This window comes from Ipomoea nil, unplaced genomic scaffold, assembly GCF_001879475.1.
Source record: "Ipomoea nil cultivar Tokyo-kokei standard unplaced genomic scaffold, Asagao_1.1 scaffold1617, whole genome shotgun sequence".
Lineage (NCBI taxonomy): Eukaryota > Viridiplantae > Streptophyta > Magnoliopsida > Solanales > Convolvulaceae > Ipomoea > Ipomoea nil.
Genome location: NW_017618045.1, coordinates 649,779 through 720,687, shown reverse-complemented (window position 1 = coordinate 720,687; position 70,909 = coordinate 649,779). Strand labels below are relative to the sequence as shown.

General features: G+C 35.3%; 7 protein-coding genes and 1 long non-coding RNA gene across 9 annotated transcripts; 3 read left to right on the top strand and 5 right to left on the bottom strand.

Annotated features, from left to right (window-relative positions):
• Window positions 1-9,948: 9,948 nt before the first annotated feature.
• LOC109191060 (39S ribosomal protein L47, mitochondrial) lies at window positions 9,949-14,961 on the bottom strand. The gene is made up of 4 exons (XM_019341636.1): window positions 14,849-14,961; window positions 14,458-14,669; window positions 12,450-12,607; window positions 9,949-10,312 (listed from the first exon to the last, which is right to left on the bottom strand). The coding sequence occupies exons 2-4, from the start codon at window positions 14,624-14,626 to the stop codon at window positions 10,205-10,207; spliced, it is 435 nt and encodes a 144-aa protein (XP_019197181.1). The 5' UTR covers window positions 14,627-14,669; window positions 14,849-14,961; the 3' UTR covers window positions 9,949-10,204.
• Window positions 14,962-21,342: 6,381 nt separating this feature from the next.
• On the bottom strand, window positions 21,343-29,303 carry LOC109191185. Its single transcript, XR_002055900.1, has 3 exons — window positions 29,062-29,303; window positions 21,458-21,463; window positions 21,343-21,353 (listed from the first exon to the last, which is right to left on the bottom strand). It is a non-coding gene; the product is annotated as an uncharacterized LOC109191185 (long non-coding RNA).
• LOC109191184 (protease Do-like 9) lies at window positions 23,684-29,033 on the top strand. 2 transcript variants are annotated; one of them, XM_019341771.1, is made up of 10 exons: window positions 23,684-24,399; window positions 24,764-24,963; window positions 25,049-25,229; window positions 26,214-26,405; window positions 27,558-27,790; window positions 28,155-28,256; window positions 28,356-28,406; window positions 28,526-28,630; window positions 28,735-28,874; window positions 28,932-29,033. In XM_019341771.1, exons 1-9 carry the CDS (start codon window positions 23,787-23,789, stop codon window positions 28,831-28,833), a joined length of 1,776 nt encoding a protein of 591 aa, XP_019197316.1. In that variant the 5' UTR covers window positions 23,684-23,786; the 3' UTR covers window positions 28,834-28,874; window positions 28,932-29,033. The 2 variants fall into 2 exon arrangements, with proteins under 2 accessions (XP_019197316.1, XP_019197315.1); XM_019341770.1 differs by having other exon boundaries at window positions 28,735-29,018.
• A 1,837-nt stretch (window positions 29,304-31,140) lies between the features above and the next one.
• Window positions 31,141-35,902, top strand: LOC109191160 (RNA-dependent RNA polymerase 2). The gene is made up of 4 exons (XM_019341742.1): window positions 31,141-31,752; window positions 32,399-34,302; window positions 34,670-34,820; window positions 34,897-35,902. The coding sequence occupies exons 1-4, from the start codon at window positions 31,207-31,209 to the stop codon at window positions 35,656-35,658; spliced, it is 3,363 nt and encodes a 1,120-aa protein (XP_019197287.1). The 5' UTR covers window positions 31,141-31,206; the 3' UTR covers window positions 35,659-35,902.
• Window positions 35,903-36,332: 430 nt separating this feature from the next.
• On the bottom strand, window positions 36,333-39,192 carry LOC109191161. Its single transcript, XM_019341743.1, has 4 exons — window positions 38,729-39,192; window positions 38,526-38,606; window positions 36,817-36,956; window positions 36,333-36,724 (listed from the first exon to the last, which is right to left on the bottom strand). The coding sequence occupies exons 1-4, from the start codon at window positions 39,041-39,043 to the stop codon at window positions 36,472-36,474; spliced, it is 789 nt and encodes a 262-aa protein (XP_019197288.1). The 5' UTR covers window positions 39,044-39,192; the 3' UTR covers window positions 36,333-36,471.
• Window positions 39,193-48,073: 8,881 nt separating this feature from the next.
• Window positions 48,074-52,326, bottom strand: LOC109191110 (endo-1,3;1,4-beta-D-glucanase-like). Its single transcript, XM_019341679.1, has 6 exons — window positions 52,121-52,326; window positions 51,013-51,034; window positions 50,286-50,409; window positions 49,896-49,986; window positions 48,865-48,954; window positions 48,074-48,587 (listed from the first exon to the last, which is right to left on the bottom strand). The coding sequence occupies exons 1-6, from the start codon at window positions 52,266-52,268 to the stop codon at window positions 48,346-48,348; spliced, it is 717 nt and encodes a 238-aa protein (XP_019197224.1). The 5' UTR covers window positions 52,269-52,326; the 3' UTR covers window positions 48,074-48,345.
• Window positions 52,327-59,405: 7,079 nt separating this feature from the next.
• LOC109191086 lies at window positions 59,406-61,488 on the bottom strand. Its single transcript, XM_019341657.1, has 4 exons — window positions 61,483-61,488; window positions 61,188-61,354; window positions 60,931-61,051; window positions 59,406-59,435 (listed from the first exon to the last, which is right to left on the bottom strand). Exons 1-4 carry the CDS (start codon window positions 61,486-61,488, stop codon window positions 59,406-59,408), a joined length of 324 nt encoding a protein of 107 aa, XP_019197202.1.
• A 4,534-nt stretch (window positions 61,489-66,022) lies between these two features.
• Window positions 66,023-70,706, top strand: LOC109191085. The gene is made up of 7 exons (XM_019341656.1): window positions 66,023-66,204; window positions 66,300-66,432; window positions 66,493-66,768; window positions 67,012-67,225; window positions 67,326-68,543; window positions 68,626-69,986; window positions 70,647-70,706. The coding sequence occupies exons 1-7, from the start codon at window positions 66,023-66,025 to the stop codon at window positions 70,704-70,706; spliced, it is 3,444 nt and encodes a 1,147-aa protein (XP_019197201.1).
• Window positions 70,707-70,909: the final 203 nt, after the last annotated feature.

Here is a 70,909-nt window from a genome sequence, read left to right as displayed (position 1 = left end):
AAAACATAACGAATTGTGTAATTTATAAGGACATTTTCGTTTATTCATATAGGAATAAAGTTCGGTTGCCTAATTGCATTTTTTTTTTTTTCATTCAGTGGTCTAATTGCATTTTCAAGTTAAGTCCAGTGACCAATTTGAACCTTATTCCATTCATATATAATATGTCAATTCCATTAATATATGAATTTCCATCCAAAATATGTCAGAGCATTTTTACTCCATTATTGCTACCATGTTCGGGCGAGGGTCTTTAAATTCAATCTCTAATCCTCTTGTGATTAAGATATATATGATAATTGGTTGAAATATATAGGCATTATTAGTTCGAACATTTTGGATAGTGCTTTGCCTTATTGTTCATCGGAGTAAGCAAGAGGGTGATGTAGGTTTTGACTTTTGATGATATGTATGATGATATTGGAGGTTGGATGCATGGGACTATCGTCTCCAGGTGGTGGTTATAAACCATCTTTTTCATTTAGTCAATGAAAAAAGAAGAATAGAGGAAAAGTTTAATTTGTTAGTAGTTACCTCCAAAATATTTAATTAATGAGTTAATACTCAAAATGTCATTGAGTATAGTGATTTTTCTCAATTTCATCCTAAACGATTTTGATGATTTAATGTAGTATAAGACTTTTGTGTTTTTTCTTTAATTTAGTCATCTGTTTGTTATTCCATCAAATTGGTGTTAAATAAATGGACAATTTAGTAATTTCAATATTAGTCTCTCTATGATCTTTATTCTCATACTTGTGAGTAATTCGTAAAATAAGGAGATATTTCGCACTTCGCAAGTCTGAGAGTAAAGAGAGACCAATGTTGAGTTTATTAAATTGTCCCTTTATTTAACACCAATTTGACAGAATAACTAACGGGAGATTAAATTGAGCAAAAATATAAAAGTCTGGGGCTATATTAGGTCACCAAAGTCGTTTAGGACGAATTACAAAAAATCACTATAATCGATGACCATTTTTGGTATTAAGTATTAACTCTTCAATTAATGATTTATTTATATATAGGAAAAATTGTAAGTTATGCCCCTCCATAATATGTAAATTATTAATGTCACTCCTGAATTATTAGTGGTGTAAATGTTGCCCCTCAATTTTAAACGGTACATATATTGCCCCTACCGTACCATACGCGATGAGAAATATATGTACCTTTTTGAAAATTGAGGTGTAACATTTAGATGCGTCAAGTGGACCAAGATGGCAAAATTATTTGTAAATGGTTGATTTTTTTTTTTTTTTTTTTTTTTTTTTGAATGAGAAGGGAAATCCTATCTAGAATCCTTTCGAATTGATTAATTTTATTATACCTAAAAACGGACTTTTTATTTAGGAGTTTTAAATAATTTTAGGACCAAATATATATAGTACCCAGACTTAAGTTGCATTTGAGAAAATGATAAGACTAAAATGATTAAAAGGTAATAATAAGATTGAAATTGTTGAGTTACTCCAATCTCATAAGCTTCTCATGATAATTTTCTAATCTAATTATACTACAACTAAACTCCTATTCATCCCATTAATCTCTCTAAGATTTATCATAATCAATTGGTTAAAATTTTAGAGTATTTTTTTAAAATTGAAGAATTGTTAAATCGATGAGTATGTTGTTATGTAATTGAAAAATATAATTTGTGAATAGTAGTTATCACTAATTTATATCCTTTTTTCACACAAAATAACCTAATTTTTTTTAAAAAATATTATATGCATTTTCTCAAAAAAAAAAAAAAATGGTGTCCTTGCTAGGTTTAAATTTTCCTCTTCTTTAAGAATAAAAATCCATTGCTTGTAAGGCATACGAAATTCTTTTTATTTAATAATATGTTTTGTTTTTATGGTGAACGAGGGAATTGTGTATTTATGTGGGGCAGTGACCCAAGCAAAATTTTCAATTCATTATTCAAAAATTAAATACTTGACTTTTTTTTTGAATGCAAATACTTGACTTTATTTGTAATTAAATTTCAAAAATTTCAATAATTTCAATCCCTCTTGGGAAACAAAATATTGTCAGTTTGATTTTCCAATTAATTTTTTCATAAAGTATAATTATAATTTACAACTCATTATTTAAATTGAGATTTTAAATTTGAGTCATAATCAATTAATTATTCATAAAATTCTAAGTAAAAGTATTATTTTATAAGCACAGATTAATACTACTCTGTATAACTCTTTTTATTGTATCTTTGATTTACGAAAAAGTTTGCAACCGCTACCCAAAAATGTATTCTGTGACCCTAGAGGCCTAGAGTATAACTAGGTGACAATGGACTGCAAGGAGGTAAACAAGTTTAGGTTACTCATAACTGACTGGCTCAAATTGAAAAAGTCAATAGACATCCGATCTTTTCTTGTATCCCCGTTTGTTTAAAACTTTGATATTTTCAATAAAAACAATCGTAATTTAAATTTTAAAATTAACTTGGTAATAAATTTTAAAATTAACTTGATAAATATTACAAAAATTCTTATTGAAAAAAAATAATGGAAAATTAACAAATCTTACCCTAATCAAGTTTGTAGAGTACGAGTTGAACCATCAACAGCTATTGAGAACACTAAAGTAATAAATTCTAATTCTTTAATAATATACATAATTTTTTAATAATATATTTTTAAAAGAAAAATTTACAATCATTATCCGCACTGATATTGTGCATGAAGTAAACTATATTCTTATTTAATATAATTTATTTTGTTTATAAGGAAAGAGTAGTTTGTAAGATGAGATAATTGGAGTTGTGTTTTAGTACTCAAATTCATGTTATATATGTTTTAATATTTTTTGAATAATATATGTTTTAATATAATAATCGATTATATCCTAATTGCTTTGCTTAATTGTGTTGCCTTGCATGCTATCATTTCAGTAGTTGTGGCCATTTAATAATAACAATTGAAATTGGTTTCTGCTTGTGCTGATTGCCCAATTGCCCCAATAAACTAAATAAATTAATGCTTGTTTGGACCAAACATGTCCTTCTCCTTTGCTTTAACATCCCAGCAATAATTTGCCAAATCCCAATCACCCCTTTTGTCGGCAATTTGTATAATGGACCAGGGTCCAGGTATCATTATGGATTATGGATTAAAACGATAAGGTACATAATTCATATTTGTAAAATATAAAATTTTATAATACAAGACACGAAAAATCACAACATAAGATATATACACACGTTATGTATTTACTTATTTTTCAATCTGATTTAGGTACATAATTTGTAGGGTGAATCAACGATTTGGTCCCTCACTTATTCGCGACTTGTCAATGTTGCCCCTGAATCACGTATTCATCGATTTAGTCCCTGAAAATAATTGTTTTTCGCCAAATCAGTCCCTATGGCCGTATTCCGTCAAAGTCTCAGGCGAGAGCTCCGATTTGCCCTGGGCATTTTGGTCTTTTCACTCCTTCTTCATTAACTCCGACAAAGCTTCACCGGAGAAGCTTAAGCTCGCCGGAAGGAGCTTCATCTCTTCTCTGCTCGTCGAGTGCATGCGTTGGGTGTCTTGAACAAGAAAGGTGGCCTATTTGTGATGGATCTTTATGGAGGCACATCATCAGAGCGTGAGCTGCAGCTGCAGAGGAAATTTCCTAATTTCACGGTATGCTTTACTTTCGTTAGAAGATTGATTTTCAGTCTCTGCTTCATGGCTATTTCACTTGAAAACAAAAAAAACCATGTTTTTTAAAAATGCCCAGATGGTCATTGCGTGAAATTAAAGACCGCTTGGAAGAGGCCGAATTTCGCTGTGTCCACTTTTGGATGCGACAAATGCCAGCCCCGCCGCGTGCTTCAGCAGCTCCGCCCGCCCCTCCGCGCACCGGCAAAGCTGCTCCAGTACGCTCAGACTCCACTCGCAATATCGTTTCTCGTTCGTGTCCAGCAGTAGATCGATCAGCACGGTCGCCGCCCCGGCCTCCGCCGCCTTGATCCGGTTCCTCCCTCTCTGGCAAACGTTGGCCAGTAGGTGCAGCGCGGATTTGGAGGCCTTGCGGGAGAAATTGTCTCGCAAGATTTGGACAACTTGGTGGAAAAAGGAGGGGTTTAAGTTTTTCGTGAGCTGTGATAACGAGGGGTTTAAGGTTGTGGTTTCGAGCATTGATTTGAGAAGCATCATTGCATTTCCGGCGTCGACTTGGCTTGTCGGAGGAGCTTTAGGATGTGAGACTTGGTCACCGGAGGCTTTGGAGTGGGGAAGCGCTCGACGCCGTGGGAGGCGTGGAGGGTGCACCACGACTGGATGACTCGCCGGAGAGTGACGTTTGGGGTCAACAACTCATCATCGGAGGTGAAGCTGACGTTGGCGACGATGGAATGAAGAAGAAGGCGTGAAAAGACTAAAATGCCCAGGGCAAATCGGAGCTTTCGCCTGAGACTTGACGAAATACGGCCATAGGGACTGATTTGACGAAAAACAATTATTTTCGGGAACTAAATCGATGAATACGTGATTCAGGGGCAACATTGACAAGTCGCGAATAAGTGAGGGACCAAATCGTTGATTCACCCTAATTTGTATTCATATATAGGCACAAAATTTCACAACACAAGACACAATTTATACACGACACAATTACTAATTTGTTTCAAGTACAAAATTTATACTCATAAGGTACATAATTTTATAACACAAAACACAAAAACTCACAACAACACACATACAATTGTACTAAGATCCACAGTGCACTCTGAACCATGGTCTATAGTATAAAGATTGCCCTTTTGCCACCTACTAGCAATGCCGTGGGCCCGTGGCAATGTGGCACCCCTCAGGTAGAGTTCTACATATATGCTTTTTATTTCTACTCTCTCGTGTTGATTAGTTACATTCATCCTCTGGATTCCAATGAAAATGTCAACATTAAATCTTTTTTAGAGGGAATAAAAATTGGAAGTAGAATTTTAAAATAGAAATAATATTTTCCCCTCAGGTATCAGCTTTTTGAAACATACCATATTCCATTTATTTCTTATTTTCTAACGTGTTGATTGTTGCTATAATTTATATCAATTTTACATTTAAATAAAAGAGAAATAGTAACTCTTGAGTAAATGTGGCACCCCTAAGGAGTAATTGTACAATTGTAACTAACAACAAATCGATGACCAAAAGTAATTCATATGGGATTCATTGTTTGTTAATTAGTGTGTTGTATGTTTTTTCTACTAATCAGTACTTATATATATGTTTTTTGTATCTCATACGAAATGGTATACGACTCGCAATATCTAAAATGATAAGTTGGATAATATGCTAATCTTTATGGAATTTGATTGCCCAATTAGAAATTATACAATTAGGAATGTTTTTTTTTCTTCGAGGGAACATTTTTTCTTTTTCGAGTACACATTTTTTCTTCTTTGAGTGTATATTTTTTCTCTTCGAGTGCATATGTTTTGTCTCAGTGTATGGTTTTCTCTTTGAGTGCACATCTTTGTGTCTTCGAGTGCGAAATTTTGATATTCAAGTACATACTTTTGTGCCTTTAAGTGCACATTTTTGTGTCATCAAGTGCATAATTATGGGTCAATGTTTACTATATCTTTTGCCTTCTTTTCAATAATGTATAACTAAATTTCTAATAAAATTTGTGAGATTTACAAATGATTTGTAAGGGTAATTGCTTCAATAACATTTAAGTTATTGCTTCGATTGCATATCTTTGTACTTTTAATTGCATAATTTGGCTTTCAACTGTACATTTTGTATCTTCAAGTGCACTAATTTTAGTCTTCAAGTGCATATCTGTATACCTCCAAGTTCACAATTTTGACATTAGAATGTATGTTTGTGTGCCTTTAAATGTACTTTAAAAAAAAAAAAAAAAAAAAAAAGTGCACATTTTTGTATATAAATTTTAATTTTAGTTTAATTCATAGTGGCCCTTGTCTTCTTTCCAAATGGAAGATGGTGCTTTTCAGAGCTACCATGGCAGCATTTATATAAAAATAATAATAATAACGATTTTATGGGCCTTCAATTCATAGTGGCCCTCATCGTTTTCCATAACAGAAGAACACTCACCGTCTTCTTCCATATTTGAAAGAAGATAGATGTTGCTTTCTAGAGTTGCCATAGTAACCATTAATGGTGCCCATGTATATATATAATTTAAATGATTTTAATGGCCTTTAGTTCATTAGTTTTCAAAAACAATTATTATAATTATTATTATTATTATTATTTTTATTATTGGCATTTACATTTTAAATATACTATAAAATATGATGTGACATAACATGACATCAAAGTCATCGGCTAACCGATTTCTTTACATACATGTAAAATCAGGTAAAATGGATTGTATTGTACTATTTTTTTCAATTTTAAGTGCTTCATTGAAACTTTTTGTAATATAATTTAGAGGATTAATTGTATTTTCATAGATAATTAGATGACCTATTTAACATTTATCCCCTTTGTGTGTAGGATTGCTTGTTAAATCATTGGATTTAATATGATTATGCTTGACAATAAAAATTTATGGAATCCATTAATTATATCAAAAATCATATAATCACTCTTATGTATTAACCAACAGTTTTAAAAGTACAATTGAGTGCATTCATGTAAAAATAATAACTTTTATACAAAAATAAAAATTAAAATTTTGTCCAGACTGTGCCTAGATAGATATTTTTAATTATTATTTTTATAATTTAATTAACTTTAAAATGTATTCATTCGTTGATCACTCTTCATGTCTTATATTCAAATTCAAAAGTGTGAAGTTTATATTGAAATTATAATTTTTTTTATTAATTCTTCACTAACAACTATTAGCTATTTGTCAAACACGTACCCCTATATATAATACATTGAGAAGGTAATGAAATTTACCATTCAATCAACAAATTACATATACTTGTGAGTTGTGTCAGCATTCACAAAATAAATAAATAAATAAAATTGTTTGGACATATTTATAGAAACTAAAGTATAACACATGATATTGCCTTGGAAAGTCACATGCATTTCATGAATCATTTGTCTCTTGGTTTCATTGTCGTAGTCCTTGCAATTTGGACCACTTAGTTACCACCTACTCTATTCTCATCTTCTCTGTCTGACTATTTATTTTGATGTTCATTTACTCCAAAAATGAGTTTAAACTATTATTGGATGGGATACTGGTGCATTGCAACATATTCTTGAATTGATTGTGAGAATTTGGTTGTTTAAGTTTGTTTAACATGGAATTAAACCAAATACGGCATGGTAGGAGGTGTATAATTGAACTGAATTTCATGAATACTAGTATATAAAATACTTTAAAAGAATATAAAATTCGTCCTCACCTTTACTATATTTGTCTAATATATATGGTCGGTCTCTCATGAAAATTATTATGTCCCAAGTGAGAATTGTGGTCTAATCTTAGTCATATATTTTGATTAATACACTGTTGTTATTTAATATGAATCAAATCAATATATATATATATATATATATATATATATATATATATATATATAACTACTTATTTGACCAAAAATTAAGTGGGGGTGGGGGTGGGGGTGGGAGGAGGGGAATAGTTCCACGGGCAAATTAGACCCATGAAAGACATTGGTATCCAACAAAATAGTATAAATATCTCTCACTATCATTTTCAAACAACAATTAGTATCTCTAAGCTTCCTAGTATTTTGCATTACCAATTCATATTCATAATGCACACAATTCATGTTCATAATGCACATAATTCATGTTTATTATATCATATTTATGTGTATGTGTATTATGAACATAAATAATGTACATTATAAACATGAATTATGTACATTATGAAGTCAAATTATGTGTATTGAACCAGGATCCACGATATAACGATCTGTGGTTGATCGATTAAGTAGCATGATAGACTTATAGACAACTACGACTACCTAGTTTTATCATTGTGGCATATGTAAGTTGGCCAAGCTACCTTGCTTTGTGCAAGTGGTTCTGGTTTTTAGTCTTCTCGATCACCTCTAATCAGTCATATCCTCCAAAATGTTGATTTCTTATGACTAACAACTACAGTATTAGCTAATAGTTAATTTATTAAACACCTTTCTATAATCAGCTAACATTATCAATTAGTTATACTTTTTAATTAACTCAATCAACTAACAGTTAATAGTCATTTATCAAACAGGACCATTATAGGGAAACTAGGTGAAGACGTTGAAGAAAAGGAGCAAGCTAAGCTAAGTTGTCTTCATCATATATATAAATATATATAATTAAAAGCCTTAGTTTGGTAGGACCAGGAATAAGTAAAGATTAAGCAAAATGATAGTCTTCATCATTAATTGTCTCTAATTAATTAGAAAATTTTTAAAAAGTGATAAACTTTGTTAAGTATATGTAGTACACCAGCAAACAGATATCTTAGACTTTGTTTTAAGTAATGCAAATTGATGTCGTAACTTGAAAGGGATTTAACAAGTAACAATTTTGAAGTATCGATAATTATAAATGTAAAATATATTGAATAATATTCATGTAAGATTAGTGTTCCTTTTCATTTTCATTTTTTTTTTCTCTTTTGAATGATTTATATTAATAATTAATAAATATATCTTCTAAATAGTTCTTTTTTTAAAAAAAAAAAAAACAAACAAACAAAACGGAATATCATTAGAACAAGAATAATGATGATTTTTGGGAGTTTTGTCAGGTTTTTTCTAAGGTTTAAGAGAAAGGAGAGATGGGAGAAAGAAGGTGAGAAATGGCTTGTTGATTTATTTTAATGTGTTATAAATAATATGTTGCATACATATTTTAATGCGTAAGTAATCAATTAACAAAGCATAAGCAACTACCATGTCTGCAAAATTCCTTACATAATTATTTCTCTGTTTTACATTAACAAAGCATAAGCAGTCTTCTATGCCAGCATAGTTATTCTCTATTTTACATCATTTTTACTTAATGTGAGTAACAATTAAATATAATTGTTCACACACAAAAATTCCACTTTTAATATCACAACTATTATAGTATATCACATTTAGTTCTCAATTTTCTATTTTAATATTATTACATTTATTCGGTATACACTTTCAAATAATGATTACAAATTTCTCTCATGATCAAAAAAAAAAAAAAAAATCACACTTGTATAAAACGGGTCAAATTTAAGATAGTTGCTTATTACTTATGATAAAAATCATAATACTATTACAAAAAATTTAATACCAATTTGAAATAAATAAACTATTATTTATAATAAATATTGTAATATTTATATTAAAATAATAAATATTATAATATTTATATTAATACCAATTTAATATTTATAATAAATATTGTAATATTTATATTATCTTATATTAAGATAAAATGATTGTTACTAATTATAAAAATTGTGATGCTTACAACGTGCTTAGACGATCCTACACAAGTTTTTTGTCAAAAAAAAAAACCAAAAAAAAACCAAAAAAAATAAAAAAAAATAAAAAAACAACTCATTTGGATGTTGCCCTCCAAACATCCTTCTTGCCCTTCTTTTATAAGAAACTTATGTAATACCATCTCATGAATCCTTGTCCGTAAGACATGTCGAGTCAAAATGAAAATATAATACTTATACTGAAAAATATAATATTAATCAAGAATAAAATGTTTGTTACTTAAAAAGAAAAATATAACATTTTTGAAAAAAATATATATAATACTTTTACATTTTGATCTAAAAGTATTACATTATACTCACTTTAAAGGACACTTTATTCATGATTAGTATTACATTTTTCAATATAACTATTACATTTTCATCTTGACCCGACATGTCTCACTGATAAAGGCATAAAGCATAAGACAATCTCACAAATAAAGATCTGTAAGACGGTATTACAGGAGAATCATTCTTCTTATTGGGTGGCACCAACCTAGCCACTTTAGTCCAACCCGCAATACGATAAACCGATAAAGCAAACAAATAATTTTCCATGATTAAGATAAGTGATGCATCACATACGAGAGAAACAGCTCAAGTTATTTAGAATCTTCTCCTATTTTTGATACAATAATTAGCAGATAGTGTGTCTAAAGTATGTCCAGAGATCTAACAAAACTTAGCAACACAAATTTTCAGAAACTGAATGTTAAAACTGTGAACTTTTATCCATGGTTGTAGCCATTGGAGCCAGGGACAGCTATAGTTTAACAATGGCTGATGCTTTTTATAGGCCATTTATCATTCTTTTCATCTCAGAAGACCTCCTCGGATCAGGCTCATCAATTGCTCTCTCTGTCAGCACATGCTTGATTCGGCACATAGACTTCCTTACCTGAACACCAATCATCATACAAATATGAATCTAGATACACAAATATACTTACCAAATTGTTTGTCCAATAGCGGCTTCAAGATTCATATGTAAAGGGACAAGCAGTAACTTAGACACTAAGATGCTATTGCTGTTTACCAGACTTCACAACCATTTCTAAAGCCAACCAATTTATGGAATATTATTCTTAATATATTCTTTTTCTGGAAATGAATAAAAGAAATAACCGATCTGTAGTTCTGTACATTTAGAGAATGTGAGAATAGCAGAGGTTCCTTAATTTCTAAAATTTTCAGGATGCTAGGAAGAGCTACCACTGTGTTGCAACTCCAGTACAACTGAAGAATAGACTCTGCGCAAATCACAGCCATCATTACTGATTAGCTTCTATTTCCAGCAAGTCTTTTGAAACACATCAGTATGTCAGAATTTTGTAAATATATCAAGGCAGTGATCTGGTTGTGTACATAGGAGAGACATAGCGAGAGAATGAGGTTCTGTTATGGACATATGAGTGAGAGAGAGGTAGAGGGAGCAGTATTGAAAGAGTCTAGGCCTCTAGGGTTGGGATTGGTCACTTTATTCATGAGGATTGAGAGGGTAGAAACACCATAGATCTCTATCTTAAAGAGAGATTTTTTTTTTTTAAAGGAAGATTGAGGTTCACAAGTCTCATGCACAGAAGAACAATGATGTTAAGCTTGGCCATAGGTATCACATATTACTTGGCAAATGCTGGGGCTCAGTTAATGTCAAGCTGATATGAGTAGCACATAAGTCTCTTCTACAACCCCACCGATGATATTTAAAATTTGTCTTAGCCAGATACAATTCCTTTGGAAACAATATGTACATTCTGCCTGAACATCATGTACGCAGAATACAAACCAACACAAAAAACGTAATCCAGCAAAAGTATATGCAGAAGCAAAAATGGCAATGGGGCAGGGAATTATATGTCCCCTGCCCTAACCTGCCCCACTTTGACACAAGTGCAGATATGGGAAGAAAAGAAAGCAAGAAAGGAGCAGGCATAGAATAGAGTATTGCTGCATTGCAAGCACAACTGCAGTAGTAGCAGGGATACCCTTCCTCACCCACTTCATATTCTTTTTGACCAACTTTTTTCTTAAAACAAGAATCCTATTCTTCAAGGTTATGAAATAATTTGTCTAGAATCATCATCCACACAAACCTCCAGCATATTGTTTCCCCTTCTCCTTTCTGCAAAACTAACTTTGCCTCCATATCTTTGTCATTATAATTTTCCAATCATTGCCATCACTACTAGGAGTCAACCTTAAAAGGCAGCACATTAGCAGCACAGTGTGTCTTATCCACGGGGCTAGCTGACTAAAGTTACCAGCATGACCCCTAGAAACAAAGATTCAGCACCCACTTTTTCACATAACCATCAATCACCTCTTCCTACTTATTGGTTATTATACTATGACCTGGGGTCATATGATTTGTTTCACTCACCAAAGCCAAATCAGGAAAAGACTAAAAGACTGGTGGAAGACAAAAACAAAGTAAAAATCAGGTGGAGTAAGGTATAGGAATGAAAATTGTAAACCAACCCATGAGTATTCACACAAACCTGACCCATGTGGATTGATTTTTCTTTTTTCTTTTTTTTTTTTTCAGGGGAGGGGGGATTGTGTTAAATTTGTACCTGCTGCAGGTTTGGGTTTATAAAACCCACCCTACACATTATATATAAATTATGTCAGTTAATACTACTTAATAGCCCTAATTACTGGATTATTGGCTTCCTGCTTGCAATATATTTCACACAGAGAAATAGAGCAGATAAACATCTTGCACTTTTGTTGGTTACATATTTATTGGAACTTTGATAATATTTACTTGCCGTTAAAATAGAATATTTGGATTATGTTTATTATGGAATTTCAGTTTTAATTTGTGCATTTGTTTATATTTTATTAATTTTTTGAATTTGTTTATTAAAATATAAATTGATAGGTATCTGGATGGGTACCCACACCCAGTAGAGTGGATGCAGGTTTTAAAAATATCTGCCCAGGTGCCCACCATGGTATGGGGAGGGGGTGGGATTTGAAATTATAAAGGTGGCTTGGGTGGTGGAAATCTATAATTCTATATAAATGTTTACCTTAGAAATACGTTCTGGATTTGGAAATCTCAAGTTCTGAGCATAAAGCATCTGCCGTTGAGTCATCAACATATTCTTCTCCTTGAGAAGTACATACCATAGCTTGTTAAGATCATCCCAAGACTTGAGACGCAGCTCAGATGCCTTCCAGCTCCGACCTAAAACATACCTCTTTTTAGTTTTAAACTATTCAAGGTGTACAAACAAATCAATTTATCCACTAAAGTGTCAAGGTCGCTATATGATCAAGCACCAAACAGATACTTATTAACTACACCCACTCAGCATATTAAAGCCCAATATAACATTTCACTGTAATTATAAGGTCAAATCAAGCCAGAGAAGAAAATTAAGCATGGGGAGACATCCTTCTTAACATTATATGGTCAGCTAGTATGCAATTTACCAAAAGACCTCATTAATTAATTCTTAAACATCTTTTATAATGTCAAAAAAATAAAACCAAGCCCGGGAGCCATATCCTTCTCAATACTAAACGTCATTTTCACTTCTACCTCGGTACCTCCTCAAAAAGGAGGCTTTAAGCAAAAGTAGCTTCTTGAATTTTGAGAGTCAAGGGACACCAATCAAGAACATCAACATTCAAATTATCACAAATTTCTACAGTAAAACAAAGTTATATTTCCTCAATGAATTGATCCACAGGTTACGACACTTAATCCAATTCTGACTCTTCTTACCACAAGGCACTCTCATCATTCAAAGTGATCTCATCAACTCATTTTAATTGTAGGCCCTTTGTAGAGGCAGCTCATCAGAAATGGGATTAGTACCATAAAATAATAAAAATTTCATGCAAACCAGAAACAACATTTTTTATAGACATTTACACATTCAGAACTAGCCCATTCCACACCTGCAACACTACTCTCTCTACTCTGATGATAGGCAATGTCAATTTCATATGAGCCAGAAATCAGCATTTTTCCTTGGAATTTACACAAATAGAACTAGCTCATTCCATACCTATAACCTCCCCCTCCCCCCCTCTCCCCCCCACACAGAGGAATGGCCCATCAATTCCATCCAAACCATAAAACAACATATTTGCCTGGCATTTACACATAAAACTAGCCCATTCTACACCTTCAACCTCTCTCTCTCTCTCTGGATTGGCACCGTCTAAGTGTCAACTTCATCCAAACCAGAAAGCAACACATTTTCTGCATGTAGTGTAGAAGTTTTCTGCATATTTGATCCCAAAGGGTCATGCATAAAAGAACAGACAGAAAATAAATGGTGTTGTTTCACTATCACATATTACAAACCATAGAGTGACATTTAATGCTAGTAACATGCTGTATTTGATGATTGATCACATGCACCAAATTCACCAATAGTACTGTATTTAGGTTGATATATTCCAAAAAACTTGAATAGAACAGTTGTATCTGATATATATATATATATATATATATATATATATATATATATATATATATATATATATATATATATATATATATATATATATATATATATATATATATATATATAGTCATCCAAAAAAAACAACAAGATAATCAAATCCCAGTTATATGCAAAATACTAAAAGTTCACAGCAAACTAAAATCAAACATATTTGTAATTTGCACATCTTCATATCAGACAATCATGCCATACTTCAGGAATAAATGAATTGCACCAAAGTGCAAATTATAAAACATTGTTTAGGGTTCCAGAATTGAAGAACTGTCATAATTATGTCTGAGTCTTTTATATCATTAACAGTTTATAACTTCACAGTTTATGCATTAATATTGCGTGAAATGCCAGAATGACATCGACTGCATCATTTGTAAAAATTGGTAGTCACATATTTTCATCTCTTTTCTAAACCTACCTGAACCCTTTTTTTATTAAGCCTTGCAAGCTACAAGAAAGCATGAAATTTAGTTTCTAGCTATACACAGAAAGCAAACAAAAAGAGACAAAAGAACAATGAAACCGGTATCAAGACCAGAAAGCAAGAGATTTCCATCTTTACCATATACAACAGGCTTTTCATCATCTACACTTCTATCAACCTCAAAGAACTGCTCGAGAGGGTTCTGAACTGCTTCCCTCACTGCAGTACCGGAAGCAGCTGCAGCCCCTGAAGACTCGGATTTCGCCGCAGCCAAGAGAGCCCTCCCGAAAAGTCTAGCCGCAAGCATAGTCGCGAATAGATAGCAAGGCACCGGAGAAAGAAAAACTCAGCTGAAAGAAGAAAAATACAGATAAATATAATAAATAATTATTTGAAGCATTTCGTCGAACGTCTGGAGTGCAAAGTTATAACCATCGTATCTGCGGAAACAATCAAACCGTTCTCTATCTAACAGCGTATAGTGAAATGCATTGCTATCAATAAGATTTTAAGCGTGAAAAACACATACCTGCAGTATGGAGAGTCGCCGGAGATGTAGTTTGAGTTGCGCCCAGTGGGATTTTGGCGAAGGAATTGTGGAAACCTTTTCAGAGCGAGCTTATGATGTCCCTTTTGGTTTATTTACAATTGCGAATACCTCCCTGAAATATCAAAAATTATAATTACTTCCTCGTTTTTTTTTTTATGCGTTTCGATTTTCAAGCATTATAATTTTTAAATTTTTTTTTTTTATTTTTTTAAAGCTATTGACTCTATTACATTGTAGTATCTGTTCATCTATACTTTCTAATTAACATATTACGGAGTATTTTTTAAGAAAAAAAAAAAAGAACTTCTATTAATTTAGAGCATCCAAAGAAATAACATCAAGCACAACCACAAAAAGGAGCAAAACTCCACTCGGCACAACATGTCCTAGAAATGGCATCCCTAGCTAGTAAATGAGCTTACATATTCGCATGTTGTTTAGCAAATACAAAACTAATGTCAACAAAACACATAGATATTTCCTTAATATCCCTTAAAATGAGATCAAAAGTAGAAATATATGATTCAAACTTCAATCATTCAATAACCTGTTTGGCATCATATTTCACTTGAATACGACTGACTTGACAACCTTTGAACCAACTTAAAGCTTCACGAACACCAATAGCCTTAGCCACTGTAAAAGAAAAATTACATCGCCATTGGAATTGTTTCGCTGTAACCAATGTGCCCTCAGAGTTACTAAGTCTGCAGCCAAACCCTATTTTCATACTATCAATGTCAATTGCCTCGTCCACATTTAATTTAAGCCATCATTGAGAGGGGTTTTTTCCACTTCTCTTGTCGAGCATATGTCATGGAACTTGTAGAATATGCCAACTATTTGTTTCTCTCCAACCATCAAGAAAAGATCTCGCTTCATCAACAATCTGAGCATGACCCATAATCTTGTTGTTCCACACCTTCTGGTTGAGTGCTTCCCAAAATTTTCAGCAAACAGTGACAATTAACGAACAACCTTGCTCATCCATAGAATCAAAGATATATTTTCACTGTGTGAATAAAGTAATCACAGTTGGGAGTTTGTATCACTCACCATGTCCCAGCACGATCTAGCCATTATGCATTGGGCAAATAGATGTAAATCTCATTTACCTGTTGACAGAAGTGACACAATTGGGGCAGCCAACCTACTTCTCTGCCAATGTTATAGCCGTAGGTATGAGTTAGTGCACATTTGCCATAGAAATGTTTTAATTTTTGGAGGCATTCTAAATTTCTACATCTTTGTCCAATTGAAATCATCCATTGAATATAATTCCTCAATTAACCTTCTGTAGCAACTTTTAACAGTGTAGTCCCCATTCACATTTGCTGCCCATATAATTCTATCACAATATTTGCCCTCCGCAATAGCTACTCTTAGAATTGCCTCTCTAACCATCCAAGATCTAGTACATCATCGCAATTCTTATCATCCAAAGTCATAAGAGACTCCTTGTTGACCTGTTGTTGTTGTAAGGTTCTAAGACATCTATAAAGAAATATAAGGATGTTCTAAGATGGGAAGCCAAGGATCCTGCCAAATTTTGATAGACTTTCAATCCCCAACTCTTCATATGTAGTTACTATAAATGACATGCTTATATTCAAGGATACTTCTCCAAAAAAAAACTATGAATTAGAACACAGTCCTGCCTCCAAAAACGAATTTATGGGATAATACATTGCTTTGAACAGTTTGGAAACTAAGGAATTCGGAGATTGAATAACGCTAAGCTTGCTTACCTAACATTGCAAGATTCAACTCTACTAGTCTCCTAAAATCAAGTTCCCCTATGCTATTTGGAACACAAATATTTTCATGCTTTCCATCTTATTCCCCTACACCTGCTACTACCACAACCCCACCAAAAAGAGTTCATAATAATCTCAATGTCTTCGCAAAGTTGAACATGAAGGAGAAAAACACTCATGGTATGAGTGGGTATAGCTTGTATGACATTTTACCAGATTATCCTTAATAAAATATAAAATTTCCTCTACTGTTCCTACCAATAAGAGAAGGGAGCCCCAAATATTTCCCACTCGAATTCCCCACACATATACCAATGCACTAGCTCACCTTTATTTGAATCTCATTCTGCACATTGCGACTGGACAGTACAAAGGATTTAGAAGAACTAATGACATGACCTGATGGTCTCAACAAAATTAAAGGGTATTATAAAGGACTTTGACTCTCAAAAATCATAACCCTACGAAATAAAAAAGAATACTTTGCAAAAAAACAAGTGAGTGATAGTTGGAGCCCCTCTAGCAACACCCTCATGTAACTTCCCTGCTCTGTCCAACTTGCTCAACATAGATCGAACTCAACCCTTCAAGCATCAAAATAAAAATATAAGAAGAAAGAGGATCTCCTTGCCGAAGATCTATACTGGAATAATAAGACCAACTACATTTCCACCCACTTTAATATAATATGAAATAGATGAGATACATTCCCAAATCGAATAAACCTAATGACTATTGGAACCCATTTTGAGTAAGACTGTCATAATAAAACCCTACTCAACCCAATCATAATCCCGACTCATATCCAAAATCAACCAAACCTTGAATTTTTCTCTTAAGGAAATGATGTATTTCATGTGCATCCATGATATTATTAGTAATGAATCCCTGGGATAAACGTTGATTTTATGATATGAGACACTGAAGAAAAAGTTTCAATCAATTCTTAGGCTTAAATTTATTGGGTATAAGAGTGATCAATTCTTAGGCTTAGATTTATTGGGTATAACAGTGACCAGAGTATCATTCAGGCTTACTTTAATTTGATCATAATGTATACCATTGGCTCTCATAATAAAAAGTAGAATTAAAAGACTTCTTTTTTTTTTTTTTTTTAGGGAGAGGGGGAGGGGGTATACCCCGCTAGCTAGCTGCTTCTCTCAGTAAACAGCAAGACACGATCATTGCTCAAAAGAGCATCAATGCTACTGGGAGGGGAATTAAATTCAATCCAGTCGCAGGATCTTTGAGGAGCAATCTTGGCCAGCTGATCCGCCACACTATTAAGCTCTCGTGGGGAATAATTTATCTCAATTCTCCACTCTCTCGCCAACCATTGCTTGCACAGCTCTACAATGATACCACATTCGCCCTTGGGTTTGTTTCCTCCTTGTAGCCACTCAACAACATTCTTCGAGTCGCAAAGCACTTGAATTTTCTTGTTCCCTGAATTCCAGGCCCACTTGAGCCCTATGTAAACAGCCCAGAGCTCACCCTCTGTCGAGTTTGTCGTTCTGGTGGTGCAGCTGAAACCACCTAGCCAGTCTCCAGTATGCGTACGTAGAGCTCCTCCACATCCTGTCAGCAGGTCTCCTGAGATAAAGGATGCATCAGTTTGGAGAAGAGTCCATCCTTCCAGACGTCTGCACCACTCACGTTCCTCGTTATCCACAAGTCCAGGGAGTAGTTGTCTCTCAAACGCATTCTGAACGTCTTTGATTTGTTGTCTGATCCACATAACTTTCGCACCTCTCTCCCAGTTTTCATCTTTAAACACTGCGTTGCATCTCCATCGCCATAGCCACCAAGTTATAACAGCGAAATGTTCGTTCCACTTGCCAACCTTGTACTTATTCGTCTTTCCTGTCATATTAAGGTTGATCCAAGAATCAAAGTCCAAATTAAAGAATTTATTGCTAAACTCATTAGGTAAGAAAACTTCCCATAATTCCTTGGCTTTAATGCAGTCACGCAGGCAGTGAATCATATTCTCCTCCGCAGCATTGCAGCAAGGGCAACTTGCATCGTAGGTGAAACCTCTACGCTTCCTCTCCGAGTTTGTCATCAACCTTCCATGTTTGGTTGTCCAGATGAAAGCACTTATCTTTTTTGGAATTTTTAATTTCCAGATCATGTTCCACACCTTGTTAGTTTCCAGATGTGGGTTATTGGTTGCCAGGTCATATGCTGATGCCACCGAACATCTCCCGCTGCTATCCTCCTTCCAGTATAATCTGTCTTCTAGTGGAATGGTGTCCACTAGAAGGTTTGCTGTGAAATCTTGAGTGAAGTCAATAATTCTAATGCCTTCATGAAGGATGTTGTTCGCAGTGCAAATCCCCTTCCACAGGTTTGAGCCTCCTTGTTTCCACGTAAATCCCTGGGTGGCGTCCTTACCATGCATGTACTTTTCCATGATGACTTTCACCCAAAGCTGTCTGCTCTCCGTAACTAGTCTCCAACCCATCTTCGTTAAAAACGCAAGGTTCATTTCATGAAGTCTTCGAAGCCCTAGACCCCCTTGACTTTTTGGTCGTGTAACCTTCTCCCAGCTTACTAGGTGCATCCCATTACCCCAAACGAACTTCCTGATCTTTTGTTCAATATTGTCACAAATTCCTTTCGGTAGAATGATTGACTGCATCATGTAATAAGGCATAGCAGAAAGAATGCTTTGAGCCAGAACCACACGCCCTGCTAATGTCAAGTGGCGTCCCTTCCATCCCTCTATTCTTTCATCCACTTTTTCAATGAGAGAAGTAAAAAGATTAAGGGTAACCCTTCCATGAATCGACGGCACACCTAAGTACCGCCCAAGGTTCTCCGTGTTAGCAAAGCCAGCTTCTTCTGTTATTTTTTGGGCAAGCCAAGTCTCAACATTCTTGGAAAAATGGATTTGGGATTTTTTGGGGCTCACCTTTTGTCCGGACATAATTTCAAAATTATGTAGACAATTTTTTAGAACCTTCATTTGCTCGACAGAGGCTTCTGCAATAAGAACCATGTCATCAGCAAAAAGTAAATGGGACAGTTCAGGGCCATACCTGGATAACTTCACTCCCTTCCACCTCTTGTTGATCACTTCATTTTTTATCATTCGACTCAGTCTTTCAATGCACAAGACAAACAAATATGGGGATATTGGATCCCCCTGCCGAAGTCCTCTCTTAGGTATAATCCAGTTAAGTTGGTCACCTTTCCAAAGAACTCCAAGACGCGGCGTACACACACATTCCATGATGATATTCAACCAGTGGTCGTTCAAACCCAATTCCTTAAGCGTTTCACGAAGGAATTTCCAGGAAATTCTATCGTATGCTTTCTCCAAATCGATTTTCATAACCATCGTTTTGACTCCCCCTCTTTTGGTTCGCATCGTGTGAAGGAGCTCCTGGTACACCGCTATATTATCAATAATTTGTCGATTTGGTACGAAGCTACTCTGCTCTTCACCAACAATGTTATTCATGAAAACCTTAAGCCTGTTAGTGATGACCTTAGTCATAACTTTATACTTGACGTTACACAGGCTTATTGGCCTAAATTGAGTAACGACCTCCGGATGCTTCACCTTAGGGATCAAGGCAATTAGGGTATCATTCCAATTCTCTGGCATTTTTGCCGTTGAAAAGAATTCCACCACCTTATCTGTGAGATCTTGACCAACAACATTCCATGCCTTCTGGTAGAAGCCGGCTTGAAACCCGTCCGGGCCGGGGGCTTTGTACGAAGCCATTTCAAAGAGAGCTTTCCTAACCTCATCTTTTGTGACCTCCCTGCAAAAATATTTTAGGTCTTCATCAGAAAGTTTAACATGATTATAATTCACATACCTTAGGTCAGCTGAGATTGGTTCGTCCGTAAAAAATTTTTGGAAATGATCTTGCACCATCTCCACCATCTTTCGATCGTTCTCAATCCAGTTCCCCTCCATAGTTTTAAGCCCTGCAACAAAAGTATTTGCCTTTCTAACTTTTGTTATGGCGTGGTAATATTTGGTGTTACGGTCTCCAGAAGCAATCCAATCAGCCCGAGATCGTTGGTGCCAATTTAGTTCCTCCATGTACAGAACATCTTCCAACTCTTTATTAAGCTTGGCTTCTAATTTAATCAAACCGCCATTACGCCCATAATTCTTAGCTCTCTGTATTCCATTTAGCCTTGCAGTAAGGTGACGCCTTCTTTTTTCAAGATCTCCTATTGCTTCTTTGCTCCAGTAAGTAAGAGTTTCTTTAGTTACCATCAACTTTTCATCAAAGTCACCATCATGCATTGAATTCCATGCTTGGTGCATAATGTTGTCAAACTGCTTATGTTTGGCCCAAACCGCACGGAATTGGAATCTTATTGCAGTATTTGAGCGCCTGTGCTCTGACAAATTCAACTTGAGAGGGTTATGATCAGAAGTAAGGTTATTTAAGTGCGTGACACTTGCGTTTGGGAACAAGTCAATCCAATCTTCTGAACAAACACCTCGATCAAGCCGTGCTGCCTTAAAATTATCAGCATTAAGCCCTCTTCTCCAAGTAAACCGGGAACCCCTATAGCCTATATCAATTAGACCTTCTTTATTCATCCATTCAATAAAATCTTTACATCGACGGTCATTAAAAGTTTCGGGGCGGTTAACTTCCTCACTATTGGCTACAGAATTAAAATCACCTATGGCCATCCAAGGGAGATTAGTAGGATTCTGGCTCCTTCTCAAATCCTTCCAAAGGTTGCGCCTAAGGGCATGAGTGGGACTCCCATACACAAAAGCAATAGTCCAATGTCTTCTGTTCCCATCTTTAATATCCATACAAACAAACTGTGGATTTGTTCTGGTAACTTGAACCTGGAAACCATTATTCCAGAGTATCCAGATACCCCCGCTCATACCCACAGCTTCAATTCTTAACCACTGATCAAATCCAAGCTTGATGCAGGTTTCATCCGCCCCAACACCTGAACACTTAGTCTCAAACAGACAAAAACAATCAGGTTTATGCTGCCTTTTGATAGACATGGCGGCTCTCAAGAACCTCTTAGAGGCCGCCCCTTGGCAATTCCACGTTATAATGATCATGGGAACCAAGACAAAGGCGAGCAACACAAAAAAACAAGAGAAAGAAAACTCAGGCAGAAACCCCATTCAGGGCACCACCACTAGGATCTCTATCCGGACAGTCATGCCAAGGTTCCTCCTCCATTTGATTCTCAAGAGGATCAGGGGGATCACCATAGTGTTCGGAACCTTCCCCACTCGCCATTCCATGTGCAAGGGGAAGTTCTTCGTCATTATTAATTAACATACTAACCGTCGTTCTGTCCTTAAGGTTCCCACGAGCCACGGTATGAGAGGTTTCCGCTGCTGCCTGGTTACTTTTGGACTTGCGGCTTGGTTCGATTGTAGTCAGATTCTTCCCCGTTTGAGCCTTATCATTTGTATTAACAGTAGCCTTCTTAATATTGGTTCCATTATTAATTTGTTTCTCATTAACCTGTACATTGGGTCTTCTCCCTCTCTCCTTTCTTTTGCTCGAACTAGGGTCTGCATGGCCATTTTTCTCTGCTGTTCCACCAATTACAGTGGACCCCTCCATATGCTCCAAGATCTCCTCCTGTTCCTCCACTCTAAGCACCTCAAATCTTGACTCAGAACCCACAAATTGGTCAATGGTCTCTTTACCTTTAGTAATTTCATTCTTCTTTCCTTTCGTAGCATTGTTATAGCCGTTGGAGCCTTGATTCCCTTGAGCTTCCTTGTTTCCATTCATGGAGTTCTTTCCTTTCTGACCAAGATTTTGTCTGTATTGCCTTTTGGGTGCCAGCATCCATGCTCCATACCTCTCCGTGATTTCCGGTCTAATGACCAATGAAGGCTCAGTTTCCTTGTTCACTCGTTCGCCGGACTCCGACGTTGCACCGCCATGCTGCCTATCTCCCTCGCCATCATCCGCCATAGCTCCAGTGCTGCATTTATCAGCCGAATGCCCATACATTCCACACTTAAAGCAAATGAGATGGATACCTTCATATTCCACTGGCCATGTTCTCCGGCAGAGGGTGAATTTAGATCTAAGTGGCTTAGTAATATCCACCTCCACACACATTCTCGCAAATTTTCCTCTGGATGCTATGCTTGTCGCCTGATCAACATATTTGGCCACCCCAATCTGACTTCCGATCTTCTCCATAAACGGCGTGTCGTAGTACTCAACTGGAAGATCTGGGAAACGAACCCAAACAAGAACCCTCTCCGTTTTGTCAGTTTTAGGATTGAAATTTGGCCTCCAATCCTGAACTATCAAGTAATGATCCATTACTGACCAAGGACCGCCGTATTTAGCAAATTCGTAATCATCAATTGAGCTAAAGCGAACGAGGTGGTATTCATCATTCAATGCTATTACTTCCATTCTTCCTTTAGGTCTCCACAGAGTATTGAGTCGTTTTGAAAGGTATGTGTACCCTACCTTCCTTCCAAACACTTTCACTATAAGTGTTTGCCGCCATGGCTTGCGAATGCGGATCTTATCCTCCTTTGTGACCTTGATCACTGGGCACTCCGGGTCTTCATCCAGATCATCATCTTCTTCGTCGGACACCCAGTCTTCCTCTTTGCCAGCAGGTTGATTATTACCCATCACTGAGTCTCTGTAAGATTGCGCCACCTTTGGAGCGTGTTGTTGTCCAGTAGTCTCTGCTTGAACTTCCACTCCTTCCATAGCCACCTCCTCCACATGGATGCTGGCCGAATCCCCAGAGGTTTTGGATTTTTTTGTGCTTCTCTCGAGAAGATCTTGGTCCTCCGCCGTTCGAACCGCTGTCGTATTAGTTTTCCGATTGCCATCCGAAACCGTTTTCGCCGAGAGCATTTTCAATGGAAGGAAACTCTATATTCATGCAAAAGACTTCTTTTTTAGTATGATGTCTACTAGTATAATAAATATTCTATAGAGCTAAATATACCATACTTGATTATAAGGAAATATATATTGATTGAATTAAGTGAACACAAGAAGTCAAGCATAGGAAGCTTTATTACCTCTTAGCTTCATGCTTTGCCCGCCTTTCCATTAGAAATATAAATAAGTATTGAGAGCAGTTGTTACGTTTCTTCTTCTAACCCCTAAAACCCATCTGAATTGCTCTCCGTTGCAAAACAGTCATCGTAAATGGCGGGCGATAACAAGCGAAAGCGAGGCCGAAAGTCAAAATGCCGATCCCCGGAAGCCGTGGAAACCCCTAGCTCCGCTACAGCCGCCGCAGCCTCAGCGTCGCCCGCCATCGACGACGTCGTCTTCTCCGTCAGCAACGTGGAGCTAATCAATCCTCCCGCAAACTCCTCCTCCCCTTCCCACCACCGCCGCCGCGGCCGCGGCCGCCCCCGTAAAGTCCCCAAACACTCCGACAAGCAATCCAAGCTTGAAAAATCCGAAACCCTAAAAGTCTCATCCCCGCCCCGACGGGTGGCTGACATGCCTAATGGATCGGCTTCTCTGTTTGCAAGTGAGGCTGCGATTTCCAATTCCGCGGTCGCTCGGGTTGTACCGGCAATGGACGCCGTGGTCAAGGTGTTTTGCACCCATACCGAACCCAATTTCTCGTTGCCATGGCAGCGGAAACGGCAGTTTAGTTCCAGTAGTAGTGGGTTTGTGATTAAAGGGAGGAGGGTTTTGACCAATGCTCACTCCGTGGAGCATTACACACAGGTTAAGTTGAAAAAGAGAGGCTCAGATACGAAATATCTTGCTACGGTGCTCGCCATTGGAACTGAGTGCGATATTGGTGAGCAGTTTAATCAATTTTCGTTTGTGGATGTTCATTTCTGCCTACAACTTGGCCCCTTGTAATTGATCGATTTCTGGTATTAACATTGTTGTTGGTCACTGTAATTTTAATTTAATGTGCATCAGAGTCACTGAACCAATGCTGTATTAGTAGTGTTTGAGTGTGAAAAGTTACATGAAGTTTTAAAGGATGCATTTTTAAAATTTTTTTTTTTTTTATCAGTGTGCTCAATCTTGGTTAACTATTGTGCAAAAATCCCAATCTTTATGTAAGAGTTGTGTCATTACTCCAGTAATGATTCGTTAGATAAAGATACACTCCCTTTTCACCATCATTAACTTTGGTTTATGTGATGCGGCAGCTTTGCTTGCAGTTGAGGATGATGAGTTTTGGGAAGGGGTATCTCCTGTGGAATTTGGTAATTTACCTGCACTTCAAGATGCTGTGACTGTTGTAGGCTATCCAATTGGTGGAGACACAATTTCTGTGACAAGTGGGGTTGTTTCACGTATAGAGATATTGTCGTATGTTCATGGATCAACTGAACTTCTGGGACTGCAGGTACTCAATCTACTTCCTGAGTAGGATTTTATTGATTGTACTGTGAATCATAGCTCTGAATTGCTAATGAACATCATTATTGCAGATAGATGCTGCTATAAATTCTGGAAACTCTGGAGGCCCTGCTTTTAATGACAAGGGAAATTGTGTAGGCATTGCATTTCAGTCCCTCAAACATGAAGATGCTGAAAACATTGGTTATGTTATACCAACACCAGTCATCATGCACTTCATTCAGGACTATGAAAAAAATGGAGCGTATACTGGTGAGTTTGGCAGCATTTCATGATGATCTAATTTTTAACAACGCCATGAAGAAATATGGTCAAATGTTGCATGTGGGATTCTTCATCCCCTAATGTAGTGGTCTCTGTTTAGCCAGCTTGGCCATATTTAAATCGGTTTTGGAATTTAATCTCTAAGGGATGGGTGGTCAAGAGTCTAGCTTTTTCATCATCTTCTACAGTAAGAGATTTGCAATTGTGATTTTTCCTGCAAGTAATATGAACATCACCATTTTCTTTTTATTTTATTTTAGTATTTGATAAGTAATAAGCAAACCCTATAGAAAAATACCCCGAGGGCTCTTAGAAAAAAAAAAAAGAATTATAATTATCACAGAAGCATGACTGTCTTTTCGTAAAAAAAAAAAAAAATATCTAGGTTGTCACCCCTATGCACTGAAGCTAATTGATTAAAAATGCACCATCAGAGACAGACCCAACCTACCACAGACCCTCTTTTATTTTTTATTTTTAAACCTCAAGTTTAATGTATGATTTTGCACCTGGATACCTGCCATAGTGCCATTTTCCTTCTGTATATGTGAGTCATGGTAATTGTTTCATTAAGATTGAATTGTTGCAAGGCCATTTTTCCTCACATAGTATGTCTACAAATTACTTCATGAAAGGCTTTATATCTTTTGACATGATGAATGGCTATATTTAGTTGGCTGATCGTGGAAGATAAGAAGAGGAAGTAATAGTGGACCTTGCAAGGCCATTTCTCCTTCTCAGAATTACTCCATAAGAATCTATGCCGAATATCTTCTTTTTGTTATTTTTACTCTGCAGCTTGAGACTGCACGTCTGCACCTGCCTTTGATGTCATCAATGGGCATTAAGCAGCCAATGTTGCCATGATTCACTTTAAATGTTTTCCTTTTACTTTTCCTCTTGGCTTAGTCTCTGAAACATAATTTGTATTTTGTTTCTGACAAAATTGTCATCATTATCTCTCTACATCAGGATTTCCTATTCTCGGGGTTGAGTGGCAAAAAATGGAAAATCCAGATTTGCGATTGTCAGTGGGAATGAAATCTGACCAGAAAGGTGTTCGAATAAGAAGAATTGACCCAACTTCTCCCGAGTCTAAGGTTTTAAAGCCATCTGATATTATTCTAAGCTTTGATGGGGTTCATATTGCGAATGATGGAACAGGTAAAAGTGCTGTTTTGTGTTTGAAGAGGACAAAACAACTTTTATGTACCACATGCAAATACTTAGCATTTTAACATGTGATTATGTGCTCTATTTTGGTTTGAACCTTCGCTTCAATATTTAATTAAAAAAATTGAGAAAAATTGTTAGAATTGCCTGTCAAATTATCACGTGTTCCAATGTTTTTGTTATTCTAGTTACTGTGCTGATGACTTGTCTCTTCTAATACATATTATTTGGAGTAATAATTATCTTGTAAATGCTTTTTAAAATAGAACATCAATTTTCTTTGGTTAAGTTATGTAAAGCATAATTCACAATTTGATTCTGAACAAGCTTGATGTCTTTATACTTGTAAGTTAGGCTCTGAATTACGTAGAAGACTGCTGAAAATTTACAGGGGTGTAAGTTTTTTGCTGACTCATCTTCTGTGAAATGTGACAGGGACTGAGTTTTTTACCCCACCCCGTTCCCCCTTATATTCTGATTGTTTCTTAAGCTTCGTGTATCATTAAGTCACGTTACTAGTAGGTGGTGTTTATGGTCTTACAAAAATGTATAAAATAGGTAAGATTCAATCAAGGGAAATCGCACAATCAATTAATATGTAATTCTTGATTTCAGCACCCACGATTTATTTAATCTGGATCACTTGATAATTTCCCTTCCTTATCTGATTTTCTTTCCCTGCCTTGGTCTTCCATTGGGAGTAGCTATCCAGCGGTCAAGCCCCATGTTCCCTGATCTCTATCACTAATGGAGCTGAATGAAGTCTCTATCATGCAATTTTAATAATAAATCCATGTTATCTTATTAAACGCTGAAATTTAAAAATTAGTTACTCATGAGGTGTAAATTGTTGGGTTCGCAAAATGATAGTGCTAAACTTGTTCCAATTTTACATTGATATGCAAGTTCAGGTACAGTTTTTTCTTCATAGTCTTTATGGGAAGATGGGGGAATTCATTGAAGGGGAAGTGGAATCTGAACCTCCTTAAATTGGGTGAATCATAGTATCTAAACCCCAGAATTTTCATGTTGTGTATAAGTTTTGAAATATTTTGTGTTACTGCAGATACTTGTTGGACATTGATCTCGAGTACTTAGATTTGTTTAGGGATTGCATATAAACTTCCTTTCTCTTATTTTCAGTTCCATTCCGGCATGGGGAGCGTATAGGTTTTAGTTATCTTGTATCCCAGAAGTACACAGGAGACAGTTCAGCAATTAAAGTTCTTCGCAATTGTGAGACCCACACATTTAATATCAAACTTGCAAGTCACAAGAGGTTGATTCCAGCTCACAACAAGGGCAAGCCTCCCTCATATTATATTATAGCTGGATTTGTTTTTACAACTGTGTCAGTTCCGTATCTTCGTTCAGAGGTGCGCATATCACTTATGCTTATTCAATTATCAATATTCCACTATAGTGACATATTTTGATTCCTATGAGATCACATGAATTTCATATATAGCAGGTGCTACAAAGAACTAGATGTCTTTGAAATGTTTGTTCCTTACCACTTAACGTACACGAGGGCATTCCCTGCTTCTTGTTGTTTTACTTTCTGAAGTTGCATGGATGCTAAATAGTTATAAGCTTTAAATGCATTAAGCTGTCACTTTGTATTTCAATATCAACCATGTGCCGAAAGGTTTTTCTTGTATACATATATAGATACATGTATACGTACATGTGCATCTCTATTGATGTATTATTTTTAACTCTTACTGTGTGCATCACCAGTATGGAAAGGATTATGAGTATGAAGCTCCTGTCAAACTTTTGGACAAGCTTTTGCATGAATTGCCACAATCACCAGATGAACAGATAGTCGTAGTTTCTCAGGTTTTCTCTATACCCTCTTTTCTCCTATTATTAGCCTTGATGTTGTCCGGATAGTTTTATGACATCTATCTGACTTTTTTATACATGGAATCATGGTAGGTGCTTGTGGCTGACATCAATATAGGATATGAGGACATTGTCAACACTCAGGTTAGTTGAGGGATATCAGTGCATCCTGACTTTTGGCTTTTTATATGTAAATTGTAGGTAACACTTCCTACTCAGCTGTACGTTCTGCTTTTGTGTCTGATAATTTATGTTGTAACCAGGTACTTGCTTTCAATGGTCTTCCTGTGAAGAATTTGAAGGGCTTAGCCAACATGGTTGAGAATTGTAATGATGAATTTTTGAAGTTTGATTTGGAATACCAACAGGTACACAATTCCTGGCCAATCCCTGTCCCCAAGTGGCCCTACCCCGTGGTTTGTAATTTCTGTGGAAAAACCCTCGCTAATATTTTGTAATATTATCTGCACAGGTAGTGGTCCTCCAGACAAAGACAGCAAAGGCCGCGACATTGGACATCCTTACTACACATTGTATACCCTCCGCAATGTCTGATGATCTTAAGGCATAAGACTATATTACTATGGAATGCATCATGATTCTTCCTTCCATTTGGCTCTACGGTATTCATCTATAGTTCTGTTTTCTAAGTTTTCATCAAAGACCGTATTGGAGCATCAGAATTTTAGAAAATTATAGCTAGCAATTTTGACTTGCTAGTAGTTTTTGCCTTAATGGTAATTAGCATTTTCGGAACTGATTGTCTTAAAATTCGAAAGTTCATAGGGTCTTGGATCACTGGGTAGCAATGTTCTTTTCTAGATTATTGTTAGTCATTCATGTGTACATTGATGATAGTTGTTTACAAGAATTAGTAGAAGTTAATCAATATGCACATGCCATATATTAAGAATTGCTTATGATGGTTGCCCATTCCAAGGTAGCATTGGCATTGGGTTTGATATATGTGACAAAGATAAATAAGTTATGCCTCAACTTACATTGTTTGATTTGAGGATTTGAAAGATAAAAATCCGGTGTTGATGTGAACCTTGGGTTACTATGTTTGGAGTGTTCATGACTTTACTCATATATATGATGAGCACTTACTAGGGTGTGCTCCATTACATATATCAAGCTTTTGAAACCTTGAGTTTTCAAGGGATATGTATATGTAGTAAATGTGTGAGGTTGCAGCATTCCAATATTGATCGAGGGTCTCATTGTTGTTCTATAGAACAACCAGTTAATACTATCCGTTGATCAATAGACTACACTGCATATTTTGGTGGAGTGTAATTTAGCAATGCAACATGCTGGCCTGGGCACAAACAGAGGTGGGGATAGCGAGGATTATAGTGAGTGGGGTGGAGAAAACCTTTGAGCAGAAAAAGGAGTGTGCAGTTGTTTGCTGGGGAATTTGGAGCAGCCGTAATATAATACAGCTTGGGTTGTTCATTGTTGTTTGAGATGGACGCTCAAACGGTAGTTTGGGCTCTCCCTCGATATGAGTTGATGAGATCTTCCTTTGGTAGTTACACTTGCGTTTTTTCATATTATATGGAAAACGCAAGTGCCATTTGCGTTTCACGTTGACCAACTATAAAAAAAAAAATATATATATATATTTTTGAAAATTTCGAGAAATTCATTTGAGACTTGCATTTCAGAAACGCATGTCCCAAATGAGTTTTTCCTATATTGTTCGCTTTTTAAAACCTTATTATTTTTGTCATTCATTTAGGGCGTTCTCAATAATGAGGATTTTGGTGTAGTTTTTGAGGAGTTTTTGGAGGTGTGGAAAGAGAAATGAGTGAAAAAGAAAAAAAGAAAAGGAAAAAAAAAACAAAAAAAAAACTGAAAAAAAAAATTAAAAAAAAATGTAATTACGCGCCCAAGCGGGCGCGATCATGAGGCGCAACTCTCCTTCCTCAGTGGGTCCCACCAACCCCTGCAAAACTCCCAAATTTACAGGACCAACTCATCCCTCTCTCTCCTCCACATACCCATTTTTTTCTTAATTCTTGTGCAAAATCTCCTTGTTGGGGTTGCTCTTATAAAAGCTTCCTATTTCAGTCATTGACCCATGATATGTGTACTTACAGCATCCATATCAATAACTTTTTCTTAGTTTTTTGTGGGGTCCAAAATGAGGTGGAGGATAGACAAGAAGGAGAGAGAATGCATTTTTCACTCATGCAAGTTTATATTTTTTTGTAGACTCCTAGGAGAGAGAAAAATTGGAGAAAAGACGCAGATGTGCGTGTTTCGCACAAATACAACGCCCAGCCAGGCGTGTTAAGGGTTTTTATTTATTTATTTTTCTTTTGCGTTAGTCACCTTTTTTTTTTCCTCTTATTTTTACCTTTTTTTTTTCCCTCTCCCTCCTCTCTTTCCTACTTGATTTCTAAAAAATTTTGCAAAAATCAAACTGATGTAGATGCTCTTAGAACAACCATACCAATAGTTTTTTGATGATTTTTGTCAGATTAAAAAATCAAAGATGATTTTTTAGGCTGAATTTTACTCCTGCAATGTTATGTTTTTTTTTTTGTCCCAAATGAGAGAGATGGTAGCAGAATACTCACTTTATGTGCGTTGGGCGTAAATTCAATGCCTAGATTGGCGCGTGGCCGCGTGCAATGCACGCGCCCATTAACACGTCTTCTCATTTTTTTTTTCCTTCTTCTCTTTATTTCTTGGCACATGAAAAATCGTAAAAATTTTGAAACTGTTGTGGTTACTGTTATAGGGTTGGAAATAAAATTTAGAACACGTATCTTAATTTTCTAAAATCAATTACATCATGTATGTATGTACCCATAAAAAAAAAATGTCAAGTATATAGCAAGCAAGACTGAAAATTCCAATAAAAACCTCAAAAGGCAAAAGCTAAGGCATAAAAGTAAAACCCTCCCAGTCCCCAGTCCCACTATCTCAATTTATGGGCATGGAGGAGAGAATCACAGCAAGTGTGAGGGTGACTCACATTCCCCAAAGCGCCATAGCCAATGAGCTCCTCGCCTTCCTCGAGTACGCCGTCGGCCAGGATTCCATCTTCGCCGTCGAGATCTTCACGGAGCACAAGAACTGGAAATCCAGAGGCCACGGCAGAGTCCAGTTCGAGTCCCTTCAAGCCAAGCAGCTCGCTCTGTGCCTCTCCGACCAACGCCGCCTCTCTTTCAAAGGCTCCCACCTCTCCATCTCCCACTCCCATGACGAAATCATCTTCCGCCCAGTCAGGCCTGATCATCGCTTCGGGAGTGGGACCTTGTATGCTGGGATCATGGTCGATAGTGACGTCATGCGCCCTATGGAGTCCTGGAACAATGTCAGGACTTGGATCATGCCGGAAAGGGGGATTATTGAGTTCTGGATTAGTAGCCAAGATGGGGAGTGTTACAAGCTCGAAGTTCAGTTTGGGGATGTTGTGGAGACGTCTAGGTGCTCTCTTGATCATACTGAGGACCACGATGCAGTCCTGTTCAAGGTATAATTATTTCAACAATTTTCTTAAACATTTGTCTTGTTCTCTTCTGTTGAAACTGGAATTTTGCCTAAATTTCATCAGCTTTTCCCTCAATATATTAGCAGATGAGTATCTAGGGCAGTGAAATAGCATAAATTATTAGTATGGGATTGTTTTATATGGCAAGGAAACAGCTGTAAAAACTATGCTTCAGTTGTTGATATGGATATAATAAGTCTGGTAAGAGCATTTCTGAATGGGGTGATTTGCTATGTTAAGATGGTAACATAGTGTCCCATGTATATACTAACATGAATTTATATATGATCAACTCATTCTGCATGTGTCTTTTGTGGATATAATTTTATGTTGTCTTCTCCCTTTGATTATCCTCCCAACAGACAAATGAATAATATTTTAAAGGGATATGACAGTTTAAGATTACGTAAAAGTCCTTCAAATTTTAGGATTCTAGATTGCTCTATTGGTTTTGTTAAGGTTGGGTAAGATTAGCCACTTCAATGGTAGACTGGTAGTTGAGGGAGCAAATGTGTATGTTCCATGATTGAGGGGGTAAAAAAGACTGGTCAAAAGTTCCATTTTCCCTACTATAAACTACCTCTTTTTTTTCCTCTGACTTTTGTGTTAATAAGTTCCAATTTTTCAGCTTAAATTTGCCCCAAAGATATACCGGAAAGTTTCTGGAAAAGATGTTGCATCAAAGTTCTCCAGTGACAGGTACCATATCTGCAAAGAAGATTTTGACTTCCTATGGGTTCGCACAACTGATTTTTCAGATGTGAAGTCTGTTGGATATTTATCATCTCTTTGTTGGGTAATTGAAGAGGGGTTGTCAGAGACTGATATACTTTCCAATTTACCATATTATAATGAAGAAACGGTGGATCTTTTTCTTGAAAAAGGAGAAGAATTTTCTTCTGAATCTGCACTTGTTCCACTGGTGAAGTGCCCATCAGATTCTACACTAGCATATGAGATCCTTTTTCAGCTTAACTCCCTGGTACATACTCAAAAGATCAGTCTTGCTGCAGTTGATACGGATCTTATTGAGTTTCTTAGTGGAGTGCATTTTGACACAGCAATGGCTGTACTACAAAGCATGCATAAGATGCAATCAACTTGTTATAAACCAAAGTCATATATCAAGAATCAATTGGATGATTTGGATAGAAATTGTAAAAACATTCCTTTATCCACTTACAAGAAGGGTGGGAGTCATAACATGATGAGTGTTCATAGAGCCTATGTAACCCCATCAAAGATTTATTGCCTGGGTCCTGAGCTTGAAACCTCCAACTACATTGTGAAAAATTTTGCTCCTTATGCTTCGGATTTCCTGAGAGTAACTTTTGTAGAAGAAGATTGGGGTAAGCTTTCTCCTAATGCTGTTTCTACAAATATTTCACAAGGAATCTTTGCAAAGCCTTATCGAACTGACATATATAGTCGTATATTGTCTGTTCTCCGAGATGGAGTTACTATTGGAGCTAAACATTTTGTTTTTCTTGCTTTCTCGGCTAGTCAGTTACGTTCAAATTCTGTTTGGATGTTTGCTTCTAATGAGCATGTGAAAGCAGAAGACATTAGAGAATGGATGGGGTGCTTCAATAAGATTCGTAATGTTTCAAAATGTGCTGCAAGGATGGGTCAGTTATTCAGTACCTCTTTACAAACAATGGAGGTTCAACCACAGGATGTTGAGGTTATTCCCGATATCGAAATGACCTCGGATGGTGTTAAATATTGCTTCTCAGATGGCATTGGTAAGATTTCCCAAGCTTTTTCCAGGCAAGTTGCTCAGAAGTGTGGATTGACTCATACTCCATCAGCTTTTCAAATACGTTATGGTGGTTATAAAGGTGTAATAGCTGTTGACCGAAATTCTTTCCGCAAGTTATCTCTGCGCAGCAGCATGCTTAAATTTGAATCAACGAATAGGATGCTTAATATTACCAAGTGGAGTGATGCTATGCCTTGCTACTTAAACCGTGAGATTGTTGTCCTCTTATCTACCTTGGGGATAGAGGATAAAGTGTTTGAGGAAATGCAAGAGGAACACCTGCGTCTATTGGGTAAAATGTTGACAGATAAACAAGCAGCATTGGATGTCTTGGAGAGCATGGGTGGGGGTGAGATAAAGAAAGTTTTGGTGAAGATGTTGCTTAAAGGTTATGAGCCTAATGTTGAGCCGTACCTCTCAACAATGCTTCAGTCACATTATGAAAATCAGCTCTCTGATCTTAAAAGTAGGTGTCGAATATCTGTACCTAAAGGCCGAATTGTGGTAGGGTGTTTGGATGAAACAGGGATTTTGGATTATGGCCAGGTTTATGCTCGATTAACCTTGAACAAGACAGAACTACAATTAGGTGAACAGAGTTTCTTTCATAAGGTGGATGATACAACTGCAGTTGTGAAAGGCAGGGTTGTCGTAACCAAAAACCCTTGTCTTCATCCTGGAGATGTCAGGGTACTCGAGGCCATATATGAGGTGCGATTAGTGGAGAAGGGCCTCGTGGATTGCATTATTTTCCCTCAAAAAGGAGAGAGGTAAAGTATGCTTATTTATAATATGAATTTTGATTCTGAAGGAGGTAAGGAGGTAGGGCAGCGACGTTCCGCCTCCTTCCAGATCGGAAGGAGGCTGCTAACGTCCCCCGCAAAAACCATAAGTAGAAATTTAAAATAAATATTTTTCATTTTTTTTACCAGTAACCAGTAAATTAGGTTTAATTGCACAATTCTAGAGTTCAAGTGTGAAATTGAAGCTTTTTAAAGTTTGAGATCGTAATTGCTTTTCCACTGAAAGTTGAAGGGTCTATTTGATCCTTTTCCCTATTATTTATGTGCATATCAGATTCTTTATTAAGCTGCTGGGGCACATTAAACTATTATCTGTACGAAATCTCATTTGCAGGCCTCATCCAAATGAATGCTCTGGTGGTGATCTTGATGGAGATTTATATTTCATAAGCTGGGATAAAAATCTCATTCCAAGTGAAACCGTGAAACCCATGGATTACACTGGACGAAGACCTCGAATAATCGATCATGAAGTAACCATGGAGGTAGTTTGATCCATTTCTATATATGAATAAACTATTACTAGAAACTTCTCTTATCTTTTCCCGCTAATATTTGCAGGAAATTCAAAGATTTTTTGTTGATTACATGATCAGTGATACGCTCGGTGCCATTTCCACCGCACATCTTGTACATGCAGACCATGAACCCGAAAAAGCTCTTAGCTCAAAATGTCTCCAGTTAGCAACCCTTCACTCTATGGCTGTTGACTTTGCGAAAACAGGAGCTCCAGCTGAGATGCCGAGGTATTTGAAACCAAGGGAGTTACCGGATTTCCTGGAGAGATGGGACAAGCCAATGTACATCTCCAATGGTGCACTGGGAAAACTTTATCGTGCTGTTAAGAAGTCAATCTTTAGTGGAGGAAGCTCAACCAATCATACAACTACAGTGGCAGCCATTGAAAACGCTTATGATCATGATCTTATTGTGGATGGTTATGAATCTTTCGTTCCAACTGCTGAAACTCACAAACAAATGTACATGGATAAACTGGGAAGCTTGCTGAACTACTATGGAGCAGAAACTGAAGTCGAGATACTGACTGGGAATTTGCGAAACAAGTCAACATATTTGCAGCGAGACAATAGGAGATTCTTTGAACTGAAGGATCGCATCTTGGTTTCTGCCAAGAGCCTACACAAGGAGGCCAAAGGGTGGTTTCACAGCAGCTGCGACGAGAGCAGTGAATCTAAGAAACTGGCATCAGCTTGGTATTTTGTGACATATCACCCCAGCTATTGTAAAACAAGTGCTAATTGTCTTGGCTTTCCCTGGATTGTTGGTGATATTTTGCTGGAAATCAAGTCACTTAAAAGCTGAACCAAGCTCTGCTCTGCTCCTAGGATGGATATCTAGTAGACATTGCAACTTCATCACTATGAAGGAATAACTATTAACCTTATCTGTTGTATCTTGTGTTTGCTCTAAGTATGACTCTTGTTATTATGTTGTAATAATATTAGAGTGAAAACCCATCAAATGTTCTAACATGGGTGAATTGGGATATTAAAAATCGATATCCAAGTGCTTAGGTGAGGTATAAATCCAAATATTCAAGTACATGATTGGCATTTTAAAGTGTTGGGAAGAGGTCGGTGAAGGGCCAAATCTAGCACTCAGTGGCAGGGGATTGTTGGGCGGAAGTCTGAACGGTCAAGTTCAGCACTTTGCCTCTCAAAAATGTGTTAGCTGTAGCCTTTGCTTAGGTAAATTATCATTGGGAACGTTTACAACAAAGTTCAATGCAATGATAAGCCATTCCTTACAATTTCTAACTAAACTACTGTAAACTTGATTCGCAGACTGTTTAACAAATTGAAAGCTAGGGTCCTAAAAGGAACTTAAAACTTCTTTCAAATCTTTGATGATCTTTCCATTCTTCCATCCATTGACAATAATAAAGTGAATAAACCCAACTGAAAAAACATACCCGATCTTATGTCTTTGGCCGATTTATCAGTGGATAGTCTAAAGATCCAAGGTCCCTCAAATAGTTTGAAGAGAGTGAATGAACTTCTCATAAAGCCATGATGGTTTCTCCAATATCCAAAATCATTAGGACTACAAGACAACACATTATGAGCTTAGAAACCAATATAGGTAATTGGTTTACAAACTAATTTTGAATAACTGTTAAAGTGGCAGTACTTCTGTGCCATGGGAATCGGTCGAGTTCATGGAGAGAACACAAAGCCAGTGAGGAAGAAAAAAATACACAGCAAGAAACACGAGAACACCCAAATCAGCTTCTTCACCGACTGCTGGCCTGCGAGGGCTAACCAAATATATTTGGCTCGCACACCATAAACAATACAAACTTGCAACTACCAAGATCAGTCTCGCCGATTGATATGATTGTTTCTTCAGCGCTTTTAGAGGCTTCACTCTGCATGATTAGAACCAGAAAAAAATGTTCAATGTAACGAACTAGATATGCTTAAACGGTAAGATCATTTGTACAAGTTATTAGCAAAAGACCTGTTAATGTATACAAAGCCACCAAGCAGGAATGTGCACAAAAGGCTTATTACTACAACAGCATCGGGGTTGATTGGAGCTCGTCCTTTCCACCAACCTGTGCTCAATATCCAAGTATACATGGAAGAATGCCCGTTTTCCTGTTTACAGTAGCAATGAAAATGTATGGCTAAATACTAGAGATGATAGAGTTATAGAAAACGAGCTTTCGTTGAGGAAGGTGGAATCAGAAACACAAACTTATAAACAAATTGTGACTGTGCTACTATTGCTGGTCAATGACTAACTGAAAATATATGTGTTTGGTAAATGTCTGTTAGCTGTTAGTTGATTGGGTTAATTAGAGGGTATAACTAGTCGATAACATTAGCTGATTGTAGAAAAGTGTTTGGTACATTAGCTGTTAGTTGATAGCTATTAGTGTAATTTTTTTCTCAAAAAGCTAAATTTAAAAAGTTGCTTTGAGCAGCTTTTTTAATTTTAGCATTTTGGAGTTACAAAAAGGCTAATTAACCAAACACTTATATCGATTTTTTAACAAAGTCAAACAATTAATAGTGGTCAAATAAGCCAAAATTGGTTGATAAACTAACTATTTTACCAAACAGATAGTACAAGATTAGGATTAGAGTTTAGTACAGTTCATTAAAGTACTATTGACTATGGACTAAACATCAATATGACCATAAAAATCATTATATATATCACTTCATACTGATGCTGCAAACTCATTTCCTGGTAATTTTCCTCTACCTGTAGTCAAGATTTCAAATTTGCTTGCCTCATTTTGTTGTTAAAGATTTACTCAACTAAGAATGTATACTGATGAATGATCTTTTCATAGAAAACAAAAGAGAGCCATCAATTGCACATGCGTGAATCAAGAAAACTGGAAAATAATAATCATAAAGACATAATTTGTTACTTCAGATGGGGCTTTTGGGATAGAAATTGATGCAGGAAAGAGAAGCACAAACATATACAACATGATGAACACAAATATATGGGATTATCAGGTCCTTTTTTTTAATCTATTCACTCCTTATTTATCTGCATTTGGTGATTGGATCAGTCCTAATGTAAACGAGGATACAAAGCACTCCGCCAGTTGAAGAGCTATAGGTCCCTGAAGGGTCCATGAGGAGGGCTCAAGCCAAGATGGACCATAAATGCCATCATTAGTCCGTGAGGCCCTCAAAGTTACCCCAAGTCCGAGTGAGAGAAAGGATGTGAATTTGATACAATTATTTTGCAGTAAACAGCATTACGGTAATGTATCATCATCCTACTCCTAGGCTAGATGATATGCTCAAATACTTACATCACAAGTGCTTTTGGCAAAACTGATTTGTGCCTTCACTCGCCTCCGCCCAACAATTCCCTAGCCACCAATGGCTGGACTTGACCCTTCACTGACCACCGCCCAACAATCCCCTAGCCACCGCCCACCAATGGCTAGACTCGACCCTTTACCGGCCTCTGCCCAACATGAGTGGTGGCTCATATTTCTAGTGTGCACATTAGCCTTAGGATGAATCTTTCCTAAACATTCCATCATTGTTACCTTATTAGTCTGAGGTACATAAACATACACTCATATTGGTTTATGAAACCTATGAAACCCTGCTCTGGCTAATAAACTTTTACAAACTAACCCCAGAAGCTAAAAACATTGCAGCCACAGTATAATCAGAAGTAACCAAATTTACCTCAAACAAATGATCCAAGAAAAAATGTGATAGAGAACCCGCTGCCACCAACAGAAAGCACTGCCTCTTTGTAAGAGGCACCTGCAACATACACCAAAACCCAAAACCAGTGGGATTAAATATGACACAAAAAGGTGAATCTTTTTTTCTTTTTTCTAAGGCAAATCACAATAATTAATGGTACAGAGAACTTTGAGGCTGACCCCAGAAATGGAATCAAGAAAACCTTTGCGGAGGAGCAACTTGGAGGCCCAGCTGTAGAGCAGAGAGAATGGGAAGCCTAGAATGAGGATGTAGTAGAAAGGGTCGTGGATCCATGTCTCAATGGATGAGCCCAAAACCCTGCCCAGCCCTAGAGTAGATGCCAGCCACTCGGTGAAGGATCCGATGTCCGGCCCGAAGAAAGCATTGATGGAGTAGGTAAGGCAATGGTGAGGGCTGAACCGGCCGTTGGATATGCTCATCAGAGCCTGGCCTGTTCCGAGTGTGTACATCATGTGCGGTCCCGGCCCCGGCATGCTTCTTTTCCGGTGACGCTGTTTGTGCTTTGGGTTGAGAGCTACGGCGGTCGCCGGAGTATGGTTCGTCGTCTAAGCTCACTGCCGACCAGGACTTGGTCGTCTCTATATTTTCTTCTGGTCAAACGGACACACCACGGAGAAATTGGTTCGTGTAATAACAATAAAAATATTACTTCTACTCCAAAATAATTTTTTATATAAGTTACTTCTAAATTTATCTAAAATATGATATCATAACGTCAAAAAAAAATATAAAAAAATATTTTAATTATTATTTTTAAAAATTAAAAAATATATATATATATTTTTAAAAATTTAAGAGAAATATAGAAGCAACCACTTTTGTCCTCGACGAGAAGACAATTGGCTACCTTCCTTCGTTTAATCTGGTTGAAGGTAGGGGTGTTCATTCAGTTAATCATTCGGTTAACCGAACCGTTTTAATCGAACCAAATTAACCGAATTTTTTTTTTTACTTTAACTATTAATCGAACCGAAATTTGCTCTACCGAATTAATCGAACCGAACTTTTTTTCAGTTAATCGGTCGGTTAACCGATTAACCGAAATTTTTAACCCTAAAATTGAAAATCCTAAAAATAACTCCTAAAATAATAAATTCAATTAAAATAAAATACATATCATAATAAATTCATATCAAAACATACAAAAATAATACCATAAGTCCATAATCCATTTGACTATTTGAGATTTTAGTACATATTATATATTTATATTTAATATATATATATATATATATATATATATATATATATATATATATATATATATATATATATATATATATATTCCAAAATTCGGTTAACCATTCGATTAATCGACACTTTCGAACTGAATTAACCGTTAACCGAATTTTGAGAAAACCTTTAACCATTCTCGGAATCAAAATATTTCGGTTAAAAAATAGTTAACCGAATTATGTTCGGTCGGTTAATCGAAATTTTTCCAAAATTTGCACACCCCTAGTTGAAGGAGAGAACAGTCATGGCTGTCTCCCCTTTGTCCAAATCAGATGAAGGAGGGGCAACCTTGGTTGCTCCCTTTTTCATCCAAATAGGACGAAGAAGGAGCAATCATGACTTGTCTCTATCCTCGTCAAAGATGAAGTTGGAGGCAACTATCTTCTTTTGAAATTTTGTTTTTTAATTTTTAAAAATAATAATTAAAATGATTTTTTATATATAATTTGACGTTATGAAATCATATTTAAGGAAAAATTGGAAGTAACCTGTAAAAATGTTATTTGTACAATTTTTGAGTTTTTAATGGTTCAATTGTATTTTTTTTATGGTTCAAATGCACGATGTGTAAAAGTTCAGTGACCTATTTGATACTTTTACCTATTTTGTTCTTTCTCATCCAGAAGCCTTTTCCCACTTATTTCAGATTTTCAGAAACTAAAATATTACTTGTGTTACTCCTAACTTTTATTTCCAATTGTTTTCAAATTTTATTGGAGTAAAAAAAAAAAAAAGAATTGGTAAAAATCATGAACTCCTTATATTAAGCAATCAGGGCATGTCACATTGTAGGGAGTAGCAAATATCGAGGCGTTTGGTTGGAATGAGGAATTACGTGGGAAAGAAATTACAATTTCATGGGAGATGAATTACTGGGAATAAAGTGGGAATTTAAATTCCAGTGTTTGGTTTACAAGAATAAAATTACTCAGAATTTCAATTCCAATGTTTGATATATATGGGAATTGAAAGAGAATAAGTAGTATAAAGTCCAAAATGCCCATTGCTGTTGTTAGACATCAATTTTATGTTAAAAAAGATGAGGGTAATTTTGTCTCATCATTATCTTTTTTTCTTCCCAAGATTCTTGGAATTAAAAAAATAATGATGAGCCTAAAGATTAAAAAATGAGAACACATGTAGAATTATATATTCTTTTGGAAAAGACTTCAATTTTAAAATTTGGAATTGTTTCTATTTTTAGAATTATTAAATAATAATAATATATGCCAATAATTTATAAAAGACATTTGTGATTGAAACTCACATAATAGATACTATATTGTAAAGAATTATAAGTGTCTTAAATATGGAGTATAAGAATTCTATTTAAAGCTATAGGGTTTGGATATTGGTGCAATTTCTCTTCAAAAAACTACCTTCGAAATATAAAAATATAAGATTTGTTGTAAGAATATTCAGAGATAAGATATAAGAGAGAAAATAAGAGGATCATCTCATTCATTGGTACATATAATGTATATTTGACAGCTATTACATAACATTCCATAAATACTAAACTGTTACAAATCATGTTATTAATGCCAGAATAATGTCCATAATAGGATTTTACAACATTCCCCCTTGGACATTATTTTGATATGATCCTGCCTCGTAAAAACTTGTTAAGAAAACCCTGTGGGAAAAACCTAGACAAAAGGAATATAAAATATGTATATTCATGCCTCGTTAAAAACATCACTAGAAAACCCAGTGGGAAAAACTAGTTGAGGAAAAAAGTGCATGATGTATGTGTATTCTTGTCTTATATTAGCTGCCTCATTAAAAACCTTAGATTTAAAGAAAAACCCGTGGGAAAAAACTTAACTAAGGAAAAGAGTACAACCGTTAGTCATCAAGACCCAATCTTCAAGATTGATTCATGTAAAATGATACTCCCCCTCAAGATAACAATCTTAACTCCCATACATTAAATTCCAAAAATGTATAGAGGAATTTTGTAAATAAATATATACAACTGTCAATAGAATAAATATACTCTATAATAATCTCGTGACTCTTCTGGAGTTCACTTGATATAATATTGACATCACAATATCTAGTCAAAAAGATTTCATTATGTATCCTTTTATCATTTGTGTAACACAATCTTTATTGACCCTTTATGGGACAATGGGGATAAATATAGTACAATCAGTTTTGGGACTTGACATTATGGGGATACAAAAATAATAGCCAGTACACAAGTAGCCCATTGTATATTGGTTTGTCTAAGTATGCAATCAAAATCATATATTGGCTAACTAGTGTATAAATATTTCTTCAAAGAAAAACTCAATCTTCCAGTCGAGATAATATTTAGCTTTCCCAGACTTTTATTTCAAAAACTCCGTCTTTAGATATGGGCTGACATCATCAAACCCTTTATATATTTCATTGATGTTTTCCACCATCAATATTGACTTAGATAATAAATAATAAATAAGTTCATTATCAATCATTTATCGAGCACACAATGGTACATATTATTCCTTCAATGAGGATATTAACTCCATTCGCAATCCTTTAAAGAGTAAATATAATGACACTTAAATTCTCATTTCGGGAATTATAAATCCATCAGAGATTTCTCAAAATAAATATTAACTACTTCAGGTCCTATAAAGACCTTAATATTTTAATGTGTGATTTTCACTTTTTCTCATTTTAAGAACTTAAAATCCTTCAAGGACCTTTGAATTTGATATTAGTTGCATATCTAATTTATTATTCTGCCAATGATGTAGCGGAACTTAATGCCATTTATCGTGAGAAAATATGTTTGATTAAAATCAATCAAGGGTATCTGCGTGAACCCATAAGATTACAAACTCACTTTATATCATATCACCTCATTATTCTTATTTCTCTTTCGTGCACACGCCCACTTGTAACATTCGGGGTTAACTCTCAACGATGTATTGTTATAAAGAGAATTATTAATAATTAGCGAGTCGAGCTATTCCTTAATTGCTCCTTTATACGTTAAATAGTCATGGCACTTCCGGTGCATAACTCTGGATCCAGATTATCATATAATGGAGCAATTTGTATAGGCTATTGTGTTGTCGACAACTATAATACTTTCATAAATCTCTCCCATATTTATAATTGTTTATGGCAATATTTAAGTCAACCAGATTCTAGACATTTCCCAGAATTTATTCAGATCACATCTGGTTGTTCCGCATCCCTAGTATTATGTTTGTTTGGTGCACCTATAAATTGACTAGAGTTTTTCATCATCTGGACGAACGTCTCCAAGACATAATTATTCAAGGTATATCAAGAGTGACAATGTTTATTTACTAGATCTAGTATAATGATTCTTATCTCTTACACCGATGGATCTCCTACACTTCTAGTGTCAAGGAGTATCGGTAGATATATTTGGTCCTAGTTGGGGAAGGTACACGGGACCTAGCCACTCTTTTATAATCAGTATGATCAATAGATGTGTTTGGCATATTTTTTTGCTAATATCGCAAATAGATTAGCTTCTGAACTTCCAGTTCAATCTAACTAGTACATGAATTTAAATAATGAAGATATTTTCATTTTATGAAATTTCTTGGGATTCTATTAAATTTGAATATTATCTCCCCCTAATGCCAAGAAACGATCTTCATTAATTAAGTATGCAGTCAGCGTACCTAAGGATATGTATTGGTCTCCTATCATGTGCTCTTGGTATTAATTAATCAAGAGACAAAGGCTTCTTTAGTAGCCTTTTTAGAGGTACGCTGTGGTGGTGATATATTGAAATAGACTGCGCACTATAAATAATAACGCAGATAGGGAAATTTTTATTTTGAAAACATGTACTAGGTATAACAATCATAACAATCCTTGAGGGATTGATTTGTGATATGCCGTTAGTTAGATTTGAATAAAAATATTAGGAATTCCCCTTCACAATTTATTTGCTTCAGGCACACTAACATAATCTGACTAACTTTATAGTATTATTTAATCGAACGGTGTTTGCACTCATCCTAACGACCCTTCCAGGGTTTGGCAAAAGGTTTGGGAATCATTTTTATCAAATAGTTATTGTCAAGGTTTGGTCTAAATGTTGACATAGGAAATTAGAGCTCTTAGTTCACCTTCAGGTAAATATATATTCAAAAATTAAGAGCTATAAATTTTATATCTCAATATTATATATGAGATAAATTTCTATATTTAGGACTCATGTCCAATATTTTCTATTGCAAAAAAGCACTATATGCAAGTTTGACTTTGGACAAATAATTATTAACTTTTGAATTGTATCAAGTCAATTTCACATTAGAGATATATAATTTGTCTGAATATTGTTATCATATAATTAGTGCTATGAATTCACCTTCCAAGCAAAACTATAGTCGATTATTCATGCTAGATATCACAAAATTTAGGCTCATATAATCTAATTGGCATCACAAGATCAAAGTAAGGTTTAGCAACAACAGGTGCAACCTAACAATGAAAAACCATATTGAGAATTCATGCTTTTGTCTCATTTATTAGTTGTGTGATAAATCTCAATAGTTATGGCCTATAGCAAATAATTAATTGCCAACATGAGAAATAACGTATTCTCTTATATGAGCCTAATCAAAAGATTATAGGCTAAATATTGTCAATTAAAGATAAGCATATTCAATATGTGATATAATTGTCCCATATGTCTTGGACACCAAAAACGCAAATGAGTCATGCACAACCATTTTAAACAAAGAGTATCACGTGTGGTACACACAATGCATGACATGACAAGAGATATTCTATTAATTCATATATTAGAAAATAAAATGAGAGAAGTACCGTTCGCCGAAGAGTAATGAGCACATGTTCGCTACTGGGCCCATTCATTCCTATTTCGGGGAGTAAAACACAAGACTTTTCCAAGCAAGCTCTCATTTTATCTCATGGTTTCATACAAGCATGAAAATATCACAAAATAGCAAGATATACAAGCTGAAAACAGCAAAAATTTTCAGAATTTTAATCTGGATTGCAGAATTTTCTGGAAAAAAACGGTAAGTCATTTTGGCACAAAATTTTGCAGATATGTAGTTAAGCAAGTCTAGAACATACATGAAAATTTTCATGCCAATCCATGGTCTAGAAGTATTTTTTCCGAAATTTTTCCCAACATTGCTCCAGGTAGAAAAATAATTGAAAGCACACTGCCAAAACTTTACAGAATTTTCTGGGATAACTGGAGCATATTTTCAACAAAAACTTTTTATAGATATCAAATGACACAAGTTTAGGTTCTCCAGGAAAAATTTCATTCCAAAAGGAGTTCAAGAAGTATTTTTCACGAATTTAATTTTCAAACTGCGCCGGTCAGAATTTTCAGGCAGTAATTAGTGATTACTATTAAAAAAAATTTCACAAGTTGTTTACTTCAGGCAAACCATCATGATGTGAGTCAATTTTGACTTTTGGAGAGTAGCATAACATTAGAAATAGAAGTTGCAAACTTCATTCATGAGTCATTAGTCACCTTAAAGATTAATCCTATTTGAGGTCTTCCAGACCATATTAGAAAGTAGCACAATAATGGTCAAATACATTGTCAAGTAGGGAAGATTTAAAAACTCAAAGAGTATATTCTCAAAAAAAAAAAAAAAAAAAAAAAAAAAAAAAAAACTAAGTTTATGGTTTCTTTCAATAAAAAAAAAAAAATCAAAACACTTAGTATATTTTTCATGTACTATTACTAGAGTGCAATACGACCATTGACAATGAGACCCGCATACATCAAATATCCTTCAGGGATTGACTTAGGGTCTATAGATATTTTTAGATCAAATATCTATATTTTTAGATAACGGGTGACAAATAAAATTAGTGCTAAAATTAGTACTCTTGATTTACCTTCTGGGCAAAACTATATTTAGAATTCCGACTATGACCACTTTGTTGATCAAAACGATCCTTCAGGGATTGAAATAGCAAAGAGCACATCTTGCATAAAGTGTTACAGATTGAAATATATATGGCAACCACAAAGCAATTATCACCTCACCAAATTCAATGTTATCAGTGCACAACAAATATTGTGATGCCTCGTAAATATTGTGCCAGTCAATTATCATTGCAAGAATAAAACAAAAACACATATATATCATATATCATATGCATACAACCAACTAGCTCAATTAGAGCAGAGTGTTTTTCCATTTTCTTTTAATCAATTTCATGATTTTCAATAAAGATAGCAGCAGCACCAATATCATCACAGGCACCTTTATCAAGCAGGTCAAAACCAAACAACAAAAGGGAAGGAATTATCATCACCAGATGGATGCCGACATCTTTGACCTGCGAAGGCCGACCGCCTGCTGCGATGATCGAGCGCTGGCTGCGAAAACCCACCCGGTCTGGCCAGGATCGCCGCAAAGGGAGATCCACGATCGGAGAGAAGCCGTGACACCTCATTGGGCGAGACCGAACTACCGCGATGGACACACCGATCACCTTCGATCTCCATCCTTTACTGCTATTGTTCGTCAGGTCCATGAGCAGGTAGCGGACGGCAGCAGATCGGCCTATCAAAGCTCTAATTTGATGAGGGCCTTCTGCGAGTTGATGCCATCTCCTCTGCTCCAGGAAAAACGACAGCCTTCCTCGTCGTTGGAGAATCGGCGTCGTCCCTTTGGAGGAAGCCGTCGAAGGCTGAGGTAATCCAGATGAGGAAGTTCCGAGTGTCCCTCGATTTCTCCGCAGTGATCCAGATTAGCTTCCTCAACCGACTATCGGAGTATCTACGACGGCGTCGCTCCAGAACTCAACCCACCTCGGCGTCTCGCGTTCCGACCCCGTCTTCGTCGTCGGAGGTTTTGGCCGGCGATCGAGCCATTGCATGGACGATCGCAGGGTGTAGATGGCGTCGGGAATGTGTCGAGAACATCCCCCGCTAGTTAGCTTGTCGATCGGAGGTCTGATTTTGGCGATGATGCGGGTGGCGACAATCCAATGATTTCAACGATGAACCATGATGGCGACGAGTCTGAGGCGGTTTTAGGTTTGGATTTGAAGCCAAAAACATTATAGTAGTTCTCCGAGAATTGATGTAGAGCAAAAGTTACTGATAACGTGTTGTAAGAATATTCAGAGATAAGAGAAAATAAGAGGATCATCTTATTCATTGGTACATTCTTTACAAGATTACAAAGTATTTATAATGTATATTTGACAGTTATTACATAACATTTCATAAATACTAAACTGTTACAAATCATGTTATTAATGTCCATAATAGAATTTTACAACAAGATTAAATATTAAAATACAATATAAGACTTGACCAATTAAATTGGATCAAAGTACCTGTTAGGTCCCTGTACTGAAGTATTTTGTTCATTTTAGTTCATGTACATTAATTTTGTTCAATTCAATCCATGTACTTTAAAATTTAGAGCAATTAAGGACAAAACTTAACACTGTACCGTTTAATTTTTTCCGTTAAGTTTGCCCACGTGGCGTTTAATTTGCCATGCCATATTTTGTGACATGGTATTGCTAGATGTGGCATAAAACAATATTTTCGGACAAAAAATGTAAGGATTTGAACTTTAGACTTCTTGTCTTGATTAAAGATTAAACTCCCCTCCACCAAGCTACACATTAATCTTATTACAAGACAAGATAGTTAAAAAGTTTTAATAATAGACCGTCTATTTAAGATTCATGAATTATTTTTTTCCTCATTGGATTCATGATTTTTTTTATATTATTATTGTGTATTACTATTTAATACGGTTTGGGTACACGTATTTTTAGACAATAAAAAATTTGGTGACTTGTTTAAAATTAGTACATTGCGATGCTATTTAAAATGTTATGTGAATATGTGATGAATGAATACTTGATTTACTATTTAACATGTTATGTTTTCAACACCCTCTCAAACAAGCATCTTTGGCTCATAAAGTGTGTAAAAGTTCATAATTTTTTATTTTTTATTTTTGCTATCACTAGTGCAAAAATTTGTGCATTATGGTGGAGAGCTTCGTGCCCACGTGCAGACAAATAACTATTATTAAAAAGTTTTTAACTATCTTATAATATAATTAATAAGATTAATTAATGTGTAGTTTGGTGGAGAAGAATTTAATCTTTAAGTAAGAGGTCGAGAGTTTAAATCCTTAGTATTTAATATTTTATGTATGAATTGACAATCTACATAGATGCGGAGTATTAAATTGACATCTATGAGTACAATATTGGAATAAAGTGTAAATGAAGGCTACAAATTTATGAAAACAACAAAACAAGCATATTTATGTATGATAAATAAAATGAAACCTTTTATTCGACCATCCAACATTATTAATACATGGTATAAAGAAAATCACACAAATCGAATACTGATACAACAAATTAACATGCAAACGCATGCAGAAACAAAGATATAGTACAAAGAAAATCACACAAACCGGAGATTGATACAACAAATTAATATGCAAACACACCACGCACGTAAGACAGAGAATATGTCCCTCAAGACAAGATCCACATCTTTTTTGAAATGTAGAGGCACTTAGTGGAGATGCTTAATAAACCATTTCAGCATATCCTGATGAGCTTCTTCAGCAACCTTCACCGCTATTTTATCATCCTCATCGTACCTCACGGTCCAACCATGGGTGACTCCACCAAATATTTTCACCAAAGAATCAACCTCAGTCTTAGCCTGCAAAGCAATCTCGAATTGCTTCACAACTTTTGGGGGTGTCGTCTCGTCAGTCTCCGCTCCTAGTACTAATATGGGAACCTTCACACCTGAAAACATCGTTATTACAGAAGTGTTTATTTGGACTATTTTGCATGATAATAATGATTACGATATTAAAATTGTACGGAGTAATAATGAATTCCAAGCAACAAGTTAAAAATAAGAAAAATATTATATGTACCTCTATTCTTAACTCCCAACTTTTATTTTCACATTTAAAATTTTAGTATAATCACTTTTACGAAGGTTCATATAAAAAAAATAACCTATCAACACTCGTCATATCAAACAGTAAATTTAAAGGAGTAAGATTTAGGAGAATACCTTGAATGTCATCTAATGTGACAAATGCAGGGTGCAATAGGACGGTGGCTTCCACACACGGGATCTTGGCTAAATCCACAACTGTCTTTCCTGTTTATAATCCTTTATATAATAAAGCTATATGGTTTGAGAAATAATTAATGTTACAATTAATGGTACAACATCCTTTATTATATAAAAAAAAAAAACACAACATTTAAAAAATAAAATAGCTATATATTATATAATCATATAAAAAATATACTTTTGAAAAATAAAATAGCTATATATTATATAATCATATAAAAAAATGTGTTCAATTAGAGTTTAAATTTACACATACAAAATTTGAAATTTGCTTTCCAAATGTAATTATCTTAGTTATTATTCGTATTGTGAAAATTATAATATAGATGAAATACAATTAATAATAAATCAATGTAATTATGTAAATTTTCTCTATAAGTTTATTTGAATATGCACATAATTAGAGACTATATTAACCATACAAAATTATAATTATAATTTTAATTTTAATTGTAATTTTGTATTCTATAAAAATAATAAATACTTGACCAATGGAAGCTCAAAAATATTATTATATTAAATAATTTAAAATATTTTAGCTTTTTTATTTTTTATTTATATTTATAATAGCATAATTTTTTCCCGTGCATCGCGCGGGTGAATTACTAGTATATATAATATGTTCTTATTTAAAATTAAATATTTTATTTGAACTAATCTTTATCGTCTAATATAATATTTAATTTTTCAAAATAATAATCATACTCAAATTAAATTAAATTAATTATACAATAGCATTGCAATTATATTCTACTAATTCCATTTTTAGGGATTTTAATTTAAAAGAAAAATTATATCCAATGCCATCTAATATTTTATTTAATATATAAGTAGAAGTTCAATTATCATTTTAATTGAAACAAAAACACAAATTCTCCAAAAAAAAAAAAAAAAAACTAATTATTAAAAATAAAAAGGATAAATCATTAGCAGATTGGTATTAAATGAGATGTGATGAAGCATACCTCCTGAACATACACCTCCAATTCCAACCTTACTGATACCTGCGGCCTTTAAATCTTCAATCACTACTTTTGCATCCTTGGAAACATTATCCTATATATAGCCACACCAAAATGAGAGTTTTAATTTGATTGATCGCAGAATTGGATAATATAAACTACTATTTTTGGATCTGACAGTCCCCCACACTCAATGTAAATCACGGTGACTCAGTAGACATGATCAAATACTGGTGTGCACAAGGAATCTGTCAACTTTGAGCATAATCCCCATATTGCGGCTACAGAAATTCGAACATTGGTCTCTCTTCTTAAATATTGACTATTGAACCAGTGAATTAAACCCGTGCGGGGTTGAATTAATTAAGCTAGCTAGGCAGGTATGATACTCACAACAGCATGATCTTTTAGCCATACACCAATAGGCTTAGCACCATTCTCAACATATGGATCTCCGTGGAAGAAATCTGGGACCACTACGTAAAATCCAGCACCTCCAATTTTATCTGCCAATTTCCTATAAAAATAACGATGAAATCGATCACAGTATATATTATCGTGTGATGAGAATTCTTGATTGGTCTACCTCCATCAGTCTAAATTTAGGGTGTGTTTGGTTCGGGGAATTGGAATCGGAATAAGAATCAAATACTTGGTAATGGTAATGAGTTTTCATGAAAGTATTTTGCATGTTTGGTAGTAGGATGGAATTGGAATAATTACCAATATTGATGTTTGGTTGTGTATGACCCTATAATCAGAATAAATGCTTTTAAAAAGCAAAAATAAAAAAGCAAGGTAATTGATCCTAATATAATTAATGACATCCAAAGCATCACTATGAAAAAAAACAAAAAGAAAAAGAAAAACAAAACAAAACAAAACAAAAATCTAAAAGTACCAATTCAAACTTAAAAATTAGGTTACCGATAAGTTGGAATGATACCCTTTTTAATTAGGAAATGAATTTTTAATTGAAGGGGTAATCAAATCTCATAATTGTATTTTAAAAAGTTGTCAACCAAACACTATATGATTTTGATTCATATTCATAATCTGGAAACCCATGAAAGATTAAACTACGTAGATTAATGTTGTGATGTGTAATGTCCATATATACCTCAAGTTTGTTGCTTCATATCCTGCACAAATAAAATGTAGCTACACATAAGATCGAATCACACCACAAAACAATATAATGATTATATGAATGATGGATGGAAAATACTACATGTATTTCCATTCTCTACTCCTAACTTTTAATCCCATACTTAAAATATTGATGTAGACACTTTAGCAGGAGCTCACATGAAAAATAAATCTATCAAAGCCCGTCACATTAGGAAGTAAATTTGATGGAGTAAGATTTGAGAGTATAATATGTACTAGAACTTATGATGGATATATACCCACTTTCATATTTGCATTGCTCCAATATTCTTTAGCAATTTAGATGATCCATCAAGTAAGGGTGCCAAATATGTAACAAATTAATGTTGTAATGTTTACATTACACGTTCAAAGTAAATTAAATGTAGCAGTTAAGGCATGTTTTGATTATATGATGGTATATATATGACTGTCAAATGAGAAGTTTTCATTTGTGGCCAAATTATCTTGAACAAATTTGGACAGTGTCTCAAATGCATGCATAAACGATAACCCATACTAGCTAATGGTCTCAAAATTGAAGTATGTGCTCGATTTCAATTAAAAGTCTAAGTTGTATGTAGTTGGCCTGCATATTTGGATGACGAGGGAAACCACACAACCCTTTTGAGTATGAGTAAATTCCGCGTTGCTTGTGATCCTTGTCGGCAAAAGACCACAAGGAAGTAAACCAGCCTAGGTTATCCATAGCTGACCGGCTCAAACCAAGGGGGCAATTCAAGAATTCAAACTTGTGATCTTGTGGTTACAAGTGATGTGGATCTCTTGCCCCTCCGTTGGACTGGATATTTATTATGTTTATATATTATATGCTCAATATAATATGCCCCCTCATGTGTGTGAGTTGATTACTATTGATGGGCTCCAAGCAACACGTCGCGTGCATGTGGACACAGTCTCTTTTTTTTTCTTTGACATTAGGTTGGCTCTAATACCAAATTGAAACATATGCTTCATCTCAACTAAAAGACTAAATTGATAGTTGGACTGCACATTTATGTTTATATATATACTATATGCTCAACAATCAAAAGACAACATTAAAATTTGTTACATACCAAAAACATCAGAGACCAGAAGGATAGCAAGCTTGGAATCCAAAGGTCCAGAAACGTAGCAATTTAGGCCTCCCAGTTGTTGAACCTTCCCAGCTCCATAGCTGTAGCACAGCTTTGGTGGGTTTGCAATGCAATGGGGAGCAGACATTATATTATTATGTTAATATGCCTTTGAGAAATGGGACTATGTTCTTAGGCAGGCTAGCTATTCTGTATTGCTTTGAATACTCCTGCCTAACACACACATATATATAGCAATGAATCCCAATGATTGGAGATTAGATTATGTAAATTAGGTGGAAAATCATTGCATTATAGCAATTTACAAGTTTGTAATCATCTTAAACAAATCCTATATATTTCCCATCCACTCTTTGATTTTAAATTCGTGTAGTATATAGGAAGATATGTGTTAGATTTGATTCACACCAAGTCCATTATTTGCCAATAATGTTATAAACTTTGATGGATTTAATTAACCCGGGGTAGCCCGAATTATTAAACCCAGATAAGAGCGTAATATGGAGATATATAAACGGGACGAAACGATGTCGTAAGGTCGCAAGGACCGTAGGTCGTGAGGACCGTATATTATATCAAATGCCGTAAATTCGCTATTACAATGATTCGCTATTACAAAGTATGCAAGTAGGATAGATCGTGTCCTGTTAGGACAGGCAGGGGGGGCTTTTATACAAGCCAGAACCCCCCAACCGCCTCCCCCTAGAACGGGGGTAGTTGGATCTAGAGTTGACCGCGAGATCGGGCCGTGCTGTGGGGGCCAGGCCGAGCCCAAGATGAGCTCGGACCGGGCCCATGTGGAGGTCGGTCCGACCTCCAGCCATGGCCCGTGCAGGGGCCACGTGGCGAGGCCTCGGCCGGGGCGGGTACGTGGCGCAGCCCCGAGACCCGTTCTTGCTTCGCGCCCTCGGGTCGGTTCCCAATATATCCATCAAACTTTTCGTTTGTGAGGAAGAATTAAGGAGAGATTTAATTTAAATTTTTTGAAATATTGATTTTATTGTTTGGTTGGTTGGATAATTGGTATAAACCCTAAAATGTTCTTACATAATAAAAATATATAAATGTAATATAAAAATTCATGTGTATATTTTCTCTTAAAAACTGTGAAGAATAGAATACCTAGACAGACTAAAGAATTCATTTTCCATGAAATAAATTCTTCCTTCAATCATACAAAGTGAATTTTACTTTTCATATATGAAATTAAATTAAACAAGAGTTTATATATAGCCATATAGGTCACATCTCATTGATCAATAATAGATTACATTGTTATTAAATATTAAATTATTTAATATAAAATAAAGTTATTAATAATAAAGGAAATGTTTATATATGATTTAGGTGACATTGTCCCATGGGCAATTCCAACCAAGTTAGTTAGACAATTAGTTTGATAATCATAATGTTTCAAGTTTGACTCCCTTTGAGTGTTATTTATTATTAGCTAGTCTTCTTGATTTGAGTATGTTAGTTATGAGCAACTTAAACTGGTTTACCTACTTGTGGTCTTTTGCCTGTTTTGTTCACAAGGCTAGCTAGCTTCATCCAAAGCGGTACTGGGCAACCCTGGTTTACTTACTTGGCTACTTGTGGTCTTTTGCCAGTACGGTTCTGTTCACAAGGCTAGCTTCATCCAAAGCGCTACTGGGCAACTAATTAGGCTAGTTTACCTACTTGTGGTCTTTTACTGATTCTGTTCACAAGGCTAGCTTCATTTAAAGTACATTTTCAAGTAGCGTCTGTGAACTTTTCTGTAAATCAAAGTAGGGATGTCAACGGGGCAGGGTGGGGGCGGGGGACATATCCCCCATCCCCGCCCCCGACTTTTTTCTCATTCCTCATCCCCGCCGGGGAAGGGAAAGCTCCCCCCATCCCCATCCCCACGGGGATTATTCGGGGACGGGAAATCCCCACCCCATTAATAAGTTATAAAAAAATAAAAATTAAACATTAAAAAATATTTAAATAAATAACCCATATATATTCATTCCAACTTAAAGTAGTATTTAATATTTTACAATTAAACATGTTATTTAAATATGCATTTCCTAAGAGCATGACATACAATGACAAGAATGCTTCTAAAATTATATATTGTATACAAAGTAATACATATGTGTGTGTTGTGTGGCTATATATATATATATATATATATATATATATATATATATATATATATATATATATATATATATATATATATCGGGGACAGGGCGGGGCGGGGAGAGTACGTACTCCCCATCCCCATCCCCGTCTCCGTAGGGGCGAGGAATCGGATCCCCCGTCGGGTGCGGGTACAATTGACATCCCTAAATCAAAGGTGAATTTGTCCCATTGGTAAACAAAGTTATTAATTTTTATATCTTTTTCTTAAATTTATTAAGCAATTAGTCATTTAAAAATTAATTTAATATTTATTAATTTAGTAGTGGTATTTAATTAATTCAATTGTTAGTGATGAGTTTTATTGTGTATATTACATTATATTCTAAATGACATTTGAATACCATGCAAAGTGCACGATATAATTTTCCTGAGGTATTGAAAAAAAAAAAAACCTTGACACATGTTATTTTTAGTAAGTTCATTATATTTTGATATATATTTATTTTTAATATATTACAAATTAAAATAAATTTATAGTATACTAAAATTGAACTTATATAATATGCTAAAAATAAGTCTGTCAAAGTTCAATCTGGTTGTCGACCATAGTACAAGCATTGTACTTAACATCTACTTTTTTTTTCGTCATTTATTATTTATTTATTTGTCTTTGTTTTTCTTTAAATATATCATTTTTATTAACTTTATTTGAAAAAAAAAGATGAATAAAAAATAATGATTAAAAAATTATATATGATATCAAATAAATACAATGTAATATAAATTAAAATGAGTAGTTATTCTTTTATTTGTAATATCATGAAGGGTAATAAAAACAATTGTAGAAATACATTCAATTTTTAATTTAACATTTATTGTTATTCTATATAACTATTATATCTTCAATAGATAATAAAACTAAAATGAATTATTGTTGAAAGATTTCATAATAATTATTGTATCAAAAAAATTTATAACTTATAAATGAAAATGGAGGGGGTAATTTAATAAATAAATATTACTTAATTAATACATTAATTAAAAACTATTATAACAAGGACAAATTGGTTTTTAAACCAAAAAAGAAAAAAGAAAAAAAAAAAAACCACCCAATTGGTTTTCCTCTCAATTTCACAATTCAACATCTGATCTCAATCGTTCACGTTTTTATTTTTGTCTAAATGCATATGTTTCAATAATTTACGAATCACTTTACAATGAGTCCAATACTTTTATATCAACCCATATAAAAAGTGAGCATATTCCTCTCATATCAACTAAATTGAAAATAATGAGAAAAGAAAAAAAATACGCATGAGGGAAAAATGTATGGATTTCCTCCATGATAAAAAAGACATTGTAAAAGGTTTATATCAATCATTATTGCTTGGATCGTGGTTGTGTGGATCACAGTCTAAAAATATATAAAGTACATTATTTTAACTCATGAAATACATTATCTTACTTTAAAAATTTCATTATTCTAAACACATATAAATTAAAGCAATTGTTATATCGTGCACCAGTGCATACAATGCATTGTGCACCCTGGTGCACAATATAATTTGTCAAATTTAAATATAATATTTTAACACATCAAATACATTATTTTAACTCATAAAATACATTATCTAAACCCTAACAATATATAATTGGTTATGGAGCATTCAATTGTTTTGTATATATAGGAACAGCCCTGGTTGGGCTGCACGTGTGCCTCACATGGCATGTATAAGAAATTATGAATGGAACACAAATCCTTATCTAACATGACAACGCAACGCATTTTTTTTTTTTTCACCTGCCAATGTTATCCCTGTTGTTGTTGTTTTGTTTTGTTTTTTGTTTTATTTTATTTTGTTTTGTTTTTTTTTTCGAATTTGTTCGGCAACCAAAGATGATCATGATTTGGATTATTTCACGTACTCACTCTACTCTTTTGTTTTTTTTTTTTTTTTTTTTCCTTATTAATTATTTATTTCGTATATGTCCCCATCTGACATAGACGGAGACAGAAATTTTGTTGAGAGAGGGCGGAGAAGTAGGGACGGATCTATCAATTTTTTCGAGTGAAGGCGAAACATTAAAACAAAAGAGATAATTTTTTTTTAAAAAAATAAATTACCCAAGAAATATAGGTATAAATATTGTTGGATATGAGCAAAAAATAAAACACATCGAAATTTTATTAAAAATATTCATAACAAAATATGAAACATAATTAATTTGATAAAATGATTTGAATAGAGAACACATTATAAATTACACATCTCATTTTTAATGGGGGTGGGGGAGGGGGGCAGCTGCCCCCCTTTAGCTCCGTCCATGCCATCTGGGAGATTTAACAAATGAAAAATAAGTTACATACATTTTTATAATTATTTCAAACTTTGTTGGTGCACCTAAAAAAAACTTGTATAGGCGATTGTGGTGTCAATTGGACCTCTTGTGTCACTTGGATAGCGAATCAACCCTCACCAACCAGACCCATCCGACCTTGTTAGCTTAGGCGTGTCGTCATGTGGGTACATGGAACGTTCACTTTGCGACTCGCCTATTTTGATGTATCTCGAATTTGGTTGCGCAAAGGGAAATGGTAAATTGGGTAGAATCTAGGAATACGTACTTTTCTTTGTGATGTCCATAGACAGTGCTAATAATGGTTTTATGGGACTTGATTCCATCATAAACTAGGTATAAATATATAAAATGGGATGTAAGAAAGCTGTACGTATGTGTTCCTGTCTCTGTTGCGTGACCGCCGTTGTCTGTGCTGGAGCAACGGAGACGGCGATAAGGGCTGAGCACCGCCGTGACCGTCGCTGGGCTGAAGGCGAGCGGTGCTGTGGCCGCCACTAGGCTGAAGACGACGTCAACGGGGTCAGTGACAAGGGAGGCTGGCCTGACACAGCCGCTGTGCCGACACGAGCTATGCTGAAGGCGGCGACAAGCCTTGTGGTAAAGATGCGGGCGTGAAGCGAGAATTGAAGCATGAAGCTACGGGAAGCAGAGATTGAAGAGCTTGGTTGCGACCGGCATTGAAGAGCTTGGTTACGTCGTTGGAGAAGCTTGAAGCGGGAACTGAAGATTGAAGAATAACCCTAAATTCAACTATTAAACTATTAAAGAGAAAATTTCAATTTTGGTCCACTGACTATTGGAGTTGTGTTAATTGCAACACTTGACTTTCAAAAATGTTAATTTAGTACCTTGACTATGCAATTTTTATCAATTTTGGTCACGCCGACCAAATTACCAGCGAATTGTGACTGAAAAATTTTAACTCATCAATCAATCTTAAATAATAAGGGCAAAACGGTCATTTCATGTTATGTTATATATAAACAATTTATTTGTGACCATTACCGGCAAAAAACTCCATTGAAGACCAAAGAAGATGATGCTGGAACAATGATGAAGAAAGAACCCAGCAAATTCAAGAATTTCAAGAGAAATTCGAGAATATTGAATGGAAAATGCCGTGAAATAAAGTCACCAAGATTAATTTTGACAATGTTAATTCAATTGCTTGTGACCATTGCCGCCGTTGTTGGCCTCCAACAGGTCGCCCACGGCGCAACTACAAGAGCTCGGCAACTGAGGCCGTTTGTGAAGCTCTGCATCTGAGGCCGGAGGAGATCGCTGTCACTGGTTCATAGCTCGCCGACGAAGAAGGTTCAAGGTCGCCGCTGGTATGAAAATGGTGGTGCTGTTGTACAGGAGAATGACGTTGTTACTGACCCTCGAACTACTTCGCCGGAAAAATAGGGGAAGGGGAGAGAAAGCTCGCCAGCTACCAAGCTTCAATTTGCCGGAAATGCTCAGTTTGCTGGAGGAGGTCGCTGGTTCATAGCTCGCGAAGTAGAAGGTTCAAGGTCGCCGGAGGAGGAAAGGTGGGTGTAATTTTGGAAGGAACAAGAAAAGATGATTTTGCCCCTTCAAATTTAGTTCAAATGTTGACTTAAGATTTTCGGTCACAGTTCGCCGGTAATTTGACCGGCGTGATCAAAATTGACCAAAATTGATGAACTCATCAGCGCAAGGGGGCAGTTGGCAAACTCTCTCCAAGACCCGTTCATGGACACGCCCAATGAAGCTAAGGCATGAATGATAGTCTGCGTGCTTCCTGGTCACGCGAAGGAAACCACTAGTTTTTCCCCGGGCCCCCCCTCCATCTTGATCTAAAAAAAAAAAGTACTAAATTAACATTTTTGAAAGTCAAGTGTTGCAATTAACACAACTCCAATAGTCAGTGGACCAAAATTGAAATTTTCTCACTATTAAACTATATACTATAAAAATAAAAATAAGAATTTTAAATAAAACAATAAGATATATAGGGCGGTTATATGTATAACCGCCGTATACTCTAAATAATTAAATTTTTTTTTAAAAAAAAAAACTAAACATATATACGGCGATTGTTTAAAAACCGCCGTCTATTAAGTGACGTAAGTATATAATAGAATGTGATTATTTAACAACTGTCGTCTATAAAGTGACGTAGTATATAATAGAAGACGGTTGTTAAATAACCGCCGTCTATTAAGTGACGTAGTATATAATAGAAGGCGGTTGTTAAACAACCGCCATCTATTAAGTGATGTGGTATATAATAGAAGGCGGTTGTTTAACAATCGCCGTCTATTAAGTGACGTGGTATATAATAGAAGACGGTTATTTAAAAAATCGCCGTCAATTATCTCTTATTATAATAAAGCAACAACTTTCTACCCAAAAAAATTCCCGCTCAATGCAAACGACGTCACTTTGTATATAAGAGATTAAGGTCGAAACTAAATGCTGTTAACTAATGCTTAACGCGTGATCATTAATTATGCCGCCTACTTTTTTGTTAATATCAACCACAATAAAGCAATTTTAATAGAATTTAAATAGAATTCTATTAATTACATACTTCTAAAGAGACTGTTTAGATTAAACACTACTTCGAAAATATACATATCAAATCTAGATAAAATCAATATAAATACAATTATAATAAAGAAACTCAATGATCTAATGTTTGATCCCCATGCGTTTGGAAACTGTAAGGTCGCCCGCTTACATTCATAGTTCCAAGACACATCATAGATTTTGAATTGCAGTTCTCCATTCTATATAAACCGATCACTATGGAGACCTCCACTACCTATTCCACATTTGCTTCAGTTCGTATCACCTGTGAACCAGAGAAAAAGAAACAAATTATTTGCAAGATAAGCATGCCAATGTATGTAGCTGTGAAGGATATTGGTCCTCTTGATAGGGAGAAAGCAATCAGAGTAAAATGTGTGCGGTGTTACGAAATCTATGAAAAAGGCTCTACAGAGATTAAGAGTCGAGAAGTTTTGTTGTGTGATGCAGAGGTATGATCTTCCCTTTTTGATATTGTATTCTTCTGTTCACTGTAGATAGATATACCGCCACGTATTTACATGTCTCTAGCAATAATGGATTTCCTTATGGTAGGTTTTTGTTCTATTATTCAAAGCTTGTGTTGATTTTTAATGCCTTTGCTCTACTCAGTTATATGCTCTAGATTAATACATGCACTATAAACAGATTTATAGTCTCTTTTACAGAGATTTATTTTTCACCAAAATCTAGAGTATATACTGTTTTTTATCTAGACTGCTTAAGGTTATTCTTACTTTAAATCTAGAGTCTATACAGTTTTTTTGTCTACACTGTTTAAGGTTAATCTTATGCTAATGTTGCAGGCCTCTTTCATCCATTTGAACCTCCAAAGTAATGATGTCAAAAAATACAACAATGTTTTCCAAGAAGGGAAGCTGTATTCAGTCAAAAATTTTGTTGTTTTCACCCATTATTATATGTACAAAACTTGTGATCACAAATATATGATCAGGCTAAACTCTAAGACTCAGGTAAAGGCCATAAAATCCAAAGGTTTCCCTACTAAGATGTTCCAGCTTAAAAGTTTTGACTCTTTGAAAGACCCTACTCAGGTGAATGACAAGGTGTTGTTTGGTAAGTAAGCTGTTTTTAATTTTGCTCATTTTGTCTACTGTGTAATATGTTTCTACTTCAAGACTTTTTGAATTCTACTCATGTTGTATACTGTCTAAGCTGTTTTTATTTCAAAAAGTTTTATTCTTCTATATTTGTGATGAAATAGATTTAATAGGCAGAGTTGTAGAGATCCATGCTCCTGTAGACAAAATAATAGGGGGTAGACCAGCCAAACTCCTAGACTTCAAAATGGCTGATAATGAGTAAGTTTCAATTTAAAAAATTGGTACCTATATTTCCAGAGATTATATTTTGTCTAACACACTTTGCTATAGGGGTAATTTCTTGCAGTGCACTGTGTGGGACTCTCATGTTGGTGCCATGCTACCATACTATGATTCAGGTCTTAAAGAACCATTAATTCTGGTTCTTCAGCTATGTCGGGCAAAGGTGGTCAATGGTAAGTTAATATACAGTATTATTCTTTCATTTATTTATATATTTCCATAGTTCATTGCCATCTAACATGCAAAATTAGGTGAAGTCAGAATAACTAGCTGCTATGATGCTACCCAACTCCATTTCAATGCATCTTTCCAAGAATTTGCTGATTTTAGGTCTCAGTAAGTGCCTGGATTTTTTTCCTAAATTATACATTTTATCAACTATTCTACTACACATGAATAAAAATTTGTGTTCACCTGTAGGTTAAATGCTTCAACCAGTCCTTTACGAAGTATAAGTACTGCAACAGTGCTGTCCCAATCCACATGCATTGATGATTTTACAAGTGGTGCCTTGACTGTAACTACAGTCAAGGAGCTATTGAAAAAGACAAAGGTTAGTCCCTATTTGTAATCAATGTAGTCTGTATAGATTTAATAACATATATTACATTACATAAGAAATAGTAACAAAGGAATCTATATACAATTGCAGAATGGTGAATTTTATGTACCTGCTGAAATTGTTGCAATTGACGGTTCTTTTGGATGGATGTACATATCTTGCATGTCCCCGGGATGTAACAGGAAACTTTTTAATGATGGGACTGATCTTGAATGTACAAGTTGTGATAAGAAATACAAACAGGGTATGGCCAGGTATCGTGTAAGAGTGATTGTCCTAGATAAAGGTCTTGGAGACGCTCCGTTCCTATTATGGGATAGGGAGTGTTCTGAATTGGTTGGTATCCCGGCACATATTCTGTACACAAAGTATAATAAGGTAAAAAACTGTCGCTTAATTGACACATCCATATAGACCTTTTTTTAGTTTCTTTTTTAATATTATATTTTCTTAATGTTAGGTTTGTGACATCCCAAAAGAGTTGGAATCATTAGTCGGAATGAGAATGGTATTCAAGATATCATTAAAATTGGAGTACATGAAGGGATCTAATGCAGCATACACTGTTATGAAAGTTCTAAGGGATGAAGCCTTGGTGTCAGCATACTGTTCTAAACTCATTGAAGAACAAGACAAGGACTTGATATCAAGAATGATAGATGAGGACGAGGAGGAAGAAGATGAGTCTGATCAGGTTTTGTTTTCTATTCTACTAAAGTCAAATAACTAATCTCATTTCTTAACTTACTTTGACATATTTTACATTTAAGCTTATTTTAATATACAGGAAGCTTCAAATGGAGGGAATGAGGTCAACAGCCCATTACCTATGCAACAGTCTCAAAGCCTAGACCATGAAACGTTAGAGGCTAATGGTGTTAAGCGATCTCTTATGGACCAATTCTCCTCCTCTTGCAAGAAGGGCAAAACAGTTGCTGTTAAGCAAGAGAAGATTTAAGAGATCCTTTAAATGACAAACTGTTACCACATTTTTGTGGTTGTTCCTATTTTGAAGACAAACATTTGGCCAGTTTAATTGCACCAGTGTGCCCTAAACAATTTACTTTTAATTTGAATCTATGTTTGGACTGTTTGGAACTGTTATATTTACCTATACCTAGGACTTATCCTAAACACTTCTAATTATCTGTTTATTACCCTATACTGTTCTATATATTAAACTGTATGCAGGACAAGTAACCAAGGAAGAAAACACAAGTCACCAAGAAGAAAACACAAGTCACCAAGGAAGAAAGCACAAGTCACCAAGGAAGAAAACACAAGTCACCAAGGAAGAAAACACAAGTCACCAAGGAAGAAAACTGTAGACAACAAGGCAGAAAACACAAGTCACCCAAACACTCATGTAATTTAATTAGGGTTCTATGTAGTGTAATTAGGACTCTATGTAATGTAATTAGGACTGTATGTAATTACAATGCTAAATATGCAGATTTAGCTTTCAATATTGACAATCAGTTATAAAAAAGAGCCCTGCAAGCACTGTTAGTATATCAAGCAGTCATTTAGGCATCAAAAAAGTATAAGCAAACAGTCTTAAATTATGGGAGTATTCTGCATCTTTAAATAAAGATTGTTGTTAAAACACCCATGTCTATTTTAAAACACTTAAAAAATGTGGTAAAACACTTAGGACATTTTGTTAACACAGTAACACCTCACATAGATAATAAAACACTTCCTGACTTAAAGACCACAATTAAGCTGCTATGATAATAACAGATTTTCATAAAAAACATCATTTGACATACTCTAATTCAAAATGGACTAATTTGAACTGTGTGCACAATTTTGGTGATAAAAGTTCCACATATATAGGTTAAGTTCAAATTGTGCACTGGAAATTTGTATGCAGTGGAGTTTTGAAAATACAGTAACCAAAAATAAATGATTTTTTAAGAATAATGTGGTAAGTATAATTTAGTTTACATTATTGTAACTACATTTAAAATAGAACTATGTTTAATCTACAAATTAGAGGTGAATTAAAGAAAAAAAATATTCATGTGTATTGAAAAATCATAAACAGGGATATTTAAAATTTGGTTGAGACTGAGGAATTGCTTACATTAAAAAATGAAACTGCTGCTGTAAAAGTACATAATTACGTATAATGCCTATTTATAATGAACCCTAAATACACCATGTAGGAATAAAATTGTTTGCAATACACTACATATGTAATTGAATATTGAATAAATTACTCTATTTTAAACTTAGAACACAAAAGCTAAGTTTAAGGACAAAGAACTACTCATGTTTCGATCAGTAATCACCAATCATGTTCAGGTAATTCTCCTCAACCAATTCAAAAAATTTGTAAACAATTCGATGAAAAATGTAACTTCATCAATTGTGAACACATAAAAACAAAAATTCTGTCACAAAATAGAATAAACAAATAACAAATAAAACAAACTTAGTCCTAAAAAAATGATGCTTGGATGAAACATTGGCAGAGAATATGGATGAAACAAATAGCCCTTTATTTACTATACTCTTTAATCCTGTAAGTTGTTACCACATTGGCAGAGAATAAACGAAATGGCTATTTGTTAAACTAAGAGCCATGTAAAGTTTATAGACTGAAAAGCCACTAAGTTGTAGTTGAAATGGATTGGCATCAGAAGTGTTAATTCATCATTTGCCACACACTTAAAAAAACTGTTAGTCACAATTTATATAGAAAAATAAACACAAACTTAAAGCCAGGGGAACATGTATATTAAATTCTATAAAAACTACTTTCATTTGTTGGTTTCCAATAAAAAATGAAGAGTCATATCATTGCTTTTAATCATTCCTATTAAAGTGCAATCTTAAAGGCAATAAACCATATAACACCATAACCTATTTGAATCCAAGTATTTGTATTGGAAACCAAATACCAACAACCGAGTGGAACATACAAAATATCAACTCAAACATGAGGAAAATAGTGAAGTCTACAATAATTGGAAGCAAAAGGAAGCACATGATCGACAATAAAGGTACCATAAACACATATTCAAACTGTAGTTTATACTTTACTTGACTGTCTCAGTTAATTGCATAAATATCCCTGTTTTTTACCAAATCTTAGAGATTCAAGAATGCTTAGCTTCCAACCTTTGTAGTTTAGATATACAAAGAAAACCTGCAAATCTGCCATTTCAGCAGCGCAATGTTGTTAGTATATAATCTGAAACACATACTTGGTAGCAAATAATCCACTAAATCACTTATCTTTCATTGGATTGCGAAAAAATATACTGTAATTTCCATCTATGTCCATGAACTGTGTACGGTGTCTATAGTGTTCTATATCTACAATTACCAAACAAAATTAGCTTTAATCTATAATCAAATACGAAATAAATTAGGGTGTTAAAGCTTACAGACCTTAGATCGGATATAGTGGAATAGGTATGCCGTGAAGATCTAGATCATCGATCACCGTTGTAACCTTCAAAAAACTGCCATCCGACTATAAAAACGCAGATCGGAGAATACTACCATAGATCCTCTCACAACCACACCGCGGATCTGTAATTTGTGTTTCATTACTGTGGGTAATCTACTCTTAGCTTAGATGAACAGTTCCAGTCATTTTGAGATCTTCTACGAATTAACGAAGATCTACAAACTGGAATGGCAGACTCTTGGCTTGGAGTATCGGAATTGCGGTGGGTTTGTCTGAACATTGTGAGAGATAAGGGTGGGTAGTGTTCTCTAGATGCTAGCTCTAAGAAGGTTGCGGAGATGAGGGTTCAAGAAATGCCACCTAAGTGTAGAATACCCGATTTGGAAGTGAAGTTATGCAAACATATAGTGGGCCGGGTTTGGGCTTTTAATTTCTAATTGTTAAAATAAGCCTGGTATGATCTGTTGTGGTAGAATGGGCTTTTATTTTTTGGATAGCAATGGGCTTGGTCTGAAATAGTTAGAAGTTAAGGTATGCAAAAATTATTTTCCATGTTTAGTTTGTGGGTAGTGGTCCACAATATTGTGTGAACCATTGGTCCATGATGGTCTATTTTAAATTTGTGCACAATATGTTCAATTTTTTGTTATTTCTGTACTTAAGTTATATTATTTTTGGACATTATAATAAGAGATACTTTATTATGTCCCTTGAATCTTTTTAATGCAGAAAATGATGAGAATTCGCCTGTTATAAGCACTCACAACCGTATGGTGAAAAAAACTGCCACAAATTTAGCCACAAACTTAACACCACAACAAACAGGTACTTCAAATGCGACACCAAGAAGTTGTCTAACAACAGGTAAACGCTTTACACTTCTTGGATTTATATATCTGTATATCCTTCGGTATAATACACTATATAGAAATGTTTGTTGAACCTCCGAATTATTTTGTTGCAGTTAATCAAGATAATTTTAATATATGTATGAGTAGTTGTCACATGGAGTATACAAAAGCTAATAGCAACTCCAGACATTTTGTATTAGGCGGCAAATCTCCATATTTATCAAGTACAACAACACCTACATTGACCGGTTAGTTAATCTTGTGCATATAAATTGTATGTTATTTGTTTGGTATCAAAACTCTATTATTGACAAAACGATATACATTTAATTTGTCATAAAAGGTACAGTAACTAGGTCGGAGGTCAGACGGTCACCTCTACAGGATGTATCAAACGGTATGTATTTTCCCGTTTGTTTTAACTTTGTAATGTTAATTTTTAGGTGGCAGGACTCTAACTTATACTTTAAATAAGTTAGGTACAAGACAATGCAACAAGAGGCCATTCATGAATGATGGAAAAGACCATAGTCAAGATAATGAGGTCAATCGCGATTTGTTTCAAGATTTTGAAGAAGTATGCACTACTAATCGCATAACTCCGGTGAAAAAAACAAGCAATTCCTACAAAATATTAGAACATACAATAGCATGTTTTGCTTCACGTCCATGGGTGGTAAGATAGATCGGGGCGTGAACAAGAACGGTGGTCCACCTGTTTTCCGGATCAATGGCCAGAACTTCCATTACATTGGTAGTCTCCTGCCGGTAGACGGGAAAAGACCACATTTTGCACAGTTGTATATATATGATACTAATAATGAACTGAGTAATCGTATCAATTCTGTGAGGTACGTCCCTGTTATTTACTTCTAAATATAAGTTCTACAATATTTGTATCCAAATGAGTTTTTAGCAACTTCTAATCTTTTTTGTCGTATGCTAGGCAAGATGGTGACCAAAATGGCATCCATGTTGAGATTGTGAATGATATCCAACAAGTTTTGGGTACCAGTAATGTATTAGTCAAGTCATTCCACATGGCACGATCTGAGCTGCAAAAGAATCCGCTTGCTGAGGTAAAAATTAAATTGCTAGGGAAGAGGTCAAAGGATGCAAGAACATACAATTTGCCGTAGGTTTCGGAAGTTGCAGCCTTAATTGTGGGTGACATTGATACAAATATTGGAGAACGTGACATTATGGTCGAAACCAAGAGCGGCCTATTGCAACGAATTAGTGAGTTGAATCCAGCATACCTCCCAATGCAATACCCTTTACTCTTTCCGTATGGTGAGGACGGATACAGGGAAGACATTCCCTTCTCTACATTAAAAGGAAACACAAGTGCTGGCCGTCAAAGGATAAGTCCTCGAGAATATTTTGCATACCGTATACAGTCAAGGTTATCTGAGGTATCTACTTTATTGCATTCAAAGAGGTTATTCCAACAATTTTTGGTAGATGCCTATACAATGGTTGAGTCAGGAAGGTTAATCTATATAAGGACACACCAAAAAAGTTTGAGGTGTGAATCGTATAATTGCTTGAATGATACATTAACACGCGGTGAAGTTGACCCCACTACTCAAGGAAAGAGGATAATATTGCCTTCAAGTTTTACAGGGGGTGCTAGATACATGATTCAAAATTATCAGGACGCTATGGCTATATGTAGATTGGTTGGATATCCAGATCTGTTTATCACATTCACCTGCAACCCCAAGTGGCCCGAGGTACAACGCTTCTTGAAGGATCGAAAGTTAAAAGCTGAAGATCGTCCTGACATAATATGTAGATTATTCAAAATGAAATTGGATGCTCTAATCTCAGATTTTCGGAAGAACAAGTTATTTGGGCCAGTGATGGGAGGTACGTAAATTACATGCCACTATTTAATTAAAACAGTTCATATAGATAAATGTTAGAATTTTTTTGCCATTCGTAATGTTTCTTTTTTTTTTTTTACCAGTTATATATACCATAGAGTTTCAAAAAAGAGGTTTGCCGCATGCTCATATCCTGTTGTTTCTTGATAAAGTCAATGGACATCATAATGTTGACAATTTGGACAACATTATTTCCGCTGAGCTGCCTGATCAAGAAGCTGACGCAGAATACTTCAAAGCAGTTGAGGAGTTTATGATGCATGGACCTTGTGGGAAAGCCAGATTCAGATCTCCCTGTATGGCAAATGGTAAATGTACTAAACATTTTCCCAAAAAGTTTGTTAATTGCTCAACTTTTGATGAGGATGGCTATCCTATATATCGGAGAAGAGACAATGGTCGTTCTGTGACGCGCAATGGGATTGACTTGGATAATAGGTACGTGGTACCACACAATAGACATTTGTTGTTAAAGTATAGGGCTCATATTAATGTTGAATGGTGTAATCAGTCCCGTTCAATCAAATACCTATTCAAGTACGTGAACAAGGGTCATGACAGGGTAACAGCAGAGTTTTACAGAACCAGCAATGATCAAGATGGTGCACAAGTTCTGGATGAAATTAGTATGTACTATGATTGTAGGTACATATCTCCGTGTGAAGCATCGTGGCGGTTGTTCGGTTTTGATATACAGTTTAGGACACCATCAGTGGAACGATTAAGCTTTCACTTGCCGAACCAACAAAGTGTTGTTTTCGCAGATGATGACCCCGTTGATAACATACTCAGTCGGCCAACAATCTTGCAAAGCATGTTCCTAGAATGGTTCGAGGCAAATAAAAACTTCCCAGAAGCAAGAAAGTTGACATATGCTGAAATGCCAACAAAGTTTGTGTGGAAGAAAGATATTCGAAAATGGCAGCCTAGAAAAAGAGGATTCTCTATCGGTAGAGTTTTCTATGTGCCTCCTGGATCAGGGGAAATCTTTTATTTAAGGTGTCTGTTGAATAAGGTCAAAGGTCCGACAAGTTATTTAGATATAAAAACAGTGGATGGTGTCCAATATGATTCTTTTAGGGATGCGTGTTGTGCAAGAGGATTAGTAGATGCTGACAGGGAGTATGTTTATGCTATAGAAGAAGCAAGTCATTGGGCCACAGCTGTGAATCTTAGAAGATTATTTGTCACTCTCTTGATGACTAACTCAATAGCAAAACCAGAGGTGGTTTGGGAGGCTGCGTGGATTCATTTGTCAGATGATGCACAATTCAAGATTAGAGAACAATTGGGAAAGCCAGGTATTAAATTATTCAATTCTTACTCTTATAGTTCTATTTTACAACAAAAGTTTTACACGTAGTGTAAATAATATTGTCCCAGATTGGATTATATCTGAAGATGAGAAGAAGAATTTTGCACTTACGGAGATTGAAATAATGCTTTCAGCTATGGGAAAAAGTTTGAAAGACTTTCCGGGGATGCCGATAGCCGATGTAGTTAATCACTGCAGAACAATCAATCGGTTGATACAGGAGGAATTGGCATATGATGCTACTGCAATGAAGGAAGAGAATGATGCTTTGGTGGATAAACTAACTGAAGAGCAAAGAACAATATATGACAATGTTTTGAAAGATGCTGAGAATAATCTTGGAGGACTATTTTTTGTTTATGGATATGGGGGAACGGGTAAAACATTCTTGTGGAGAGCATTATCTTCTGCTATAAGGTCAAAGGGTGAGATAGTACTGAATGTTGCATCAAGTGGCATAGCTTCCCTTCTATTACCAGGTGGTAGGACTGCACATTCAAGGTTTGCCATTCCGATCGCTGTTAATGAAGATTCAACCTGCAATATCAGCCAAAACAGTCCTTTGGCACACTTGATCGTGCAAAGCAGGTTGATCATTTGGGATGAGGCTCCAATGATGCATAAATTCTGTTTTGAAGCGTTGGACCGATCTATGAGAGATATAATGCGTGTCAAAAATCATAACAGCTTCGATATGCCTTTTGGTGGAAAAACAGTGGTGTTAGGTGGAGATTTCAGACAAATTCTACCAGTCATTCCAAAGGGCACCAGACAAGATATTGTGCGAGCAACTATAAATTCATCCTATCTTTGGAGAAGCTGTAAAGTTTTTAGGTTAACAAAAAATCTAAGGCTTAGATCTTTGAGATCAGATAGTGAAGTTCAAGAGATTGCTGATTTTGCAAAGTGGATTGCTAATATAGGTGATGGAACCATTGGTGATTCAATGGATGGAGAATCTGAGATACAGATTCCCGATCAATTTTTGCTCAGTTGTGGAGAGGATCCTATTGCTACAATTGTTGATAGCACTTTCCCTATGTTTCGCAGTGGCCACAGAGATAATGAGTACCTAAAAGATCGTGCCATACTTGCACCTACTTTGGATGTTGTAGATACAGTCAACGAATACATGAATGACTATAACAATGCTGAAGGAAGGACCTATATCAGTTGTGACTCCGTATGCAAATCTGATTCTAATGTTGACATGCTGGCGGACCTGCACACACCGGAGTTTTTAAATGGATTACGATGTTCGGGAGTTCCAAATCACTCATTGACTCTCAAAGTTGGCTCGCCAGTGATGCTGTTAAGAAATATTGATCACTCACTGGGGTTGTGCAATGGGACAAGGATGATTATTTCAAAGTTAGCAGATCATGTTTTAGAAGCTAAAATACTCTCCGGATCAAGTGCTGGTACGAAGGTCTTAATTCCAAGGATGTCCTTAACACCTTCGGATCCAAGATTGCCTTTTAAATTCCAAAGAAAGCAATTTCCGCTAATGTTGTCATATGCCATGACAATAAATAAAAGCCAGGGCCAAACACTATCTAATGTGGGTTTGTTTTTGAAGAGGCCGGTTTTTAATCATGGTCAAATGTACGTAGCATTGTCAAGAGTTAGTAATCCTAACGGATTAAAAATACTTATCTCAGACGAAAATGTACAATAAAAAAATACGACTACAAATGTCGTATATAAAGAAGTATTCAATAATGTTTAATACATACTATATGTTTTGCAGAAGTATATATATATATATATATTTTTAAGGAATTAATTTATATTAGATGTTTTACATATATTGCCGTGCAACGCACGGGTGGAACTACTAGTATGTCATAGTATAACAACATATATTAGAAGACAGTTATTTAAAAAACCGCCTTCTATTAAGTGACGTAGTATATCATTTCTATAGTAGTGGTTGAAAATTTGATCTTCACTTTCGACTGTTGCAGTAGCTTACTTTGACATGTTGAAAATTTCTCCTTGGTCTATGAACCAAACTTTATTGACTTTTAAAACCTTTCCATATTTGATATGTATCATTCCTGAAACTTGTGTAGAAATTTAAATACAGTTACTTTTGACAATAAGATGTCTTCTTGGTTCAACTTTGCTTGAAAACTTTGCTCTTTAGAAACTCTGATCTATTAAAAAACTTTTCTCTTTAATAATTCTGCTACTCGTGGACTAATTTCCAATAATTTTGCTGCTCATGGACTAGTCTCCACAAATTATACTGCTCATGAGTAAATTCGAAAAACCTTGCTACTCCACGAATTTATTTCAAAAGCTTTGCTGCTCCATATTAATTTTTGAAAACTGATCTTCTCCATGTAA

What these genes read in the sequence shown, in the direction of transcription:
- LOC109191060 (XM_019341636.1), bottom strand. Translation starts at nt 14,626, where the DNA reads ATGCTTGCGGCTAGACTTTTCGGGAGGGCTCTCTTGGCTGCGGCGAAA. An exon ending in TGAAAAGCCTGTTGTATATG is followed by an intron (nt 12,608 to 14,457) that starts GTAAAGATGGAA and finishes GGTATGTTTTAG; the next exon opens with GTCGGAGCTGGAAGGCATCT. An exon ending in ATCCAGAACGTATTTCTAAG is followed by an intron (nt 10,313 to 12,449) that starts GTAAACATTTAT and finishes ATTGGTGTTCAG; the next exon opens with GTAAGGAAGTCTATGTGCCG.
- LOC109191184 (XM_019341771.1), top strand. Translation starts at nt 23,787, where the DNA reads ATGGCGGGCGATAACAAGCGAAAGCGAGGCCGAAAGTCAAAATGCCGA. An exon ending in CTGAACTTCTGGGACTGCAG is followed by an intron (nt 24,964 to 25,048) that starts GTACTCAATCTA and finishes TCATTATTGCAG; the next exon opens with ATAGATGCTGCTATAAATTC. An exon ending in AAAAAATGGAGCGTATACTG is followed by an intron (nt 25,230 to 26,213) that starts GTGAGTTTGGCA and finishes TCTCTACATCAG; the next exon opens with GATTTCCTATTCTCGGGGTT.
- LOC109191160 (XM_019341742.1), top strand. Translation starts at nt 31,207, where the DNA reads ATGGGCATGGAGGAGAGAATCACAGCAAGTGTGAGGGTGACTCACATT. An exon ending in ACGATGCAGTCCTGTTCAAG is followed by an intron (nt 31,753 to 32,398) that starts GTATAATTATTT and finishes CCAATTTTTCAG; the next exon opens with CTTAAATTTGCCCCAAAGAT. An exon ending in TTCCCTCAAAAAGGAGAGAG is followed by an intron (nt 34,303 to 34,669) that starts GTAAAGTATGCT and finishes TCTCATTTGCAG; the next exon opens with GCCTCATCCAAATGAATGCT.
- LOC109191161 (XM_019341743.1), bottom strand. Translation starts at nt 39,043, where the DNA reads ATGCCGGGGCCGGGACCGCACATGATGTACACACTCGGAACAGGCCAG. An exon ending in TTCTTGATTCCATTTCTGGG is followed by an intron (nt 38,607 to 38,728) that starts GTCAGCCTCAAA and finishes TGTATGTTGCAG; the next exon opens with GTGCCTCTTACAAAGAGGCA. An exon ending in TCTTGGATCATTTGTTTGAG is followed by an intron (nt 36,957 to 38,525) that starts GTAAATTTGGTT and finishes TACTGTAAACAG; the next exon opens with GAAAACGGGCATTCTTCCAT.
- LOC109191110 (XM_019341679.1), bottom strand. Translation starts at nt 52,268, where the DNA reads ATGTCTGCTCCCCATTGCATTGCAAACCCACCAAAGCTGTGCTACAGC. An exon ending in TCTGGTCTCTGATGTTTTTG is followed by an intron (nt 51,035 to 52,120) that starts GTATGTAACAAA and finishes TTATTTGTGCAG; the next exon opens with GATATGAAGCAACAAACTTG. An exon ending in GGCTAAAAGATCATGCTGTT is followed by an intron (nt 49,987 to 50,285) that starts GTGAGTATCATA and finishes GGCTATATATAG; the next exon opens with GATAATGTTTCCAAGGATGC.
- LOC109191086 (XM_019341657.1), bottom strand. An exon ending in AATTGCAACAATTTCAGCAG is followed by an intron (nt 61,052 to 61,187) that starts GTACATAAAATT and finishes CTTTTTCAATAG; the next exon opens with CTCCTTGACTGTAGTTACAG. An exon ending in TTGAAGCATTTAACCTACAG is followed by an intron (nt 59,436 to 60,930) that starts GTGAACACAAAT and finishes TCTGGTTCACAG; the next exon opens with GTGATACGAACTGAAGCAAA.
- LOC109191085 (XM_019341656.1), top strand. Translation starts at nt 66,023, where the DNA reads ATGGGTGGTAAGATAGATCGGGGCGTGAACAAGAACGGTGGTCCACCT. An exon ending in AGAACAATTGGGAAAGCCAG is followed by an intron (nt 68,544 to 68,625) that starts GTATTAAATTAT and finishes ATATTGTCCCAG; the next exon opens with ATTGGATTATATCTGAAGAT. An exon ending in GATCAAGTGCTGGTACGAAG is followed by an intron (nt 69,987 to 70,646) that starts GTCTTAATTCCA and finishes ATTTAAATACAG; the next exon opens with TTACTTTTGACAATAAGATG.